Source organism: Trichosurus vulpecula, chromosome 3 (assembly GCF_011100635.1).
Source record: "Trichosurus vulpecula isolate mTriVul1 chromosome 3, mTriVul1.pri, whole genome shotgun sequence".
Classification (NCBI taxonomy): domain Eukaryota; kingdom Metazoa; phylum Chordata; class Mammalia; order Diprotodontia; family Phalangeridae; genus Trichosurus; species Trichosurus vulpecula.
Genome location: NC_050575.1, coordinates 179,345,602 through 179,411,977, shown reverse-complemented (window position 1 = coordinate 179,411,977; position 66,376 = coordinate 179,345,602). Strand labels below are relative to the sequence as shown.

At 41.9% G+C, this 66,376-nt stretch overlaps 2 protein-coding genes and 1 pseudogene across 2 annotated transcripts; 1 reads left to right on the top strand and 2 right to left on the bottom strand.

Annotated features, from left to right (window-relative positions):
* Positions 1-21,161: 21,161 nt before the first annotated feature.
* On the bottom strand, positions 21,162-26,477 carry LOC118842321 (annotated as a pseudogene).
* On the bottom strand, positions 26,020-55,897 carry HELZ2 (helicase with zinc finger 2). The gene is made up of 19 exons (XM_036749090.1): positions 55,509-55,897; positions 54,038-54,221; positions 53,778-53,885; positions 52,931-53,457; positions 52,037-52,675; positions 46,287-47,070; positions 44,969-45,044; positions 40,425-44,046; positions 39,956-40,038; positions 39,518-39,661; positions 38,417-38,584; positions 38,054-38,198; positions 37,574-37,690; positions 36,334-36,529; positions 35,887-36,021; positions 32,341-32,559; positions 29,091-29,247; positions 28,495-28,662; positions 26,020-27,919 (listed from the first exon to the last, which is right to left on the bottom strand). Exons 1-19 carry the CDS (start codon positions 55,889-55,891, stop codon positions 27,795-27,797), a joined length of 7,980 nt encoding a protein of 2,659 aa, XP_036604985.1. The 5' UTR covers positions 55,892-55,897; the 3' UTR covers positions 26,020-27,794.
* A 7,553-nt stretch (positions 55,898-63,450) lies between these two features.
* Positions 63,451-63,929, top strand: LOC118844846 (60S ribosomal protein L23a). Its single transcript, XM_036752844.1, has one exon. The coding sequence runs from the start codon at positions 63,459-63,461 to the stop codon at positions 63,927-63,929; it is 471 nt and encodes a 156-aa protein (XP_036608739.1). The 5' UTR covers positions 63,451-63,458.
* Positions 63,930-66,376: the final 2,447 nt, after the last annotated feature.

The following is a 66,376-nucleotide window of genomic DNA, read 5'->3' as shown; positions in this document are numbered from 1 at the left end:
TATATGTGTGTGTGTGTGTGTGTGTGTGTGTGTGTGTGTGTATATGTATATGTATATATTTATGTATATATATGTATATGTATATATGTATGTATGTATTATATATACATACATATACATATATGTATACATATATATATATCCATCCAGTAAAATGTAAGGTCCTTAAGCAGAGATTGTTTTGTTTTTAATCCTAGCACAGTGTCATGCTTGTAGTAGGATCTTAATAAGTATTTGTTAAATACAACTAATATATTCTTTTCTCACAGATTCATCTGGAACCCTAACTAGGAATTTTTTAGTTGAGCTTTCTCAGTGCACCACTGACCCTCATTTGGGGGAGGGAAGGAGAAGTGAGAAACAAAAACTCCTGGATGCGGGCCTAGCTCCTGGAGCCACAGGTTCAGGTGGAAACCGAGGTAGAAATTAGAACATGAGGACAGAAGGGAACCACCCTAACTGGCCTTCTAGTAGGTTCCTCTTTTCAACTAAGTGCTAAGGTCTCTTGTGTACTGCTGAAAGACCACAGGTGCTAGGAGCACTTGATAAATTCTGTCTTTTGGGTCAAAGACCAATTACCTCCACCCTTGTTGTGGCTCTAACTCCCACAATCACGCTGAAGGGTAGATACTCCCATTCTCACATACACAGAGGAACAGACGCATGCCCTGTAAACAGCAAGATCATCTTTTGTGACTTTGGAAGAGATGAGCTACATTTTAAAGTATCTTTTATTTTTGAGGTAATGAGAACACCATCTGCACCATTTCTCTTTTTTTCTTTCTTCTTTTTCCCCTCAGTAGCAAAAGGAAATAACTAACTAGTTAAGTGATGAAGGAGCAATATAGATAGAGTACCACAAGTTATCCATGCAGTCAGGCTTCCTGACTATCTGAGATTATTTAAAAAAAATAAGGAAAAGCGAGATCCATCCATGCATGGATAGGCAAATTCCAATGTAGGAGTTTGCTGGAATGGAGTACATTTTTCTCTTCCAGAGTAGTCTCACTAGAGTGAAAGAAAATCAATGACTTAATCTAGGCCTTGAGAACTCTGGCTTGATAAACTACTTTTAAAACCAACAAGTTAACAACCACCTGTCTGGGATTGAGGAAATTTTGTTTTGTTTTGTTTTGTTCCCTAAACACCCCTCGGAATTAAAAAAAAAACGTGTGAGGTGTGGTTACCAACCAGCTGAGGTAGTGTTTTATCACAAAAGCTGCTTAATTATTTTACCAATATATCCTGTTATGGATTGTTTTTGAGTTTTGACTTCAATAACTCTGATCAGAAGTCATCTAGTCCAATTCATTCCTCAACAAGGGAGAGACAGGAGGTGGTATTTACCAGACAGATACAAACCACTGTAACAATCCTGACCACGACCTCCTCAGAACCCAGCAGAAATAGCCCAGGGCCTGAACCCCTTGAGCCCCAGGAAAGGTGGCACCACTCAGACTACCAAGTCCTACTTCCAGCCTGGTACCTGAATCCATTATCCAGAGAAACAATCTTTGTGGAGATGTGACCTGGCAACTCCCTCTGGAGGCTCTCACCACCAAAGAGCCTGGCACTTGTTTTCTAAATGGTTTGACATCAGAAACAGATATGGTTTTATCAGTGAAAATGACATTAGAAGAGTCATACCATCTGCTTTGCTGCTGTACTCTAATAACTATTTACTCTTTTCAACTGACCTAAAACTCATTATTAGAGTGTGAGTTCCTTGAAACAAGGGATTGTCTTGTCATTTTGTAGCCCTGGTGTTTTGCATAAAGTAAATTCTTAATCAATGTTTTTTCATTCATTTAATAAGAACCCCCTCTATAATAGCTCTGTTAAGTGGACATGGAAACTCCACCTGTATACCCAAATTAACTACAAAGAACATTTGAAGGAAAATGCTTTCTGCATCCAGAGAAAGAAGTGATAAATAGAAGTATGCATAGAGTGATGTGTGTGTATGTATGTATGTATATAGATGTATATATATATTGTGTATGTATATGAATATGTGTATTTGTGTGTAATGGTAGTTATCTCTAGGGTAGGAGGAAGGAAAAAAAGAAATTTACATGATAACTTTATTATATATTTAAAAGGAATACCAAATTGTACATAATATATTTGCAGTTCCATGTGCAATCACCTTTTTAATTATACTGTGTTATGGAAATGCTTGTCTTAGTCCATAAATTAAAAATAAAAGAAATAAAATATTAAAAAAGCAAATTTAAAGAAAACAGACTTCTAATGATAGGGAACTCACTACCTCCTATTACAGACCATTCCACTTTTGGAGATCTATAATTATTAGTAGTTTACATTGTATCGAGAAGCAATTTGCCTCTCTTCAACTTCCATCTATTGTCTGTAGTTTTGATCTCTAGGATAAAGCAAAGCAAGTCTACCCTCTCTTCCACACTACAGCCTTTCAAATATTTGAAGCTCTCCTAAGTCTTTTCTTCAGGCTAAATATCCCCAGCACCTTCCATCTAGCCTAATAGGTTGTCATCTACAGTACTCTCATCATCCTTGGATCTCATCAGCCTTTGGAACTACTCTAGCTTTGAATGTCCTCTCAAAAATATAGTTGTCAAAGGGGCTATAAAACTGTGCATACTCTTTGACCCAGCAATATTGCTACTAGGTATATATATCCCAAAGAGATAAAAAGAAAAGGAAAAGGACTCATATGTACAAAAATATTTACAGCAGCTCTTTTTGTATTGGCAAAGAACTGGAAACTGGTAGGATACCCATCATTTGGGGAATGGCTGAACAAGTTATGATATGTGATTGTTATGGAATGCTATTGTGCTTTAAGAAATGGAGAGGATGGTTTCAAAGAAACATTGGAAGACTTTTATAAATTGATGCAAAGCAAAGTGAGCATAACCAAAAGAACAATGTACATGTATATTGCAACAATAATCAACTGTGAAAGATTTAGCAACACTGATCAACACAATGATATATAACAATTCCAAAGAACTCATGATGAAAATGTTATCCACCTCCAGATAGAGAACTGACAGATTCAGAGTGAACATTGAAGCACATTTTTTTCTTTTTTTTTTTTCTTGCCTTTTTTTGGCAACATGGCTAATGTGAAAATGTTTTGCATTACTTCACCTGTGTAATGCGTATCATATTTCTTGCTTTCTCAATGAGTGGGGAAGGGTGAAGGGAGGGAGTAAATTTGAAAATGAAAACAAAAAATAAAAATAAAATTAAAATATAGTGGCCAAAACAAAATACAATAATCCAGATCATATCTGACTAGAGCAGAGAATAATACTTTGGCTTGGTAAGCTTAATAGAACAGGCATACCTATTTCATCTTCTACACACCTACACAAAGAAGACACACCAATTTCCACACACAATGCTATGTCTGTGTTAATGCGGTATAGAGAAAACAGTGATTTAGGTGCTTGAGTGTAGTGGGAATAAGCCTGTTAACTTGGGATGAGCAACACCACTTTGTCTTAAGCCTACATGTTGTAGCTAAATGATTGTAACGTACATTGTTTTTCTGTAATAAGATAAGGACTTGAGCAGTATAGTTGAGCAAGGATGTGTGTAGTTCCCAGATTTGGTAAATAGTTACTCCTGATGTGTATATCCCCCAAATCTGGTAAGCATCTGTTCAATGTTTGCTAAAGACATTAGATTTGAAAGATAGTTTCCTTTCATCATAAGCTTAGATAATCAATCACCAATAAGAACTCATTTGTAACTTATAAATGCCCTTAGCCAGAACCATAAAAACTTATGGAAGACTTCAGATATCCACCTGCTCCTGGGTTGAGACTAGGACAAATTCCTGCATTCCCCAAACTTGGAACTGTGTTTCCTTGAGAGCAGTATTGATTGGCAAAAACTTTTCAGATTTCTACCTCAGGAGAGACACTGAGCCTCTGGCTGGGCAGAAAAGGAACCTCATTGTGAGGATGCTTACTGGGGCCTCTAGGAATAAGGTTTGTGGCTTGTTCCTAGAGAGTTTGATTTCATATTATTGAATAGTCAATAAAGTTTGATTGCATACATTAATGTGGGTAAATCTTATTAGGGTACCATCAGCCCTCATACGGAGAAGTAGTGATAAATAGGTTTTATGGGTGCATCATGAACCCATTACATGGAGGATAGTAAGACAAGGATCAACAACCCCCTTTAGTATTCTTCAACCAGCCCTTGTGATTTGCATGAATAGTGAAAGATGCCAAGTGGCAGCAGGAGAAAAGGAGTTCAAAAGATAGACTTAAAATGCCTAGAGTGGGTAAGTGCTGTCTAAATGCCTTAGCTGACTAGGTACAGCTGGCTAGGATCTCTATCACAACAACACTAAAGCTATCCCTTGAGTCTCTAAGTTAAGGAACTAGTACAATTCTTGCCTTAAGAAGAAGCTACATCGCAGCTGAAGAGAAGTAGAAAGCAAAAATATCTCAGTGAAGAAACTCCATTGTACCTGAAGAGTTTTAGGAATAAGCAGGAGCAACTTAGTGGTGATGCCCAGGAGAGAGAAGTCCAATGGCATCACCAGAGGACAACAGTGGCTCTGCAATGCCCAAAGATGAGCCCCTTTAGGTATGTTCCTAGCCACGCATTGTCTCTGAATATGTTCCCTGATTGTTAGCATTGTGGGAGAAATTATACTTATGTGAATGGGAGGATCTTTCTTGCCATTTATTTTCCTACACTGTTTAATTAAATGTCATTTTCCTTGAACTAATGTGTCCTCCAATTGACTAGGAAAAGGAAACACATCAGTGGGAAATTGTGAATTATAATGTTGAGTACATGTTGACCCATATTGATCCTAAAACCTATGGAAGCTTTCTGGGGGCCCACATGTGAGAATACGTCAGATGCTGTATGGTCTAAGATCACATTCCATTTTTTGGATGTGCTTTTACACAATTGATTCATACTGCACTTGAAATCCATTGAAATCCCAAGCTATTTTTCATTTATAAAGTTTTTATTGAAATATTTTGTTTTTATATAATCATAATTTCCAAATATATCCCTTCTCTTTCTTTCCCCGTTGAGTGATCTCTTGCAAACTATATTTTTTAAGAGAGAGAAATTCAGTAAAGCTAGCTGTGCATGAATCAAGACAGACAATGTATATTCCACATCCTTAGTCTCCTGCCTCTACAAAGATGGAAGGGAGATGTACTTTCTCATCTCTTCTCTAGGCCCAAGATTGGTCATTATAATTACACAGCATTCAGTTTGGATTTTTGGTTCTTTGGATATACATTATAGTCATTGTACATACATTTCTTGGTTCTAGATACTTTGCAACAATTTATGTAAACCTTTCCATGTTTCTCTGAATTCTTTGTATTCACTGTTTCTTACAACATAATAATATTCCATTATATTCATGTACTACGATTTGTTTAGCCATTCCATAGTAAATTGGCAGCTACTTTGTTTCTAGTTCTTCACTACTACTAAGTACTCTTGTGAATATTTTGGCATATATGGGATCTTGTCTAGATAGCAGAATTCCATTTTCCCAGCTTTTTTTAGCTCTGAAAAAAAATTACTTTCAATGAGCAGAAAATTCATTTGTATCAATAACTCACATGCAATGAAATACTAAAAAGGGATATGATTTTTCTCCAAGAACTGCTGTAGCAGTATCCCAGAAATTTTGATTTCTCCTCAGGCCTAGTCATTACTTCCAGAATTCATAACCATGCCTCTGCCACCATCTCATCCTAGAACTTCTCTCAGAACCAGAGGCCTTCTCACCCTGGAATATCCTTCAGTAAGGCCCATCCCCTTCTCCCATTTGTAAGTTCCTCATGGGCCTTCTATTTCATGGAGTTACCTAGGCTAGCATTCACTCCCGGCCCGCCCACCCCCGCCAATCCTGTTCTTGGTCTCCAGACTTCATAATCATGTTTACTCAATAGATATCTTCATCCCACTGCCCCCAGCCTTTTACCTCCTTTCTGTGTGTTGTCTTTCTCCGTTAGAATGTAAGCTCCTTGAGGGCAAATATCATCTTTCTTTTTGCTGGGATTCCTATCCCCAGTGCATAGCACAGTTCCTAGCAAATAGTCAACACTTAAAAAATTACTGTTTCTTCCTTCCTTCCCTTCCTCTCACCCCACCTTCTTTTCTTCCTTAGGAGTATATGTCAAGCAGTGAGATCTCTGGGTCAAAGGAAATGGACATTGTTGTCACTTTCTTCCATTAATTACAGATTCCTTGATAGGATGGTCAGAGTAATTCACAGCTCCACCATGGGTCATTATAATTACATAGCATTCAGATCGGATTTTTTTGTTATTTTAGTATTTGCCTGTCTTTCCCTCCAGTATTGATTATTTCTGTCTTTTGTCACATTTTCCAATTTACTAGGTGTAGAATGAAACCTCAGTGACGTTTCAATTTGCATTTATCTTAAGTGATTTGTAGCAATCTTTTATATGATTTTAAGTATTTTGCAATTCTTTTTAAAACATTTAAAAAGATTTTTTGACCACGTATTTTAGAGACTGACTCTTGTTCTTATATATTTATGTTACTTCACTATATATCTTGGATAGCGGACTCTTATCAGGTATATTTGATATGTTGATTGATGTTTGATGCATTGCAGCCAATTGAGAGCTTTCTGCTTTATCCTAGTTAGCTGATCTTTTCATACAAAAGCTTTTTAAAAAATAGAATAGACTAGGTAATGAAAATCTGAAGCAAACTACATATAGTAGCATATTTTCTTTTTAATCTCAAATTCATAATATGAATAATAATATATAATACAATATTCATAAAATGGACAAGAAATTCATTATTTAATTAAAAACTGTTGGGAAAATTGAATAGCTACTAGCTGAAAAAAATAGGAATAGACCAATATCTCCCAACAGACATAATTAGGAGATATATATAATGGATGAACAATATAATTATTTTTAATTCACTTTTTTAAATAGTCAAATTAAATGTCATATTTTTACAAGAGTAGAAAAGTAAGATATTCATAGCCATCCTTATCTTTGAAAAATGATGAGATAAAACATAAAAATTTGATTATTTAAAAAAATTTTAAAACTTTTTATACAAGTAAGAAATGCACACAGATTAAGAAAGAAAGAAACAAATTGAGAAAACATATCTTTGCCATAAACATTTCTGATAAACTTTTAACATCTAAAATCTATAAGGAATTGGCATAAATTGCTAAGAGTAAGAGATGTTCTTCAATAGATAAGTGGTCAAAAGATCTAAACCATTTTGAAAGAACAAACACAAACTATCAACAACCACATTTTAAAAGTTCAAGCTGTCTGATAAGAAAAATTCAAATTGAGCAAGTGGAAGCTAGTGACTTTATGAGAAATCAAGATATTTTAAAACAGAACCAAAGGAATGAAAAAATGGAAGACAATGTGAAATATCTCATTGGAAAAACCACTGACCTGGAAAATAGATCCAGGAGAGATAATTTAAAAATTATTGGACTACCTGAAAGCCATGATCAAAAAAAGAGCCTAGATCTCATCTTTCAAGAAATAATCAAGAAAAATTCAAATTGAAACCATTCTGAGGTTCATTCATTCAACATGCATTTTTTTTAAATGCACTTCATGTGCATGAAGCACTAAGAGGCAACAACAAAAGCAAAACATTGCCTGATCTCAAGGAGTTTACATTCTACTGGAGAGAAATAACAAGAACAAAGACAAGTAAATACAAACTAAATTTTAGAAGAGAGGTCCCTAGCAGCTGGGGAGATCAGGATGGTCCTTGTGGAGGTGGCCTTGAAGCTAAGGATTCTACAAGAGTATTCCAGTGTATTCCAGAGATGAGGGAGATGGCCTGTGCAAAGAAACAACTTGAGAAAACCATTTTTGCAATTAGCATTTCTGATAAAACTTAAACACCCAAAATCTATAAAAAAAAATTGGCACACGTTATTAAAGGTAATAATTGTTTGCTCAATAGATAAGCGGTCAAAAGATATAAACAGTCTTTACAGAGGAAACCCAAATAAACTAACAGCTCTCTAAAAGTTCAAGTTGTATAATCAGAAAAATGCAAATTAAGATAATTTTGGTATTCATTCAACAAGGATTTTTAAAGCTCATGTTATTTGCTAGGTGATTGAATATTATTGAACCATAATAAAAAATAAATATGAAGAATTCAAAGAAATATAGGAAACCATAAAATGCTGGAGATTGAATAAAATAGAACCAAAACAACAATATACGCACTGACTACAACCATGGGTATAGAAATAATAACAATAAATCTGTAGGAAATAAACAGAAAGGTTTAGAAAGAGTTTGGAAACAACCAGAAAGTTTTCTTTAGGGCTGAATTAAAAATTAATATGCACACCTCCTTTTGCTTTTAATTTGTTTAACAATCTGTAAATAGTAGAAATTTGTAGTTACAAACACAATCACTAGCAATCTGGATTTGTTTTTGTTTTTCCTTAAGGTTTTTGTTGTTGTTGTTGTTTTTGTACTTGTCAGTGAAAAACTTTTTTTTTACTCTTATTGATATGCTTCATTTTACATTACAAACATTTACAGATCACTCCCACTTCTGAGAGTTCTCTTGTAGCAAAGTAAAACAGTTAAGTAAGGTTAATAATACAATGATTTCATCTGAAAGTTCATGAAACATTTCGCATCTGAAGTACCCTCCACTTTTCTATTTCTATAAAATTAAAAGAAATCTATTTTCTCTCCAACAACAAAATAGAAATTTTGTGACAAATATGACATAAAAATTGTCTAATTACTCATTTATAGGTACTGCTGCCAATCATACTAATCAACCCACAGAGATTTTTAGTAACTGGTTTATTAATAACTGAGTATTATATACTCAGAGCACAGTCCCATGGTACATAAAAGCCAGTGGGCCCCAACCACCATTTTCAGTAACTCTTTATAGGTCTTAGTTACGAGACAGAATGGATGCAATGGAATTTTGCAGAAGGCAATATAGGTTACACATCAAAGAACAGATAGCGAAAAAGGAAGATCTACATCAGGTAAAATAATAAACTAATCAGCAAACTGTGGACTATTAACACTAGAGATACGGCAAGTGACAGGAAATCTTCATCATAAATTAATAGGGGTAATAAAGCTGAACCAAAAATTCTTCTATCACTAATCAGTTAATTACCTGAGATAAAGTTTGATGTCTTGACTAAATTCTGCAGGATCAAGCTAGTGATATGAATGGCAGCAATGATGAAATTCTCTTCCCACCATAGTCAAGCAAATCAAATTTACCCCAAAGGCGATACACAAAAACCTGTATGTCTCATTCTGTACCCTAAATCCATTGTCTCCTTGTAATAGATAGCATAGTTCATCATCGGTCCTCCAGAATAATGAATGATAACTGTGTTGATCATAGCCTACAAAATTGTTTGTTTTTATGTTGTTATATAAATTGTTCTGGTTCTGCTCATTTTATTCCTCATTATTATGGCATGTGGAATCTGAAATGAATGAGGAAACAAAAGTTTGAGCTTCTGAGCCTATCAATTTATTAAGCAATGCATGTCAATTGCATAACAAATCAGGAACAGGACCTCCTCAGTTTTGGCACTGAACCCTGAATAGAGAAGAAGATAGATTTTTACACAATAAGAAAAATTAATTGAGTTAAAACCAATTAATTAAGAAAAAAACAATTAACCAGGATACAGAATTAGGTGATCTGATTTCTAATTGGAGGAAAGATTAGGGGCTTTCTGAGTTGGAGGAAGAAGGAAAGAGAACAGATGCAATTCCCTGAAATCAGAAACAGAGGTGTCCCACTCCTCTCCCCCCATTCAATCAAAGGAATAGGGAAACAATAACTGATTCACCAGTATGTACCCAGTTGTCAGATAAGACATATGGGTTGCTTAAGATACATAATCATGAGAATACTTCTTGCATCAGTCTTCAGATCTGACTGGGTTTCTGGTCATCATAACCTGGGTCCTTAGTTAAGGGACTCTAAGCAGCAGGCAGAGGTGACCCAGCTCTCCAGCCACACAGGGTTAGGTTTAAACAATACAATAACAATTGAATAAAGTTTTCTGACAAGACAGAAATTGGACTGGATCCATAATTGAGTAGAAAGGGAACTGAGCTAGCTCCAGAATTGAGTCACAAGGTGGAGTCAATGTGGTTAACTCAATTCCCACAATTCCCTTGTTTATAAAAGTCTTCAAAACATTTATTTTTATAATATTGATGTTATACTATATGGCAGTGACTACCCTGGCCTCCACTGTCTAGAAGCAAGGTGTATTATATTTCACCCTTCCCCAGGGTATTCTAGTACTCTTAAAGAGGGTTGGGGTGTCTAGGGTCTCTGCCACTGGCTCCAGTTCCTACCAATGGTATTCCCTCAATTATCAGAGTCCCCTACCCTCTAGTTCCATTTAACTTAATAGTTACAAATCAGTAGTTAGTTTTCACAAAGCAATAACAAAAATAAACTTACAAAAATTCCCCCCAATACCTGGGCATAATCCCTACTCCACTTCATACTCTGGAGAGAGGGAAGGAATTAGGTTCATAGCTTAACTCAGTTCCTTATACAGCACAGTCCCAAGGTCTAAGTCCAAAGCCTCCCTTAGGCTTGAGTCCTAAACACTCTGGCTTCTCAAGGCTTCCCTGCTGGGTTGACTGGTCACATATCTGGCCTAAAATCCTGCCTTCAGCCTCACCATGGCTCAAACTCCTGAGTCCAGTGGGGAATATATCACCTGTACCTAGAACTGAAAAGGACATTTGAGGCAGGCAGACCCACCAGCAGGCTCTTACAATAATCTAGACATGAGGTGATGAGGACCTGCACTAGAGCGGTGGCAGTGTCAGAGGAGAGAAAGAGGTGTAAATGAAAGATGTTACAAAGGTGAAATCCACAGGCCTTGGCAACAGATTGGATACACAGGGTGAGAGGTAGTGAAAAGTGCAGGATGACTCCTAGGCTGTGAACCGGGGAGGTTCTGGTGACTATGAGGATAATGTTGCACTCTGTAATTATAGAAAAGGTAGGGGGGGAAGGATTTAGGGGGAAGCATAATAAGTTATGTTTTGGACATACTGAATTTAAAATGTCTATTAGACATCCAGTCTGAGATGTCTGAAGGGCAGCTGAAGATGCAAGATTGGAAGTCAGTAGAAAGGTTGAGAATCATCAGCATAGACATGGTAACTAAATCTGCAGAATCTGATGAGATAACCAAGTAAAATAGCACAAGGAGGGAGGGAGAAGAGAAGCAGTCCCAAAAGGGACAACTAAAATTAAAGAACATGATCTAGAAAAGAATCCAACAAAGGAGACAGAGAAGGACCAGTCATATAGGTAGAAGGAAAACCAGAAGAGAGTGGTGTTCCAAAAACCTAGAGAGAAAAGAGTATTAAAGAGGAGAGAGTGATCAACAGTGTCAGAGACTATGGAGAAGCAAAGGAAAATGAGGATTGAGGAAGGTTAATTGGACTTAGCAACTAAGAGATTATTAGTAATTTCGGAGAGGACAGTTTTGGTGGAATGAAAAGGTTGGACCAGATTGTAAGGCGTTAAGAAGAGAGTGAGAGGAGAGAAAGTGGAGGCAACTTTGTAGATGACTTTTCAAAGGAGTTTAGCTACTACAAACGACAGAAGAGATATAGGACAATAGTTAGCAAGGACAGAAGGATCATTTGAGGATTTTTTCAGAATGAGCAAAACATGGGCTTGTTTGTAGGCAGTAGAAAATGAGTCAGCAGACAAGTGGAGATTGAAAATAAATAAAAGAGTGGGAATGACAGTGGAGACAATCTGTTCGAGGAGATGAAATGGAATAGGATTGCTTAAACAAGTAGCTTTGGTGAGGAGTTAGGCCACTTCATCATGTGAGACAGAAGTGAAGGGAGAGAGAGTGGCAGAAGGCATTTGAGTGACAGAAGATGAAGGAGAAGGGAGAAAGAAGGAGCTCACATCAAAGAGCCTCAATTTTTTTCTGTAAAATGTGAGACAAGGTTCTCAGATGAGAAAGTGGGAGGGAGAAAGAGAGATGGAAGTTTCAAGGGGGGACAAAAAGGTGTGGAAGAGATGCCGTGAGATTTTATCCATCTTGTTTCAGTAGCGTATGTATAGGAGTGAAGGCAGTGAGGGGTGGAAGTGATTCAAGGCTGAGATTTGGCTGGTTGTAATTGGTGATATGATAAGAGGGCTAGGGATTCAAGACAGAAGGACAGTATAGTTGAATTGGTTCATCAAGAGGTCAAGATAGCAAGAAGATGAGAGTGGCTACTGCAGCAGAGATGGATTGGAAGGGGTCAAGGGTATGGAGGTCACAGGGTGGACAAATGGTAGGGTTTTGTAAGGGAAGGCAGAGGGAGAGCTGCAAAGCCAATAAATTATAGGCAGATAAGGGGACTTCAGAATTCTTAAATATGAAGGTGGTACATTTATGGGTGAGCACAAGACCAAGTGTACCTGACTATCTTGATGTGTGGTGGAGGTAGGGTAGGGGAGCAGCTCATGGAAAGAGAGTAGGTTGCGGAACTGAGTGGTTAGGGTGTTTTAAAGATTTGATGTTGAAATCCTCCAACATGAAGGCAATTCTGAAGAACTAGTGGGTCAAGGAGTAAATTATAGAAATAATGGAAAATTTCATCAAAGAAAATGACAATAATGAGATAACATAGCAAACCATATGAGATATAGCTAAAACAGTTCTGGGGGGAACATTTATGTCTCTAAATGCTTTCATCAACAAAAGAAAGAACATATCGATAAATGGAGCAGCTAATTAAACAACTTCGACAACAAATCAAAAATTCCCAATTAAATAACAAAGTAGAAATTCTAAAATCAAAGAAGTCAATAAAATTAAAAGGGAAAAGATAATTGAAGTAATAAATAAAACTAGGACCTGGTTTAAAAAGTAATAAAATGGTCAATAGTTAGCTGACTGATTTTTTAAAAATTTTAAGTAGAAAACCAAGTTGTTTCTATGAAAAAGATACAATAATTAAATAATTAAATTCCAATAATTAAAAAGGAAATAAATGAAATTATCAGAAACTATTTTTCTCAATTATGAACAACCAAAACTGACTACTTGGGGAAAATAGATGAGTATTGTATTTACATAAATATAAAATACCCAAATTTGCAAAAGAAGAAATAGACTATTTAAACAAGTCATAAGTAAACCCTCAAAGAAAATTTTTTTAAAAAATAATACATCCTTCCAATCTCTTTCTACAATACAGTCTTGATACCTAAATCAGAGAAAGACAAAGTAGAGAAAGAATATATATCCATATTAAAAATTAGAACAAGAAATTTCAAGGACTTTTTTTCTCCCCCATTCTCTTCTTTAGTTCTCTTCCCCTTTTGTCTGTTCTAAACTATTCAAGGTTCTTATGTCACTTCATTCCTCATGGAATTAAATCTTCTAAGTTACTACTTTGAGTTACCTCTTCCATGCAACTGCTTTGTAGATTTTTATCCTTTCACCCTTTTTCTGTTGTTTCTTGCTCTTAAAAGTATCAATTCCTGCAAGAGATAGGGAAGATAAAATTATTGCCCCATATGCACAAAAAAGTAAATTCAATATTAGCAAGTAGACAACTACCTATTAGGAAGATTATAACTATGATGAATTTTGGTTCATACCATTAATACAGGGCTGGTTGACATAATAAAGACTATAAAAAACCATTTTATTAATGTAAATAATAAAAATTCACATGATATCAATACATGCTTTTTAAAAAGTTTTTTTTTTATAAAATCAAATACTCATTTCTATTAAAAACTCAAGAAATCACAGGAATAAATTGATCTTTCCTCAATATAGTAAGTAGAATTTATCTACGTCCAAGAGCAAACATTATATGTAATGGACAAAAACTAGAGAACTTTTCAATAAGGTCAAGCATAAAGCAAGAATACTGGAGAAGGAAATAGTAAACCACTCCAGTATCTTTGCCAAAAACTCCATGAACAGTAATAGTTCACATGATCACAAAGAGTCAGACGTGATTGAACAACAACAAAGCAAGAATGCCCATTATGACCATACTATCGAACATAAAGCTAGAAAATCTGGCTATAGAAATAAGACAGAAAAGAAAAAGAAAATGAGAGAATACGCACAGGCCAAGAGGAAACAAAATTATCAATTTCAGGCGATGATATGATGGTGTGCTTAGAGAAACCTAGAGAGTCAGCTAACAATGAATCAAAATAATAACATTAGCAAAGTTTCAGGATATGACAAATCCACATAAATCAAGAAGAGTTTAATTTCTAGCTGGAGGGGAAGTGAGATTGGAACCTGAAATATGGCCACTCTGCTCTCCTCAGAGAGAGATGGTACCACGACTAGAATTATATCTATCTGCTCCCTTAAATATTATCACTCTAGGGAATTAGATTTTCAGGTTCAAGCTAACTTCTGATCACTGTTTCTTTAATGGGGAAAGGAGGACCCCAAGTTCTATATCAAAGGGTTTGGCCCTTTTCCCACCAGACCTCATTTCCACGTTGAACATACATAGCACTTAGCCAAGAAACAAAGGAATCCAAATCAGTATCAAAGTAGGAGTCAGGGAAAGTATATATAGAATATATAGTAGACAATAGAGAGTGGAGGAACTCTCCTTTTGAGAGTGAGGTAACCCAGCTAGACCAAGAGAGTCCTACATCTCACCCAGGGGGAAGTTTCCCAAAGTCTCCAACATAGCAAGTTGGGGATAGGGACGTAATGGAGACTGCCAGCTTGTCTCTTGTTGGCTTCTTCCCAGAATCTTTTCCTTCAGGAAGGTAAAGGCTTGCATCTTCCATCTTTTCTCTCAAAGGCAGAAGCCAGAAGCACCTGAAGTACTAAACTAAAAGAGAAACTAAAGAGACTCAAAGAGCTTGAGGAGAACTGAAGGGCTCTCCTCTCTCTCACTCTTGCCAAATCCTCCCCTAGCCTCTCATTCAGGCAAAGGGCATTGAAGTCCACTAATGAAGACAGAGTCCTTTCATACCAATGGGCTTTGGGACTGGATTACATTCCTCCCCTGGGCAAGTCTAAGATCTTTAAATATACAACAGAAACACTAAGAATGATTTTCCTGGTGTCTCAAGTAACCAATCTTCAGTACTTTCAAAACAGAAATAAACAAACACCCATTAACAGTACATGCAATCGACCTTATACTATACAGAGCATCATCTGAGAGGATACTACAGTGACAAGATGCAAGATGTAAAGGAAAGCAAAGTGAGACTTTTTATGTTTTTTTTCTTTTGGAGTGCTTCTCAGTACCCAGGCAATCAAGTGCCTTTGATTGAGTCTTGCCTTTGTTTGCAGGAAGGCCCAAACCCTTTTGCTAATCAGGTCACAAGAGGTAAGAAGCCCTGAAGAGGTGTGAAGCCCTTGAGAGGTGTGAAGCCCTTGGGCCCTGAAAAAGGGTGTATATACTCTGAGGGTAGCAGTTAAGCTAGAACTCTCAGAACTGCAGGAGGAGAGGTTTTGCTTGGGGGCTAAATCATTGGAAGAGTGTCATGTGATTTGACCATAGGAGACTCTGGGTAGCCGTTGGAGCCACCCGGCTTCGAAAAACCCAGATCTTGTTGCTTCTCTCTCTGATAACTACGTGTGTAATGTCTTAGTCAGACAGCTAGAAGCCCTGTCTGCTGATTTGTGTTTATTTGCTCTGTTTATGTAATTTCTGCTTGTAATTTCTGTTTGTGTTTTCTCTGAAGTTCAGGGTGCTGACTTTTTCACCTGAACTAAGTGAATGATATATCTATCTTTAATTAAAGTGAGATTGTAAACCCCTTAAAGTTGCTTTCCTTAGAAAAGTAAATCAAAAAACTTGTGCTAACAGCCCTCCTTTGTGCTGGTATTATTGGTCTTACATAGCCACAGTAGCAGCAAATAGCATTGCTGTTACACAAGATAGCTAACTACATACAGAATAAAATACATACACATTTAGGAAGTGCAAGCATACTATTATATAATATTTTATAATATTATATAATATAACCACTTTGGAGAGCAATATGGAATTATGCCCAAAGAGTTATTTAACTGCCTATACCCTTTGACCTAGCAGTATTATTACTAGGTCTGTTTCCAAAGATGATTAGAGAAAACGGAAAAGAACTGTATGTTCCAAAATATTTATAGCAGCTCCTTTTGTGATGGCAAAGAACTGGAATTATGCAGTAATTAACATGGATAGCAGTAAACATGTGCAATCATATGTAAGGTCCTTTTTATCTGGGCAATCTCTAGTATTGTCACCTAGATACATGTGTAACATCATAACTTAGCCTAGTGGACTGGTTTAATAGACTTGTTACACTTATCACTCTGACTGATCTCTCTGATCCTATACCAGAGCTAGATGTTGGCATTGGCGGATCATAAGGATCATTATGGACTTGTTTGTCTACACCTGGGCTGCCAGTCATTCTAGGTTGGTTATCAGTATGTTTAAGTTCTATAAATTGAGTCTGTATCCTAGGAGTCTCTGTAATAGTTTTGGGCAGGAAAGGGATTACCTCTGGGTTGAGTTCTCCTGCCCTATAATAATGTACACAATTTTTTCTTCCCTGGATGCATCACTTTCAGTGCCCATATTTGGGTCAGAAAATCTTTGTATAACTGGTGGATAATTTTTTTTCTCAGTCTCTTCCTCAGTGAGTGTCCATTGGTCCTCTCCAGTTGCTCATTAGAAAATCTAACTCTCCTAAGGGCAATAAATGAAGGTAGTGAATAGTGTTGATAAGGCCTCCTACATTCTCTGGCGCTATTTTGTAAACAGGCAAGTTGCTAAGTCTCTTGAACTGGTAAAAATCCAGTGGGATAGAAGAAAGACATCCTTTCCTTGTCCTCTTCAGACATAGAAATCTGATAATGGCTACTGTGTAAGTCCAAAACTGGAAACCACTGGCCACTTAGCAGACAATCCAAGGCATCTTGCAATGGTGGCATAACACACTGGTTCACATTAGTCCTTTGGTTCAAGGTTGGGTAATTAATACATATCTGTACCTTTCCATTTTTCTTAGGCACCACCACTGTGTGCTGAATTCTATGATGATGCTATTAGTAGGCATTTCTCTCAGATGGTTTCTGAGATCTTCCATCAGAAACAGTGGAATTCTCTTAGATCTTTCTCTCGATGATCAGGAATCAATGAGCTAGATTCTTTTGATTGCACCTCGAGGACATCCCACATCTCATTCATGAAGTAAGAACACCCCATCTTCTTGCTGAGTTCTAGCCTGAACCTATTTTGCCACTCTTGTGGTGATGGGGAGTCTCCAAAGTCAAATACCTCAGTGTCTAGAACAGAGGGTGAACAGTTAAGGCTCCTTGCTGTGTTCACTGGAACCTCTTTCTTCTACCCTCTTGTAAGCCTTGGCATAGTCTACATGGATGGTCAAAGTGTGCAGGTATGGGGTCCCGGCTTTTCCCTTGAGGTATATATACTGCTAGAATTTTGAAGAGACTAGAACTACTTCCAATCAGTGCTGACACTCCAGTGAATATTAAAGGGTTTAGACATACCAGAATCAGAGTGTCCACTTTCCTGTTAATGTTAATAGAAACTTCTTTGGGAAATTTCAAGTTCACCTGGATGTATCCCAAGTATGGATAGTCTTTTTTACCCAAATCATCAAATCCAAGCCGTGTCATAAGCTTTAAAGGTATTTTATCCAAATATCTGTCACAAAAATATTGAAAATGATGTTAACTTGAGATCCACTGTCTAGGAAAGCACCGAAGTCCTCAGAGGGGATGGAGAAGTCTGAAATTCCAAGGAATAACTCCCTACTTGTCAATTCCTCAGGCATCTCTCCATAGTCAAAATTCTCAGGAAAGATTAGAAAAACTTGCTGAGTTGCCTTACTTGTCTTAACATCAGTGTCCTTAATTGTACACTCTTCTAATTCTTTCACTTTTCTTCCTGAGAAAATCAAATTGATATTGTCTTCATTATTTTTGCAGTTGATTCTATTCTGTACCAACCACAGACATTTTGTATAACTGTTTAAATCACATTTCTTTGTCTCTGCGTTAAGTTTGAACATTCATAGTTTCAGAAGTTTAGTCTTCCTGGGTTGTTTGAAAGTTCCATTTCCCTATAAATCACTTTAATTCAAAGAAACCTGTTATCTCTATGCTACTAGCTGTCCTTGACCAATTAGAGGAAACCTGTTATTTCTGTCCCATCAGTTGTTCTTGCAGCTGGACTAAATCGATCAGAATTTCATAGTGATGAAACAGAAGGAGGGGTTGCTAGTCTCACATTCCCAGTTTCCAATCATATTGCTCCCCACACCTATGATGCTTCTGACGTTGTAACCAATTGTATTGTTTTTCCCATCTACGATGTTGCCTTCTAGTTTTTTTTTTATGCATTCCCTTTTGTCCATAAAAATGATCTGTCAGCCCTCATTCAGAGTCTTTTAGCTTGTTGAGGAGCTACACTGTACACTATACCCAATTTTCTGTACGAGTCCTCTACCTTTCTGTTGTAAAGGGGATATGTTTCTCCATCTGTTGTAGATTATGACTTGTTTTTAGTGATCTTTTCACTTACATTGTTGTTAATTATCATGTATTGTGTTCTCTTGTTCCTGCTTACTTTATTCCACATCCATTCATACCGTCTCTGTCTGTACTCTGTCTCTTTAAAGCCCTATTCATAAGAAGGAGTTCATGATGAAAAGGGTCAAAAAGGTGGGTTTTTTGTAAAGGAAGATATTTATATTAACTTTCAAAGTGTATGGTAATTACTGTTGTTCAGTCATTTTCAGTCATATATGACTTTTTATGACCCCATTTGGGGTTTTCTTGGCAAAGGTAATGGAGTGGTATGCCATTTCCTTCTCCAGATCATTTTACAGATGAAGAAACTGAGGAAAACAGAATTTAGTCACTTGCCCCACTTACTTGCTAGTAAGTATCTGAGACCAAGTGAACTCAGGAAGAAGTTTCCCTGACTACAAGTCCAACACTCTATCCACTGTGCTACCTAGTTGCCTGTGTTTTATCCCTGTTATGGATTGACATTGTGATACCTAATATGAGTAGAAAAATTATTTTTGTATACACCACTACAATATATGTATAAAAGAGCTTTCAGATGAGATTTTGGAGAGAAAGTGATCTGTGATATATAGTTGAGAACTTGGATCTCTTTGTTAACATTGTGAAGTGATGCTTAGTTTGTGTAGGAACAGTTTAATGTCATAAAGAGGCAGAGAAAGACCTTTTATTTATTAAAATGTAGAGAAAAGTGTGAAGAAATAGTTTTAATGGTACTAAAGTGACAGGCTATCTTCTTGAAGACTTCAGAAGTGAGGCATGTGGATGACCTCATCTAAGTTGCATATATGTATTTAATTGCTAAAGAGGGTAAAACTAAGAAAACAGAAAGTCACATAAACATTTGGATACAGAGATATTATTTTAAAGAGACTGATGATTATATGGGGAAAATTTGGTGAGTCACGACTTTTTGGGCAAAAAAAAAATGAGTCACAGAGAGTCAGGAGCTTCTCATTTAAGCCATTGAAGACAAGAACAGAAGGACAGAAGAAGAAAGCCGAAGAGGACCCTGTGGAGAAGTGAAGGCACAACAAAGAGTCTGAAAATCTTCTCCCTGGAACTGTGGCAGGCAGGGGGAGTCATGTGCTTATTTGGTCTCTTGATCAACAAGGTGCTAGGGAATTATCACATTTCACAATAAAGACAAATTTCTCTTCTCCCAATAAGTTTTCACAAGCAAGTATTGTATGTCCCCAAATAGTGAAAATTTAGGTTATCAAGAGAGTTCATAACTATGCCCAAAGGGCTATAAAATATGCATACCCTTTGAGCCAGCAAAACTAATGCTAGGGCTGTATTCCAAAGAGATCATATGAGGGGGAAAAGGACCCATATGTGCAAAAAATATTTATAGCAGCTCTTTTTGTGGTGGCCAAGAAATAGAAATTGAGGGGATGCCTATCAATTGGAGAATGGCTGAACAAGTTGTGGTATTGTGCTCAAAGACTTATATGAATTGATGCTGAGTGAAGTGAGCAGAACCAGGAGAACATTGTGCACAGTAACAGCCACACTGTGTGATGACTGATTTTGATAGACTTAGCTCTTCTCAGCAATGCAAGGACCTAAAACAATTCCAAAGGACTCATGATAGAAAATGTTATCCACATCCAGAGAAAGAACTATGGAGTCTGAATGCAGAGTGAAGCAGACTGTTTTCTTTTGTTGTTGTTTGTTTTGTTTTGTTTTTGTTTTTCTTTCTCATGGTTTCTCCCATTCGCTATAATTCATCTATACAACATGACTAATGTGAAAATATTTTTAATGGGAATGTATATCAGATTGCAAGTCATCTTGGGGAGGGAAGGGGGAGGGAAGGGGAAAAATTGAAAACTTATGGAAATAAATGCTAAAAACTAAAAATAAATAAATTAACTAATTAAAAAAAGAAATGATGAGCAGGTGGACTTCAGAAAAACCTGGAAGGACCTATATGAACTGATGCTGAGTGTAGTGAGCAGAACCAGGAGAACACTGTACACAATAACAGCCACGGTATATGATGACTGACCTTGATACAGTTAGCTCTCCTCAGCAATTCAAGGACCTAAAACAATTCCAAAAAACTCATGATGGAAAATACTATCCACATCCAGAAAAAGAAATATGGAGTCAGAATGCAAATTGAAGCAGACTATTTTCTTTTTTTGTTTTGTTTTGTTTTATGTTTTTCTTTTTCATGGTTACTCCCATTCAAATTCTTCTATACAACATGACTAATGTGAAAATATGTTTAATAGGAATGTATATGGAGAGCCTATATCAGATTTCACACCGTCTTGGGGAGGGGGAGGATAGAGAGGGGGAGAAATTTTAAAACTTTTGGAAGTGAATGTTGAAAACTAAAAATAAATTAATTAATTTAATTTAAAAAGAGAGAGAAAAGAAATGAGGACCAAAAGAGAGAGAGAGAGAGAGAGAGAGAGAGAGAGAGAGAGAGAGAGAGAGAGAGAATTCATAGTCATTTCACCACATCCAAAAGCCTGTCTCTCCATGTTTCTTTCTTTCACTCTCTACAGGACACTTTGTCTTCTTTTACATTATGTTAAGAAAATGGTTCAGTTCCCTTTTGATTAATAAAAAATCCCTTGTCTGGACCACCACATGCTTTCCTCTTTATCTCTCTTATCTTTTTCACTGTATCTTCAATGAATTTTTTTTCTGTTCTTAATAGATTCTCTTCCTCTCTACTTTTTAAAAAGTCCATAATTCACTTCTAATTTTTCATACTCTAATTATACATTGAGTGTAAGGATGGAGACATCTGTCTATTCTTTTCCTTCATATAAAGATGTCTGGTACTGAGGTCCAAGGCCAGCCTTTTGATCAATATTGTGTTAATTTCTAACTTATGTTTCATCAATATGATCTCTATAATGAAGAGATCAAAAGGTTCATTTGGCTTCCTGACAGCCAAATTGAATCCAGCACTACATTAACTAGTTTCTTGTGAATTTTAATATGCAAAGATGTCCTGGCCAAAGCACAGCTAGGTAGCACAGTAGATGCAGTGTTAGACTTGGAGTCAGGAAGATGTGAGTTCAAATCCAGATCCAGACACTTACTAGCTGTGTGACACTGGACAAGCCATTTAATGTTTCTCAGCCTCGGTTTCCTAATATGTGAAATGTGGGTAATAATAGCACCTACTTCATAGGATTGTTGTGAGAATCAAATGAGATAACATGTGTAAACTATATAAATGCTAGGTGTTGTTATTTATAAGTATTTTACTATCTATTTCCTGACTTGATTTTGACTTGATTGAAAACTTCAAGTGCATTTGTCTTTGTATCTTCAAATCCTTCAGCTATTGCATACAGACCTTCAGAGATGCAGAGACCAATCTGTTTCAGCATCTCTCCAATGATTAGAACATTTGAAGTGGTACCATCTTAGTAATGTCATACTAGGCTACTGCTACTTTTCTTATGAAGGAGGTTGTTGGATATTGTATTTGCATCTCACATAATAGCATATTGCTGTCTTTTGTAAACTTAATGTCACCAGTGCTAAAAAAAAAAAAAAGGATCTTCATGGTAACCTTTGGCCCCAGGTTGATTCTCAGTTTCCAGAGCTATTTAGATGTTGACAGCCAGCACTCAGCTCTGGAGTTGAGCTGACATGGTTTCCAATTAGGCGGCATTATACAAGTCAGACCTTAATTCCAAAGTAGTCACAACAAAAGGAATTTGTTTCCTGTCCATGATTTTTCATAGATCATTAAGGGCAGGTAAGTAATCAGTTTCACTTCTTCCAGGACCCTGTGATACAATTCATCCAGGTCTTATGACTGGAACTCATTAAGGACCATTAAATATTGTCATACTATTCTTTCACTTACATCGGCTTTTCCTTTTAACAATTTTTGTTCTTATAAGTCAGAACACTGTTCTTCTTGGTAGCAAAAAGAGAAACAAAGGAAGAATCTAATACTTTTCCCTTTTCTGTCATCTGCATCATTGTCTGATCCACTTTAATCAATAGTCTCATCACTTTTTAAAAAAAAAAAAACATTTCATTCTGAACTGAAACACCAAAAAAAAAAAGTGTTTCTCAGTCAGCAGAATACAAAGAGGATTGTATGCAAAACACATTAAATTCCACACATTACTTTCCAAATTGTTCTGTTTGTCTGTGCTCCCTTCTGAACTTACTTCTGTTTGGTTCTATACTTTTAGGAAATGCCTTACTGGTCCTTTTTTTTTAAAAGCAGTAGAGGGGGGCAGGGCATCACTACTGCTAACCTGCTCTCTCCTCAACAAACCCTCCCCAAATAAAAATCAAAATTTAATAAAAATAATTAGGGCAATCTCAGCAGGAAATCGCTCACTACTGTTCATCACTTCTCTCTCTACCCAATACTGGATGATCTCTCCCCAACAGCATCTAAGGAGTTTCCTAGGAATAAGTAGGAACATCAAAGTTGCTTCCTTCTAAGATCATCCAGCTTTATCCTCTATGTCAAGAGCCTCATGACTACTGCCTAATGATGTTACCACCAGTGTATCATTTCTGAATTTGGATTTTCTTTTCTCTTATGAGTAAACTGTCGAAAATACAATCTATATAGTTGCTGAGGGTAAAAAAGAAGGTAAATTGGTATTAAATCTAGAGGCACAAGATAGTAATAGAAGATGAAAGGTAGTTAGGAATTGGGTATGGCATCCCTAAATCTAGGTATCAAGCAGGTTTAAGATTCAAGAAAGTTTGGAATCACCATGTCTCCTGGAGGTGGGATTCAAAGATCAGTACAGGGTTAGAAAACAACAAAAGACAGAATCAAAAGTCAGGTTGCCTAGGCAGGGTTTCAGTGTTGGAACTGGTATGCTAGCAAGCTGACCAAGTTCAACAAAAACAAGCTTGGCCCAAAGAAGAGATATAAAGAAACAACTTTCTTCCCACCCTTCCACCCCTTCCCTTATTGCAGAAGTCAAGTGTGGGACATTAGAGATTTTTTTTCCATACCTAACCTTTTCCTTTTTAATTTCATAACATTCAGTTTCGGTTGTTTGGGGATTGTTATTCTTTCTCATTCTCATTATTGTATTCATTTTGTCTATTGTCTTCCTGGTTCTGCTTACTTTGCTTTGTATTAGTTCATGTAAGTCCTTATTCTCTGCATTTATCATGTTGTTTCTTAAAGCAAAGTAATATTCCATTACATTCGTGTACCAGTTGTTTAGCCATTTACCAATCAATAAATATCTGCTTTGTTTCCAGTTCTTTGCTACCACAAAAACAGACCTTTGATCTTTGTTATAGTGGATGGCTCTCAGGCTAATTTCAGAAAAATCTGGAAAGACTTACAGGAACTGACGCAAAGTGAAGTGATCAGAACCAGAACAGTGTACACAGTAGAAGCAATATTGTACAATGATCATCTGTGAATGACTTAGCTATTTTCAGCAATACAATGATCCAAGACAATTCCAAAAGACTCATGATGGAAAATGCTATCCTCCAGAGAAAGAACTGATGGAGTCTGAATGCAGATCAAACATACTGTTTTTCACATTCTTTATTTTTTTCATGTTTTTTCTTTTAGTCTGCTTCTTTCTTTCACAACATGACTTATATGGAAATGTTTTACATGATTGCATATGTATATATATATATGTATCTATATATAAAACCTATATCAAATTGCTTACCATCTTAGGGAAGGGGGAGGTGAGGAAGGGAGGGAGAAAATTTGGAACTCAAAAAGAATTTTTAAATGAATGTTGAAAATTGTCTTTACATATAATTGGGAAAATTAAATATTTAAAAAATAACAAATGGCTCTCTAGAAGGGAGAGGAAAAGGGATAAAGGGGAAAATCTAAGTGGTATAAAAACAGAGAATATCAATAAAAATCTATTTTCTTAAAATTTGATAAAAAATAAAATGACTTGTGATAAACAGTTAGATCCTTCACAAATATATATTCAACATACACATAGGACCAGAAAAATAGCATTTCTCCTGCCATATACACAAAGGAACAGATATACCCACACCCCACCAACACATCCACAGAGGGGCAAGCATGTCCATTCCCTACTTATAGAGAGAGGCAAATGCACTAACTCCTTGCCCTCCCTTTCATATATTAATGTATAAGGGTCAGTGCAAACATTCTCTTACACATATACATATGTTTTACTTTTAAAATACCCAAAGGGGTAAAGATCTGATCTCACATGCACACACATAGAAAAACCCTCATTCCTGACAAAGCACACCCACATACATCCACCTCTTTCACATACACACCAATCAGGTAAAGCATCCATCATCACCTCCACACACACAAATGAAGGAAAATACCCCTCACCAGGAAGGCAGACACCCATCTCTCTCTATCAACACCACCATCCCATCTCGCCAACACACATACATCCATAAGGACAAACTCATCTCTCAAATCCACCTAGGAGAGATGACACCTATATGGGCAGATAGATGTAGTTTCCATCTTTCCCCCTTCTCTCAAAATGCCTAAGCCTCACTCACTCACTCACATGCACTCTCTGTCTATATCTCTCTCGTTCTCTCAGTCACACACACACACATATATACACACAGGGGCAGACACCTCCCACAACCATCCCATTCTCTACAACAACCCCCACTCTTTCAAAAACACATAACAAATCACATACCTTGAGACATCAAACTATGATCCATGAGCACTGCTGTTATAATAAAATTAATTTAATATTAAATCATACAAGTGCATAGTCCAAGCTTAGGTATAAAAAAATGGAATGTTGAAGTCTATATCCTTGATTTGTCAAACATTCAAATTAGACAATTAAGTCCTTTCCTTAAAGGAATCCAAAAGCCAGTAGAAACTATACTTCGCAGCAACACATAAAAAACATACCTTGCAGCAATGTGTGCCCCAAAATACACATCTGCCCCACCTCAGTGGCAACTTCAGGAGCTGGCAGAAAAAAACTATTGCACCAAGATCTAGGGTGAGAGCAGGTGGGGGAGGGAGGGAGAAGGAGCCTCCATTCCCTGAGCTTGCCACAGTGCTGTGACTTACAGGAAACCTGAGAGGCAGTGCTCAAAGCAGCTTCCCTGCTTCCGCTCCCCACACATGTCATGTCCCTAGTTAAGGGGTCCCCTCCTAGGGGCTACATGGGGGGGAAAGGGGTGGGGTAGGGAAAGGGAAAGTAGAAGGAATTAGATTCCTCAGTCTCAGAGAGCCTGCACAAACAGGGAAATCTCTAAAAGTCAGACTAACCCTCAAGGGCAATGAGAGATTTCATCATGAGGTACCTCAGCTCTGAAGGGCAGGCACCACTAGCCTGGACAGATGGTGGGTCCTATTGTAAACAAACAGTATTCCAGAGCTTGGCCTTCCTCCTTCCCTCCCTCCCACCCGCCTTGCCCATGGAGGGCCAGGCACAGTGGAATGCATAAGGTAGCAAGTGACTAAAACAATTTCCAAGTAGCAGGTAACACAGTATTTCTGCACAAAATACACTGTGGTCCCTACAACAGAGTCCAGCCCTGGCTCCAGGCCAACAGGCTGATCTCTTCTTCTTTCCCTCTTCAGAGAGAGGGCAAATCTGTTCGCTTATCTGACATTATGGTAAGCCCATGTTCAGACAGCTGCAGTTGATGCCCTGAAACAGACAGAATCATCCTGGGGAGATCTGAGTCCTGGCCTGCAGGACAGCATAGGCATGTGCAAAGCAAGGCCTTCACTGCAGAGGAGCAGGAAGAAGAGTTTGCAGGCATTCATCCTCCCTACCCCATCCCACCCCCACCCTTTGCCTGACCCTGACTCAGAGGTATCTTGGCTGCACAGAGGTACAGCCATAAGGGCAAGTGCAGCATTTCCATCCTTACTGCTACTGGGCATGGGGTACTCGGGCTGGGTCTGCTCCAGCTTCTACTCCAGGCAGCCCTCCACAGCACTAGGCTTACCTGGCCTTGCACCCCCTACCTGACAAAGACAGCGTTATTGCACAACTCCTCCCTTCACATTACAATAGGAGCTTCTCCCAAAACAGCTAGTGCAAACAATAGTTTGTTGGTTTGAATTTGGTTTTATGCTGCTGCCCAACCCCAAACTTCAGGCCAGGGTGTTGTGGAAGCAGTCTTAAGTTCACCAAGATATATGGGGCGTAGTCACTTATTAGGCCAGGGGCAGTGGTATGCTAAAGGATAAATGCCCATCCCCTCCAGAAAGTCGAGGAAGGTCACCTTGGTCAGTCAGTTTACCTGCTGTGACCTCACCCTTCTACCTGGATGCCAGAATCCTTCTCATGATCCCTGTTCTAGCCAATACTAATTGGCTACTTTAAAAAAACCACAACAAAAAAAGACCACATCCAATGTACAACATTGACAAGCAAAATCATGGCCACAGATCAACAACCAGATTTTTAAAAACAGTCCAGGAATAAGAAGTTGGTTTGTTTTCAAGCAGCTTCTGTAAGGGTTCTCTTGCTTCACCCAGAATCTTCTCAAAACAGCACCAAGGATGAACTCCAGAGTTGGGTTTACAGCAGAAATCCCTTGGGCCTCCCCAAACCCCTCACTCTGCATGGACAGAGAAGAGGCTACACTGCACCTGGAGGCTTCTCGGTCCACAATCTGGCCAGAACACTCTTACTAAGAGCACTTAAATTAGGGCAAGAAGAGTCTGGGTTACTCCTCAACCTGCTCCTTATCCTTTTTCTCTAAGATTAAAAAGCCAAATGGTTTTTCTATTCAAATAATAACAGTTTCCTCCTTCCCTCCAGGGGGTAGGAGAGGAGAAAAAATTTCTAAAGAATCATGTTATTGCTGGTTCTCTCTGAAGGCTTGGTCCTGGTCCACTTTGGTCTATTGAGTTCTTGGAAGCTAGACATCAGAGGCAGTCTCCCAGATGCCATCAGTCCCCACTGGCTGCAGTCACAAAAGGCACATGGGGATGCACTAAGTGAGGCTCCCTTGGCTGGGAAAAGGGGACAGAAAAAAGGGGAGGATTTTTGGTCAGTTTTGTTTTCTCATTGGCATTTTGTAAAATAAAGTACAAGATGCTGGACATTCCTGGTGTCGGAGAAGAAAAAGTCTCAAAGAGATTGCAAAGCCATCAGGGGGATGGGGAGAAATGGGTAGCCATAAACTATCCACCTCTGAGTGCACAAATAAGCCTTATGGCCCAAGAGAAAAGGCCTATGAGGGCTATGTCTTAGTGGCAGACAGCTGGCCTTTGACGGACTTGCACTGAAGAAGCCATGACACAACATCCCTTCTTGGTGTAGAAATCAATGAGCCGATGCCACATTGGACAGCAACTCAAGAGGTAGTGATTTCCTACAGAGGAGGAAAAAGGAATTAGAAGCCTTAATGATCCCTCACATACATATTAGACTTTATGGGTTACAAAACTTCCACATTCATAACCTCATTTGATCCTCATAATCCACTTTCCCCTCTCTATCTTTTCCCTCAGGAAAGGAGAGATTTCCCCATTTCCCCATTTCACAGATGGAGGCCCAGAAGACCTAAATGACCCCCTGAGAACCTGTATTCTTGATCATCCAGTGTTGAAAACATCTATCCTAAATGAGGATAGACTGAAGAATCAGGTCTCTGCTGTATAGCCCTCCATCATTTCCTGGGACGAATGCATCAAAATGAATCTGCTTTCACCCAACCTCCCTCCTACTCTCCTCCACCATATTCAAACTAGCTTGGCCTCTTCCCAGGTCATACCATGGGCCTGAATGTCCAAGATCCTGGCCATTGCTGTTTTATTACCATTGGGAAAAGTCAGTTAGTGGAGCCTCACCACTACCCATTTTATTTCCTACCTCCCCTTTCCTCCACCCTGAGTATCACAGCCCTCTCCATGGGTACTTTGTCTGAGAAGCCCTGCTCCCACTTACCAATGATGCAGAGCCCCTCTTGGGCCCGAGTGATCCCCACATTGACTTGATGTGGGTCACTGACAAAGCCCAGGTGTTTCTTCAGCCAGCTTTTGGTGGGCCTCCCATCAATTTCACCAAGAGGACAGGAGCGAACTGTACTTAGTATAACATATCGCCACTCACTTCCTAGGAGGTGAAAGCAAGGAATAGGAATGACATATAAGCAATACCTACTTCAGTCCCACTCATCTGAGGTCTACCCTGATTATCACTCCTTTCTGAGCTACTTAAAGCACCTTATTTTACCCCACACCAAAACCACTGCTCCTTTCTTCTTCCACTCTCCACCCCCAACTAGTTTAAACACTCAGAATATCTTTTATCATCTACTTATCACATCAGTCCTCTTCCTATCCAACCTCCTCCAGAAAGCCCTCCATGATTAAGAGAAGGTTATTTACCCTACTACCCCATATTCAAAGTCCTATCTCTATCCTACCTCTTCCAAGGAGGTCTCCCCAATTGAAGAGTCACTTATCCACTGAGTACTCTAGCGACACTGCTTGGAACAGACCAAACAGCAATTTCCCTCTTCTACCAGGTTTAAGGCCCACCTTGGCTCTTCTTGATGGAGGAAACTGTCACTCCAGTAATTCCCTCTTTTAAGAGTCGTTTGTTGATCTCTGACACCTGGGCATTGTATGGGCTGAGGATTGCAATGTCCTTGGGTTTGATGGTCCTATCCAAGGTCAGCTGCTTTGCTATTCGAACCTATAGACACAGAAACCACAGAAAAGTTCAGAGTGCAACATGAGGGTAATTCTGTTTAGGGCAGCAATCTATCTCAGTGAATTTGTTGATTTACTGTTCCAAAAAGGCTCTTATCTTATTCAGGATACTAGGTAAGATCATGCCTGAATCATTTTTTAAAATGACATTTTATTTTTCCCTAATTACATATAAAAATAAATCTTTAACATTTTTTTAATTTGTAGTTTCAAATTTTATCCCTCCCCAGGATGGTAAGTAATCTAAATAGGTTGTATATGTGCAATCATGTAAAACATATTTCCATATTAGTCATTTTGTGGAAGGAAGGAAGAAAGAGAGAAAGAAAGAGAGAGAGTGAGAAAGGAAGGAAGGAAGGAAGGAAGGAAGAAAGAAAGAAAGAAAAAGAGGGAGGGAGGGAAAGGAGGAAGGGAGGGAGGGAGGGAGGAAGGAAGGAAGGAAGGAAGAAAGGAAGGAAGGAAGAAGGAAGGAGAAAAATAGTATGTTTCGGTCTATATTCAGACAACCTCAGTTCTTTCTCTAGATGCAGGTGGCATTTTTCATCATAAGTCCTTTGGGATTATCTTTGATCATTGTACTGCTGAGAATAGCTAAGTCATTCACAGTTGTCCATGATACAATATTGCTGTTACTGTGTACAATGTTTTCCTAATTCTGTTCATTTCACTCTGCATCAGTTCATGTAAGTCTTTCCAGGTTTTTTCTTTAATCATTCTGCTCATCATTTCTTTTAACACAATAGTATTCCATCACAATCATATACCACAACTTGTTCAGCCATTCCCCAATTGATGTGACCCACCCCCTCAATTTCCAATTCTTAGCCATCGCAAAAAGAGTGCTATAAATAGCCTTGTACAAATAGGTCCTTTTCCCTTTTTAAAAAAAATGTCTTTGGGATACAGACTTAGAAATGGTATTCCTCAGTCAAAGGGTATGTATGGTTTTATAACCCTTTGGACATAGTTCCAAATTGCTTTCCAGAATGGCTGGATAAATTCACAGCTTCACCAACAGTGCATCAGTGTTCTGGTTTTCTCATCTCCCCTCCAACATTTATCATTTACTTTTTCTGCCAATCTGATAGGTGTGAGGTGGTACTTCAGAATTGTTTTAATTTGCATTTCTCTAATCAATGGTGACTTTGAAACATTTTTTCATATGACTATAGATAGCTTTGATTTCTGCCTGAATCATTTTTTAAAGATCAGTTTCTAAATTTCAGGATGCTGGTCAATAGCATCTCTTATATACCCATGATATATAATGTGACATCATAGGATCAGAGATTCAGAGATAGAAGGTACCTTAAGAGGCCACTAAGCCCAAACTTCTCATTTTTACAGATTAAGAAGTTGAGTCATGGAGAGGTTAAGTTACTTATGTAGCACATAGTTAATAAGTTTCTAAGGAAGGATTTTAATTGCAATTTCAGTGCTCTATCCACTATATCGTGCTGCTTCTCAACAGGGCAACCAAAAAAACTAACATGAGAGATTTTAGGTTGTACTAAGACGCACAGTGTACAGAATGTATCTACACAGTACAGATGAAGGAAGAGTTCCCCTGCACTCTGCCCTGGTCAGAGCACAGTTGGAGTATTGTGTTCAATTTGTTCCAGCCAAATAAGTCCACTTGCTATTTCCCATCCATGACATTCCATCTCTTGTTCTGCCAGATTCCAGAGGGCAGGACAGTGAGTGGAGGCTGTAGATAAGCCAATTTTAGCTCAGTAAGGAAGACCTTCCTAATATCTACCACTGTCCAAAAGTGAAATGAGTTAGCAAAGAGTAAACTAAGCAGGAACATAACAACTGGCCAATGGCTGGGGAAAACAACCTGGTATATAAATAAATATACCTGAATTATTGTGTAGTTAAAAATGATTAATTCAGAGAATCAAGGAAGATTTATATGAACTTATATGTGGCAAAATAAGAATAACCAACTGAAAAATATAACCACTGACTACAACACTGTAAAGAAAACAGAGAGTGTGAAATGTAAGTTGTAAAGTGTGAAGAAAATAACTTAAAAGGAACTTATTGAAAAAAAAACCATTATGGAAAACAGATAATGAAATACGCCTCTTTCCTCATAGCAGAAATGTATGGGAATTCTAGAGCACAGTGTCGCATATTGGGTCAGATGTGGTCATTGTATTGGATGTTTTTGCTTTATACATTTTCTTCATTACAAGGGAGGGTTCAGGCTGGAGGAGAGGAGATGACATTACATAATAGTAGCATCTAACATTTACATAGCCATTAACAGGTGCTAGGGACCGCACTAAGTGCTTTATAATTATTGTCTCTTTGGATCCTCACAACAACTGTGGGAGGGAGGTGCTATTATGATCCCCATTTTACAGGTGAGGAAACTGAGGCAAGCAAAAGTTAAGTGACTTGCCCAGGGTCACACAGCTGGGAAATGTCTGAGGCAGGATTTGAACTCCAGTTTCCTGAGTCCAGGCCCAGCCCTCTATCCACTGCATCACCTAGCTGCCCTCATATTTCCAGAAATGACTGTGATGTGAAGAAAAAAAGCATCGATAAAACTTATTTTTAAAAGGTAACAAAAATAACTTTTAACAGTAATGTTGATAGTAAGAGCCTACTCAATTTTCCTTCAAAATGGGGGAAGAATTGCCTCAGGAGAAGGAATGGCCCATTGTTAGAAGTTTTTTAAGCAGAAGCTGGATAATGACTGTCAAGGCAGTTTTAAAGGAGCTTCTTACTTGGAAAAGTGGATCTGAAGACCTCTGAGGGCCTTTCCAACTGAGACTATGATCCTGGGATATCCAGTGTGGTTACCCTCCACCAGTTCTGTTCCAGAGCCCCAAGCTGCTGAGGCAGTGGATAAGGTGACAGACACTCCCCAACCAAAAGGAGAGAATTTGTTTTTGTTTTTGTTTTGAGAATGTTTGAAAGGATAACACGAGCATTTCAGGTAAATGGTCCCTTCCAGCCCCTGAACTCTATGATCCAGAATACTCACTACTAGTCTCTTACACCTAAAATAATTTCCAGCCCTTCAAGGTGACCCCCACCTCCATGCTGTGACCTGAGCACTCACCACCTGCTCCACTTCAGCCTGGTTGGCCCTGGAATTTTCATTTCCTTCATCTGTGGAGACCAAAAGGCTCTTCTCCTCTCCCTGGACACAGCCAAAGATAATGGGGCAGCTTTCTTGATCTTGGTGGCTGAAGACACTTGGCATTCGCCTTAGTTCCACACTAGTCTTTAATTTGTTGTCATAAAATTCTTTGGAAGGGAATTTGCAGATATCCTTGTGCTATTAGGAGCAAAAGACAGAGTGAGTTGGAATAAATAACACAATCCATTTTGCCCTTCTTTGTATCCTCAGCACCTAGCACAGTGCCTGGAACAGAGTAAGCATTTAATAAAAGTTGGTTGACTAACATCCCAAGGTGAAGAAATTTGCCAGTCAAGAAGCTACGAATGGGCAGAATGGCCACAGCAGCAGCCAGATAAATTTCTCCCACCGTGGCCTCAGGACAGGAGCCATCTATAATATCTGTTGAGAATAATAAGTGTGAAGATGCATCCCTCAGGGCAGAATCACTGTTACCAATGATGCGACATCTCAAAGAAGGATGTCCATACTGGTGGCCCTTTCTGGTTATCTCACTCAGAACAGAGCCTCTCAACTAGAAATCCTCAAGCCCTCTTAGCTTGTCCAAATGTCCCTGTTCATGCCTTCTATACCTTATTAGGCTGTTCTTTTTCATTATATTCATACAACAATGTAATGCAGCACCAGTCAGTCATATGGCTGAGAGGAGCACAGACCTCAAAGTTGAAGAGAAAGAGTCATGACCCAGGGGTGGGGAACCTGCCACCTCAAGGCCACATGTGGCCCACTAGGTCCTTGGGTGCATCCTTTTGACTGAGTCCAAGTTTTACAGAACAAATCCTTTTTATTAAGGGGATTTGTTCTGTGAAGTTTGAATTCAGTCAAAGGGCTGCACTTGAGAACCTAGAGGGCTAAAGGTTCCCCACCCCTGACTTAGGTAGTTTATCAGTTAATCAGCATTTAAAAAGGTAATAGGTAACAGCTGCCAAAGGACCAACACTGAGAATACCACAGCCCAAGTGAATGGCAAGATTCCACCCCTTCTTCTTTCCCCTTCTCTTTAACTATCTTGCTTTTTCCCTACCTTCTCTCTTTGTCTCCCCAACTTCTCTCTTTCTCTTTCCTTGCCTCTTCTCTACTATCATTCTCTCCCTTTTTCTCCTTATTTCTGCCTCACTCTACTTCCTATTCACACACACACACACACACACACACACACACACACCCTCCTTAAGGTTACACTATAACTTTTGGCTTGGCCTTCCCAGTGCCTAAACCAGTGCCAGGCATGTGTTGACATTTCACAAATGCTTGTTCAATTGAGTTGCCTCCTCCCTCACTCCCCTCATGTGTCTCATTTAGCTTCTACACTTTTCTCAACTGTCTCCTCACTCCCTCTTTTTTCCTCCATATCTGTTCTTTTCCTATTCTTCTCTCTTCCTTGTTTAACCAGACCCATGATTTCATCATTATAAAGATCTTGCAGTGAACAACTTCCTCTAGTAAAGCAGATCAACACCTTTTTCACAACTTAGTTTTAAAAAATTTCCTGTAAGTGACTTGCCCAGGATCACACGGAAGGAAAATGGCAAAAGAACTCAGGTTGTCCTGACTTCTAGGACAGTTCTTGATATGATACAGGCTGCATCTCACTCCTCCCTTTACCTGGGCATAATATGGAATTGAAGTATTTGTCCTACTTGCTGTATAGATGAATGTCTCTATTTTTTTTTATTTTAAAAGCAACTAAGGTTTATACACGTCAATAAAAAATATTAAGTTGATTTATGGCCCTCTATTAAATATTCCTATTGGTCAGTGGCCCTAAATAGTTCTTTTATCCCTGCTCACTGAACTCAGCCTCTAACCAGTGTGATACAGTGAGAAGATCTTGGCTCTGGGGCAAAAGACCTGGCTTCAAATCCCATTTCTGGTTCTAACTATATGCCCTTGGTCAAGTCATTTAACCACTCTGAGCTTCAATTTCCTTTTTCTAAAATGAAGGTTTTGAGGTAGGTAGACCCTGTGATGCCATCTAGCTCTTTATTTATCATCCTCTCCTCAGTCATGAGGCCTCTTACAGGGCAAATCAAGCCCTCAAGCTCAAAGATCTTCTCTCTCAGTAATTGGGAGATAATCCCACTAAATTCACAGAACATTCTTCCCTGGCTCCATTCTCCTGACAGTACCTTATCAGGTGGCTCCTCCTACTGATCCATCATTGTGACCTCAAGAAAAGCTAAATGCCACATTGCTGCCACATGACCAATGGTTCAGAAAGTAGAAATTGGATTGTATGAAAAAGTACACCTATTTGGGTATTTGTAGTAGGGGAGGGGTAAGTGGCTATGTATATATCTCTGATTCTTTGTAGGATGCTATGTGTATAGAATAGGCTGCATGGTGTCTGTGTATTTAAGGGCGAGTTGTATATGTATGTGCATATGTATAGGGCTGTGCGTGTATTGGTTCATGTAATTGTATGTGCAAATAAATATTGTTACATATAGAAGCATCTGTGTGTTCATATGTATATATGTAGGAATAAGAGTATGATGGTGCATATGGCTGTATTTATGGGTATTTGTGAGGCAACTGCGTATATGTATGAACATGTATATTGGGGAAACTGAAGGGATTAGGATAGCAAGTGTTTAATTGGGGAAACTGAGTAAACAACACTGACTCCATCTTGTGACTCAATTCTGGAGCTAGCTTAGTTTCTCTTCAGTTATGGGTCTAGTCCAACTTCTGTCTTGTGAGAAAACTTTATTCAATGGTGAGAATTGGGAGAAAATCTTACTGTATTGTTTGAAGCTAGCCCTGTGCGTCTGGGAAGCTGGACCACCTCTACCCGTTACTTAGAGACCCTTAACTAAGGACCTAGGTTATGCAGACCAGAAACCCAGTCAGATCCAAAGATTGATGCAAGGAGTTTTCTCACAATTATATGACTCAAGCAATCCATATGTCTCATCCGAGGACTGGCCCCATACTGATCAATCAGTCATTGTTTCAATGTTCCTTTGATTGTTTACAGACGCTTGGGAGGAGTAGGACACCTCTTTCTGAATTAAGGGAATTGCACCTGTTCCCTCTTCCTCCTCCCAACTTGGAAAGTCCTTAATCTGTCATCCAATTAGAAATCAGATTACCTAATGTTATATTATTTCCTTTTAATTAATTGGTCTTATTTCATTAATTGTTTTTAAGGGTATAAAAATCTGTCTCTTCCCCCCACACACACACACACCCCATTCAGGGTCCAGCCCTAAGTTGAGGAGGTCTGGTCCCAGTTTGTTGGGCAATTGCCATGCATTGCTTAATAAATCAAAATGCCTAGAAGCTTGAACCTTTGTTTCCTCAGTCGTTTCATCTTTCACCCGCCACAGTACGCATGTGCCTATGTGTATGAAGATACATACTGGTGTGACTGCGATTTTGGTGCAGGAGCAAGGGCTTGGGGAGCAGAGTATTAAAGGAACAGGAAAAGGGAAAGGAAAAGGAAGCAACAAGGCCTCTCACCATTCGGTACTGTGTGTCCAGCATCCAGGCTTGACGATGGTAGCGCTCGAAGAGGGACTTCTCCAAGCCCAGATTTTGACAGTGATCATTCTTTACAAAAGGCTGAAGCTGTTTGTGGTCCCCTAGCAACACCACCTGGAGCCCAAATGGGAAAGAGTTTCAGCCAGGCCTAGAGCTACACATGGCCAGGGTCTCCAGCCTTTGGTTTGTCTCCCTTCAGCCACTGACCTCATTTCCCCTCCTAACTGTGCCTAAAGCAGTCTAGCTGGTTCATGCCAGTTCCAAGGTCTCTTTTTTTAGGCCAGGGGGCATCAGGCACTGAAGGTACATGCAACAACTATTTGTACCAGGCCTTATTCCAGCTATTCCACTTGCTCTACCCCCTTATCACCCCAGAAGAAAAATAGGGCCAGAAACATGGGAAAATCAAGGTGGGCACTATCTCACCTTCTCAGCCTGGGGAAAGTTAACAAGGGGGATGAGGCTCTCAGGCTCTGTGGACATGCCAGCTTCATCAATGAGAATCTGTTTGATGTTGAGTTGCTTAGTGAGAATGGAGGAGGCTGCACAGGAGCAGGTACAAAGGATGATGTCGTGGGTGCTTAGTTCATGTTTCCGGGCCTTCATGGTGATCCCCTTATATCTGAGAGGTCAAGTAAAGGAGATCAAAAAGAGTCAGGAAGGGCTAGGGGCAAACACCAAGGTTAAGAAATGTAGGCCTAATGCATGACTATGCATGTTTGTTATGTGTCTTCTGCTGTTGTTTTTCTCCAGTGGGGGTTGGCCAGGGGGGGAAAATAGAAAGATAGAAAAGACAGAGAGTCCTCATATACACCAAAACATTCATAGCAATACTTTTTGTAATATATAGGTGCCCATTGATTGAGGAGCAGCTAAACAAAGCATATACATGAATATAATAGAATACACACTGTACTAAGATGAAGGAAGAGAAGCATGGGATGTTTACAACTGATACAAAGTGAAGTAAGAAGAACCAGGAATGACTAAGACAACGTAAACTGAAACAGAAAAAACATAAACTGGATGCTGTGTAATTATAATCACCAAGTTTGACCCCAAGGAAGAGATAAGACTACACCTCTCAATCCCTTCTTTGGGGGATGGGGTGCGCCATGTATGTGGGTACACTATGGGACTTGATCAGTACACTGCTGAACTTTTTCTTCCTTTTTAATTCTTTACCATAAGGAAAGGTTCTCCAAGTATGTGGGGAATGGGGGTGGAGGGAATATAGTAGGAAATTTTTACAAAGAAACAATGTGCCATTTAAGAAGGTCAGGGGTCATATTCTAGAATATCTACCTCCATCAGGTATCACAGAATTGTAACTGTTACAGAATGTCTCCATCTATCACCAGTACAGTAACAATGTACTAGAACCTGGAGAGCAGATTGGGACATTTATATCCCCTCCTGCTCCAGAACATTTAAAGCTATCTCTGCATCCATTTTCATTCTGCCTCTTCTCTCCCCACACCACCCCCCACCCCAATACACACACACACACACACACACACACACACATACACACACACACACACATACACACACACACACACACACACACACACACACACACAACCCACTATCCTAACTCCCCAGATTTTCCAGCTAGGCCTTCAGGAAACACTACTTTCCCAATCCCTTCCCTGGAGCTACTCACAGTTCAATCTCTTCCTCGGAGAACTGATCCCCCAGCCTCACTCTGGTATCAAATTCCATAATCTTTCGAGAGAATGGATTGGACGGCATCCGGATACGATGATGGAGAATGATGTCTCTGTAAGGAGAGAGGTCATGATTCAGTTTCTGTCCCCTACTTCCTCCTAAACATCTTATCCTACTCTGAGGCAGGGTAACCATATACTGAGGCCTTACCTCAAGACTCCTGCTCAGGACTGTATTCCTATGGAGATCCAGGCTGACCGTGCCACACTCACCATGCCTATGAACAGGTTTAGACCTCTACCCAAATCCAACCTGATCACCAACTTGGTCCCCACCACTGCTCATGCAACACATGCATACATCAAGATAGGGAAGAGGGGTGGGGTGGGGAGAGGACTCACCTACAGAGGCACATTAACAGAGAAAAACATTATTATATGCATTAACACGGCATACACATACACACCCTTCCTACCTGAGCTCAGGTTTTGGCTTCCCTTCCCGGATATTTTTGCGAAACATGTTTCTGTAGCTCCCTGGTACAGGGAATTCCATGGCCTCCATCTGTTCACTGTATACTTGCAATGGTCTGAGCTCCTCCTTCCATTGAAGGAGGATTTCTGGGGAAAGAAAGGCTAATATCAGTGTCTCATCTTCCATAGTCCCTAGTCCTGAGTAAGGAGACGTCTGGACTATCACTTACTTCACCAAACCTCAAATGGGGATATTAACCCCAGAAATGCCTAAGGATAAAATAAGAAGGAAGATATGAAGCTGCTTGTTTTAGAAGGAGAAACTGAGGCCAAACATGCCCTTCTAAGTGGCTGAACCGACTTACCTGAAACAACATCGACAGATTTGTTGGATGGCCCACAATATAGGATGCACTTCTCTCCTTTGTCTTTCTTCTCCCCTTTCAAGGGCAGTGGGGCAGTCTCAGGCTTCTCCTGGTTAAGCTTATGGAACCAGTACACAATATGGACTCCGACCACCGTCTTCCCAGTGCCTAGAACCCCAGGAACAGGTATCAGCAATGGGAGCCCATTCCTCCCCCATGCTGGCCTACAATCTCATTTCATCCTCATTCGGCTATTGGTGACTTCCTCAAAGCTCCATGCAGGAGTCAAGTGACTGCATGCTCTGGTAGCAAAAATTACTGGATTTCAAGTCAGAGGATCTGATTTTGAATCTGGCCTCTTACTAGCTATATACTTTGGGAGAAAGTCATTTAACCTCTCTTGGACTATCTATAGGTTGGATCCTCCAGTTTTAGGTAGTGAGATCTTACCTATACTGGCCACAAGCCATGGGCTAAGAAAAAAACTCCCTTCTCAGCATCTGACAAACCTTCTCAAGTCTGTTTTGAGTGCAGTAAGGAAGGAATATGACACTGTGTTGTGTAGTCTTCCTAATACTCCCAATTTCAGGACTCTGCCCAAACCCCTCATTTTATAGAGAAGAAAACTCCCCTGTCCGACCTACGTGATGAGAACTGGAAGAGGAAAGATAACTATAGACATCCAGGTCATAGCTCTCCACATGCTCAATCTGAACCCAGAGATGAAAAAGAATTAGAACCAAATTCACCAAATGTAGCAGAAAGAATACTTAGAAAACGTACTCAAATCCCAGCTGTGCTACCTGTATGGTCTTGGGCAAAACACTTCAACTCAGTTTTCTCATTTTAAAACTGAAGGGGAATAAGGGATTGGCCTAAATTATATCAGTTCTAAATCAGCTCTTCGACTTCTCAGACTAAATCCTTTGATTCTATCAGCTTTCATATTCAGAGGCTGAATTAAGGCTATCTTCCTATGCTCACCAGCCCAGTGTGGTAGGTCTGGAAGTGGGGATGATGGCATTGGCATGAAAGTTCTCCAGTGGGGAGCTTTACCCAAAGTCATTCCCTATCCAGTATGCACTAAAGCTTCTGCCTCACCTGGCGGTCCTTGGATGAGGGTAAAAGGCTTTTGAAGAGCCTCTAGCACAGCACTGTTCTGACTCTTATTGAGCCTGAATTTTCCTCGTGGGATGTCAAAGGTCTGACGCTTCAGGACGCTGGACTTCATGGCCATGCAGGACACTGAAAAGACAAAACAGAGAATAGGAAGAAAATCTAGGGGTAGAATTTTTTTTTCATAAATCAAAAGGGGATCATAGAAGCGATAAACAGTGCCAAAGGCTGGGATAAAGGGAAAGAAGATTTGAATGTGAGACAAGGAAGAAAGTAGAGCCAAAGTCAAGCCCTTGGGACTCTGTCCCAAGGTCCTTCTTCTATACCCTTCTCTGCCTGCCCATCCCCCTTACTATTCATGGGCCAGACAGGGTCACAGGGGTGCTGAGGAGCTAAGCACCCAAATGCCATTCTGTGACTGACCTTCCTTGATGGGCTGGCCTAAGGCAATGCTGGTGACAAGTGGTGAGGCATATTTCAGTTTCCAGATGGCTTCTTCTTTCCGGCTTGGGTGAAAAAAAAAGAAGGAAACCCTCAGTTATAATTAGCAGGATCCACGAGACAGCTCAGGGAAAGGGAAGAAGGGAAAACATAGCAGCTGCCACTTCAGAGAACTGCCTGGAACGCAGCAAGACTTAGAGGCCCCAGACACAAGACCAAAAAGTCAAGGGGCTAAAAAGTACTCTGACCTCTCCAGACTAAAAATGGCCTAAAAAATAATCAGGATATAAAAGCCCAACTCCTAATCTTCTGGGTTGGGGTGCTGCTTTCCCAAGGTGGGAGTTCTGGCCCACCTCTGTTCACCTCTGCCCCAGTCACTCACATTCACAGACACACACACACACACACACACACACACACCCTCCACCACTACCATTCTGTGAGTACTCACATATCTGGCAGCAGCTTTGGGATAAGCTCAATGGTGAAGCAAGCTCCCTTTCTGGTGACCTCCACAGGGATGCTGTCCATGGCTACATGGTGCAGAAAAAAATGGATTCTCTGTCGCTCTTCTCTCCGGTCAACCTTTTTGGCATCCTGATCCATCTCATCTGTTAGCCCATGAGCCACCCAGGTATAGGTATCAGGGTCTACATTCAAACAAGAGTCAAGAGTATTGACCATGGGTGGGTCTACTGCTTTCTTGCACAAGCTGAGCTTCTGAAAGCCTTGGCACAGAGCATCCTCCTTTCCTTTCTCCTTCTCCTCCTCCTCTTCTGCTGGACCCTGGAGTTTTAGGTTCTCCAACCGGATGCAGAGGTAGCAGAAATTGAAGTTGATATCAATTGCACATTCCTTGAGGAAGCTGTAGGTTAAGGAGAAGGAACCTTGCATCTGTCCCTGGCTGTTCCGCTCTTGGTCCCAGGTAATGGGAACACCATGCAAAAGAATAGAGTCATTCTCAGCCACAGCACTAGAAGCAGACTCCATGGCACAAAGAGGTTCCCACACCCGGGAATAGTCTTGTGCCTCACAGTACACATCCTTGGTTGCCTGGGAAGCGTAGCGGGAAAAGCAGTCAATGGGTTTCTCAGCATGCTCCAGGCAAATGGCAAAACCTGGCGTCAACATCCACATCTGGATGGAGGGCACAAGGAAGCCCCTCTGGACATCAGTGGTCAGCTGCATCTGCAGTGCATCCCCAGTACTTAGCTCTAGGACTACCTCTACATAGTGGGAGCACTTGCTTCGAAACACCTGGCCTAGGGGCCGATGGTAGGAGGTCTGGGCAGCCCCTCTAGACCGTAGGAGCAAGGCTGCTGCCTTCTGAAAGTCTTGGTTCTGGATGGCCACCAGCAGATCCTGCCAGATGACACTGCTTACTGGCATGACATGTGTGTCCACCAGGGTTTTAGAGGATGGAGTCCACGCTTTGCCCTTTTCCAGAGAATACATTCTCCTCTTCCATACCAGCTTTATGTTCTGGCGCTCAGGGATGAAGGTGGGCTGCTCTACCAATTGCAGCGCACGATAATTGACAAGATGGGGGTCAGGTAGAGTATCCCGATTCATGGGGAAAATCACCTTAAAAAAGCGGTTCGCAGATTCCACATTCACTACAAAGCACAACTTTGTCAGTGGCTGGGCCTTGAGCTGGGTGGCCAGGTGAAGGCAGTGGGCCTTGCGCTCATAAGCCTGTGCACGCCCATTCTTTCGGTTGAAGTCATGGCACAACAAGTCGATATCTTCAGGGGAATAGCCAGGCTGGCCCTGACCCATGGCAGCATGGAGCTGCCGCTGGAGCACCACATCAATGTAGCGCCTTATGGGAGATGATGCCCAAGTGTACCAGTCCACCTGTAATGAGTAGTGTCCAGCCCTGGACAAGCTAGTAGAGTTTGAGCGGCTGAAGTAGGAACGGCTGAGCAGCTTTCGGAACTCCAGCCCAGCTGGGGCCAAAGTGGGATGGATATCATCTGTGGCAATGAGGTCCACCATCTTGTTATAGTCCTTGCTGTCAGCAGCCTGACACAGGTGGTCCCAAAGTGGACGCAGGATGCAAAGGTTGTATCCTGAGCTGGATGCTTGGGAAGCATTGGTGGTCTGGCCAGAAAGACGGTAAGAGAGATGGAGGGACAGAGGGAGCAAGTGACTATACTTTTCCTTTAGTTGGGCTACTTGCTGAGGATTGGGCTCAGCCTGGCACCTCAGTGGGGTGATCAACTTTGTGTTATCCTTGTGTACCAGGAATTGAGCTACATAACTATTGAATAGGATCATAAGTTCCTGAACCATCTGGTGGGAGCTACGTGAGCCAAGAGGGCTATCTTCATCTGGTTGGTCATAGTAGCAATCTCCCTGAAGGCGGCTTCTGCGGAGGACTTGGGAAAAGTGATAGGCAGCCACAACACATCCTTCTACAGTGCCCAGACGGAGAGGCAGCCTGGCCCCACCACCAGGGTGACTTTTAATAATAACTTCAGCCTCCTCATAGGTCAGCTGGAGGTCAGAGCATATCATAGACGGTGTGATATACCAGTGTACTACTCGGTCACCTTCCTTCTCCACTGTAAGAATCAGGGAGATGGCTCGACGTTCTTGTTGGGGAAGGAGACTGAATAGGTCCTGGCTGAGCCTAGATGGGAGCATGGCCACAGGATCCTTTCCAGGAGCATAATATGTAGCACCTCGCTTTCTAGCCTCACGGTCAAGTGCCCCATCCTTTGGCATGAAGCTGGCCACATCAGATATATGGACAGCTATCTCATATTGGCTTCCCAGGTCCCGGACACTGATAGCATCATCCAGATCCCGGGAACCCTGTGGGTCCACAGTAAAGGTCAAATAATCCCGGCAGTCTTTCCACTGTCCCCGGTGCAGACTAAGTTTACTGCAGTTGTGCTGGTTCACTTCCTTAATGACAGGAGTTGGGTATCTTCCATTGGCATTCAGAGAGTATTCCATGTCTAGAATCTTTAAACCTTGTTCTAAGGTCAAAGGCAAGGGAAGAATCTCAAGTATGATACCTAATGGATAATAGAACCTCTCTTTCCAGGAGATGATCTGTACACGAAAGAGTTGATTGCGCTTGGTCTCCTCTGTTATCTTCTCATAGCTAATAAGTTTAATGTGTCCTCGTTGTAAACAGCGGATGGGAATAGTATTGGGCTTATCCTTTAGCTCCGGTACAAAGATCTTGGTGACTGAAGGGTCAATGGGGATCATTACTCGGGGGTCAAACTCATCCATCTTACATATAAAGATGAGTTCACGGTCACCCCTTTCCAGTACACCTACCACTCGGCCCATGGGGCGCCAGGAATATCCCTGTTCCTCCAGTTCCGGGGTCAGGATTTCCACTAGAACTTGGTCACCAGTGAAGGCCATACCACAATTCGTGCGTCCTCTGATTTGAATAATGAGAGGTGGGGAGTCATCTATGGTGAAGGCAGATGCCTTCTCAAAGGCCTCCTTAATCAGTTCACATTTCCTATATATCTTGGGCTGCATGCGTAGATATTTCTGCAATACCGGCACAGGAAAGCTTAAATACTGTTGTCCCTGATGGCGGGACCGGGCACCTGATGTCACATTCAGCATCCCATCCTCGGTTACCGTCACTGCCACATTCTTGCTCTCATCAAGCAACTCCTGCAGGATGGGGTCATCAGCATTGAGTTCAGCATCAGACACCCATGAAGGAATGTCATTGTCATTGTCCTCCTCTTCTAATAAGTCCTCCCTGGGGGCCTTCACAGGGTGCAGTCCATTTTGCCGGGCCCAGCGCTGCCTGTGTGCCACATCTTGCTTGATTTGTTCCATAGTGAGGTCCACAGGGGACACACTGCGCATCTCGACACACTCCTGAATGAAGCGCTTCCATACCTTGCTGCAACGTCCAAAAGAACAAAGGGCCACAGCATCCCCCACAGCAACCACCTGTGACTGGGCCCTAGTCATTACTGTGTTTAGCACTCGGGCCTCACTGAAGAATTCCAGGTGGGGGACCGAGCTACTGAGCAGGCTGTCCCGGGTATGAACTGTGCTGAGGATGATTACACGGAACTCACGACCTAAGAGAAGAGCCAAAACCAAAAAATTAGAACATAGCCAGACAAGCAAAAGCAGAACGGGAAAGCGTTAGGCCAGGTGGGAACCCCTAGCAGTAAAAGAGGCAGATGACCCTGGGAAGGACACTGGGAGGAGGCAGGAAAAGGGAGAACCTGCCCGGGGACCCTTTCCCATTATAGGGAAAAGAAGCAGCCAAGGCCAGAGCTCTCAGACATTGGACTCTCAGCCCCTTTGGATAGGTCTAGTTCTAAAGAAATCATGCATCTTGGTACTGCATGATGAAGATTATCAAGGTGCTTGACACCTGTCATCAAGAGCTCTCCAGGTAGATGTGATGCAGCAGAAAGCTTCCTTGCCCCACCACCTCCCACCCTGTCCCCTATACCCTAAGAATCCTGGCTCCCCCCCACCCTTATTGTGTGCTAAAGATCACACGTGCAAGATTATACCTATAGGGAAGCTGACCAAAGAGTCCCTACTGTAGTTATAAAAGAGAACTCAACACTCAGCTTCCTTAAATATGCCTCTTCCCCTCTCTGAGAAGTTGTGACTAATGACTGATCATGGTCTTAGAGGCCTGAGAAGAGATAGTAAAAATTTCTACACCGTCCCCCTGTTCTGTGAAGTTTGGATTCAGTCAAAGGGCTGCACTTGAGGACCTAGAGGACCACATGTGGCCCCCCACACACACACACACACATACATACAGTGACCTTTGAGGGACCCTGCCCTTAGTAAGTCTCTCTATCAAAGACTCCACCATCCATTGCCCAGGGGCCTCCCTGTGGTAACAGTGACCTGCAAATGAATAAGGCTCTAAATAGACAGCTAAGGTCACCTCAAATAGGGTCTTCCATGCCTCCATCCCCACCGGATCTAGACACATCACCTTCCATCTTTATGCTCCTGGAACTAGATACCCACCTGGCAGATTTTCAAAATTTTCCACTGCTACTTCTCCTAGTTGTTTCTTCCTCAGTTCCTGCCTCAGTGTTTTCACCTGAAAAACAGAATAAACAACATTCCTCAAGACGCCTACCCTATATGACCAAGCTTAACACCCAGACCTCAGCCTCCAAACTAATCCCATCACCTGGAGAAAGAATGTATCAAATGTATACTCCACCTCCCTTTCCAAGACCATCCAGAACAACAAAAAAGTTAAGCCACATTCCTCAGATCATTCCACAGCTTACAGAATCCCACCTCCTCCATGAAGCCTTCATAGATTATTCAGAGAAAAGGTAAGTTTCTATCAGCTTCACTCTGCTGGATGATGGGTTTCTCTCTCTCTCTCTCTCTCTCTCTCTCTCTCTCTCTCTCTCACACACACACACACACACACACACACACACACATACCCCGGCCCCTACTATTTCCAGCCTCCACTAGGAAACACCGGTACCTGGTACCAATATACTGAGATCACAAAGGACATGAGCTATTGTAATGTTTGCTAAAGGCAATCATTGTACTACTTGTGCATCTTCCTACGTTTCTCTAAAAGGGATAAGGACTAGACCTGAGATTTTATTAGCATAGGGAACTCCCAGGTGAGGAAAAGTCTCTACAAATATAGGTTGGCACCTTCTCTTAGAGAGTGGTCTGAGAACTCTGAAAGAGAGGCAGCTAAGTGGCACAGTGAGTAGAGCACTGGCCCTGGAGTCAGGAGGATCTGAGTTCAAATCCGGCCTCAGACATTTGACATTTAGTAGCTGTGTGACCTTGGGCAAGTCACTTAACCCCAATTGCCCTGCCTTACCCCCTCAAAAAAAAAAAAAGGGAAAAAAAGAACTCTGACTTGTCCAGAGTCACGCATCCAAGATAGGTTAGACTCAGGACTTGAACCCAGGCGGTTCTGTCTTCAAAGACCTCTCTATCCACTAGACTATGCTGCATCTGAGCGTGTTTATCTACAAACATATACTTGATGAAGATGAGTCACTGAGAGTGATAATAATGCAGAAGGACCCCAGAGATCCCTTCTTTTCCAGGTAAAGGAGAGAAGTTTAGACCACAAAAGGGTCCAAAAATGATCATTACTCCCCAATCAATATGCAGGATACTTCTTGAGGATCCTGAGAACTATGGGGCTCCTAGAGTGCCCAGTGGACATCTGATATGGCTGTCATTTGGAGGTGGGAGTTTAAATACAAATTTCTGCCTGCCCATTGACAAATCAAGACTGTGTTTCTAATCCCTGCAGAAGAGAAAAGACAGAAATGGAAGGAAGGCCAATCACCTGAGAACCATGGGACACAACACAAATTTGCTTCAGATCAGGGCTATTCCACTGGTAGGCCCAGATACTATAGAATTCTTGCACCTTTTCGATCACCTCCACTATCTCAGCCCTGTTGAACCATGATGTCATTGTTATGTCTCTCTCAGGAGTACCAGCCACATGGCAAAACATGAGTGGGTACTTGCATGGGTGGCCAGGGATCTGTCCACTAGCCTGAATAGGATTGCCCTTAGCCACATAGAAATTCCGAGACACAAAGGAAATAATGGCTTTGGTGGAACGGTAATTTTCATGGAAGATGACCCTGCTCTGGGAAGCTAATTCATGACTCTCCCGCTGGTAGTACTGGAACAGCCGATTGAGCAGTGTATGATCAGCGGACTTCCTGGCCCCCACACTGAAGAGTTTGGGGGTGATTTGCATGTGGTCCCCAGCCAGAACAATACGTGTGTTCTGGGTGGCATAGGCCAGTGGAATTATGGCTTCGCATTCTAACATCTGAGCAGCCTCATCAATGAGAATGTGGGAAAAAAAACCAGGCGGCACACACAGGGAGCGGGACAAGGTAGTGGTAGTAATTATAATGCGGTGCTGCTTTAGTTTCTCTAGAGTTGGGAAGGAGAAGGAGCGTCCATCATCTGAGAGGCAGCAATACTGCAGTGTGGTTGAGTCTGTCTGGTTGAGGAAGCTTTCCGTGTTTTTGACCCTCAGTGGCACAGCCTCAGGGTGTCCAGCTGTGACATAGGCGTGAAAGTACTCACGGATGTAGATGTCAGCAGCACTGCAGAGGAAAAACAGAAGAGGTTCAGGAGAATGGCTACAGGATTTCCTCAACTACTTCAATTCAATTTAACAATTATTTCCTGCCTCTTATGTGTGAGGCACTGTGCTAATTAATGTTGGGTATACAAAGAAAAAACAATAACATAATTCCTGTCCCTCAAGGGGGTTACATTCTACCAGGAGATGCAAACTGTATAATGTAAAAGGAGGAAAAGGAGAAGTCCAAAGTGCTTAAGTGAAAATTGAAATTAAAATGTTTTAAAGTGCTTAGGAGATATTTGATAATCTGTTGAGAAATATTTAATAAATACTGTGCTAAGCATTTTTGTTCACAGAAAGGAGAGAGGGACATGGAAAGAGAAGTGTGGGGGTGGTGAGAGACAAAGAGAGGAGAGAGACAGAGAGAGAGAGAGAGAGAGAGAGAGAGAGAGACAGAGAGAGACACAGAGAGAGAGAATTATAAGGAACTTCACTCTCAAAATTATCTAAAGGTATTAATCAAGTGCCAATTATCCAATTTCCATCATAAATGTTTAGTCCTAGAGCATCCCCAACCTACCATCTAGGTAAGCTCAGGGAAGACAGACTCAGATGTGAGGGAGAGGGGGAAAGCCAGTGAGGGAGGCTCCTTTCAGTTTGACAATATGTTCCAAAGAAGTCAGTGCAATAGCTACAATTCTATTATCTATGTAACTGCCTCTGTCCATTGGTGCAGAAAATTGAGAGCTAACTTTACAGAACCACCTCAGAAAACTAGACTAACAGGAGATACCCTGAGAGGAAATGGAATGGCTGAAACAGCTGGACCCCAAAGAACTCTTCTGTCTGAACCTTCCTTTTACTATCCCCTTCCAAACCCCCCTCCACCAGGGTGGACTGGGAAAGTGGCCATCATCAACCCTTCTCCCATTCCAGGAGGGTTGTACCCAAAATTTTCCAGCTTCCTTGACCTGGCTAGTAGGGAAAACCATCCTTTTTTCCTTTAATTCAACGGAAACAGGGTTTGTTTGGTTTTTAAAAATGCCTTTTCCTAACTAAGAGTGCTAATACAAGTACACCCTGGTTGAACCAGGACCTAATCTTAATTTAATGCTGTTTTAGTCCTGATGGTATGCTGGTCTAACCTTGGTCCAGCACTAGTGGAATCTTGGTCCAATCCTGGTCCAACCCTGCTCTGTACCTAATCTAACCCTGCTCCAGTCCTGGTCCAATGATGATCTAATCCTAGTCCACCCCCAAGACCAACCCTGGTCTAACCCCAGTCCAATGATAATCTAACCATAATCCCATCCTGGTCCAACCTAAGTTCAACCTTAGTCTAACCTGGACTCAATGGGAGTCTAAACCTGTCCCAATATTGATCAAGTCTCAGTCGAACTCTGAACTAATCTTGTTCCAGTGAGGAAGGTCTAATCCTGATTCAACCTCAGTGCAACACTGGCCTAACCCTGCTCTAATCCTGGTCCATACCTCACCCAGCCCTGGTCCAACCTCTCCCCACTTCTATCAACCAACATAGGGATGAAGGCTTGGCACCGATAAAGATGAATGTCCTAGTGTTGATGACTCTTAGCCTATCTTCCTAAATTCAGAGCCCTTTACATCAAACAACCCTGCATCTAACTGACTTTGGAAGAAAACACAGCCCAAAAAAGGAACAGGGGCAGTAAACAACAACAACAAAAGAAACCAGTTTATTTACAGAAAGTCCCTATTCTTGGCAGAAACAAACCAATCGACCCAAAAGATGGTAAAGCTTACCTACTGCACCAAGACCAAGAAGATTAATTAGGAAACCCTCATGACTAGATTAGATGACAGCTTGAAAAAACACAGCAAACAACAAAAAGAAAGGGGAAATAATAAGCAACTGAAAACAAAATCAGAAAAAAAAAGTCCTTCTGGGTAGAAAGGAGATTATTCAATGCAAACCTCTACTAATGATCATGAACCAATGACTTGATGTCCTCCATGGTCAACAGGAATGCCCACAATCCAGTCTTGTTCTCAAGTCCCTTTCCAACTATGAGTTCAGAACCCAACATCCTAAAAAACATTTGGGATTCATTTTCTACAAAGATGTATTACCTTGTCTTTGTCCACATTGGTATAACATAACATTGAACCTTATGCCAAGTCTAATTACCAAGTTTCTATTTTCATCCTAGAATAAGTGTCCAAAGGGTAGGTCCCACCTGCATTTCCCACTGGCATCTCAAACTGAATAGTCGTAAAAATGAACCCATCATTTCCCCCTGCCCCTCTTCCTAAATTATCTCTGGCAATGGCAACACTATTATAACATCTCTCAGTTTGACTCTTCCTTGTCCCACATAACCCACATAACTAATCAACTGGCAAATCTTATAGTTTCTGCCATCCTAATGTCTCTTATCCAACTCTTCGACCCTCCTCTCTTTTCGACCCTCTCCAGATTATTGCAATAGCTTCTTAGAGACTTCTTCCTGAAGATATGTTAAAATCTATGCCCTTTCCCATCTAACCTTCACACCACAGACTGGGTAAATTTCCTCATTTAAAAATCACCAGTGGCTCCCCATTCCATTCAGAATAAAGTTTGAATTCCTGATCTTGGCACTGAAGGTCTTTCACAATCTATCCTGCCCCTACTGGACAAGTCCATTTCTCTTCATGTATTCCATGTTCCATTAAAATTAAGACTACTCAAATGGTCAAAGGATATGAACAGGCAGTTTTCAGAGGAAGGAATTAAAGATATCTATAGGCATATGAAAAAAAAATGCTCGAAATCACTACTGATTAGAGAAATGCAAATCAAAACAACTCTTACGTACCACATCTCTCCTGTCACATTGGCTAAAATGACAAAACAGGAAAATGATAATTGCTGGAGAGGATGTGGGAAAATTGGAACATTGTTACATTGCTGGTGGAATTGTGAACTGATCCAGCCATTCTGGAGAGCAATTTGGAACTATGCCCAAAGGGCTATAAAAATGTTCATACCCTTTGACCCAGCAATACCACTTCTTGGATTATATCCCAAAGAGATCACACAAGTGGGAAAAGGACCCATATGTACAAAAATATTTATAACAGTTCTTTTCATAGTAGCTAAGAATTGGAAATCAAGGGGATGCCCATCAATTGGGGAATGGCTGAACAAGTTGTGGTATATGAAGGTAATGGAATACTATTGTGCTATAAGAAATGGGGATGATACAGACTTCATAACAACCTGGAAAAACCTACACGATATAATGCTGAGTGAGCAGAGCAGAACCAGGAGAACATTATACACAACCACAGATATATGGATTCTGTGAGGACTAACCCTGATAGACTTTGCTCTTCTCAGCAACAAGAAGTGCAAAGACAACTCCAAAGGACTCACGATGGAGAATGCTATCTAGATCCAGAGAAAGAACTATGAAGTATGAATGCAGATTGAGGCACACTTTACGCCCGGTTTTTTTCCCCTTTTTTTTTCTCTTTTGTTTTTGTTTTTGGAGTTTTTTTTGGTTCTGTTACTTCTTTCTCATGATTCATTCCATTGGTCATAATTCTTCTTCACAACTTGACTAGTGTGTAAATAAGTTCAATGCGAAGTTATACATAGAAGATATATTGGATTCCATGCTGTCTTGGGGAGGGGGGGAAGGGGGAAAGAAAATCTGGAACTCAAAATTATGCAGAACTGAGTGTTGTAAACTAAAAACAAAAAAAAAATTAAAAAAAGTTAAGACTACTCTCTGTGTTCCCTTTTTTCACACTAACCTCTCTTATCTCTGTGCCTGTGTTCATATTCTCTTCCAAATGTAGAATAGAGCCAATGTGTTGGTGTCTTGGTAAATGTATAAGAAGTGGCCCTGGGGAACAAGGCACAGAATAAGCCCCTTGGGTGAAAATAAGATGGGGGGCAGGTAAAAGGAAGCAGGTAAAAAGAGAGAAAACACCAAGACAAACTTCCCTTCTTAGAGCCCTACATGGGGTCATCCAAAATGCCTGAAGACCTCCAGGGACCAGAAACTTATTTACCTACATCCAAGGGTGTACTGGTAAATATTTAGCAACTGGCTGGGGAGAGGGAGTGAGGGAATTTTGCATGACACTCTTTAAGTTTAATATGCATTATTAACATTTTCTCCAGCAGTTTCTTAAGTCTTGACAAACAAAATAATAAATCAAGCTCTAATTTGTTTGCTGATTTCCAAGGTGTGAATGCTTACAATGGAATTTTAATAATCAGTAACTTAGCCCTGGTTTAAGCTGGCTCCAGCACACCCCAAAAGAGCCCACCACTATTAATTAATCTCTAACTGTAAAAATCCTTCACTTTGAGACCCATCTCATATTTTACCTCCACCATGAACTTCCCACCCCCTGCTGCACCCCCTGTATGCAAGTGAAAGTAGTCTCTCCCTCCCTTTGCCCAATCACATTCTGCCTTGTTATCAGCCATTTATGTTATACCTGTCTTCAAATATTTGAAGAGCTGCCATATGGAGGAGTGATTAGACTTGATTGACTTGACCCCGGAGGGCAGAAATAGGACCATAAGGGAGGGGGGTTACAAAGAGGATTTATTCGAAAAACTTCCCAATGATCAGAGCCACCCAAAAGTAGAATGACCTGTCTCAATCAGTACTAGGTATCCCCTCTCTGGAGGTCTTTGGAGGATATAACTAGGTATGTTACAGAAGGGATTCTTCACATTCCTTCACATTAATCTAGATTATATGGCCACTGAAGTCCCTCCAACTCTAAAATCCTGTGATTTTGACTCTGTGTACAAGTTGCCTATAAACAAGAACACTGTCAGTCTTTATCTTTCTATTCCTAGGGTATCATCCACTACTCTACAGTATAGAACATGATACTACACTATATCTCATGGGTACCTAATAAATGTTGGTTGAATCAAGCCCCAATTCTGACCCAAAGAAAGCTGCATCTGATGCCCTTGCCCCAGCCCAGCTCACCTGTTGGTGTGGGTACAGATCAACACTTTTGTGTTTGGCTGTTTGATAACCTCTAGTGTGGCCATAGCTAGCGTGTATGTCTTGCCTGTCCCAAACGGGCCATAAATGAGCAGTGGAGGCACTCGACTCAGACCACTGGCTGTGCCTGTGATAAAGGAGATGGCCTGCTTCTGTTTTGGATTACCACGGAGTTCCTGGGGAGGTGGCCTCAAAGAAGGCAGACAACAGGCAGGTACGTCAGGTGCCACCAGTCTGTCATCCTGAAGTGCATCAATGGCTTGGTGCCATATCCCAAATACAGTCTTGTCAATTTGAAATTGGATTTCCATAAGCTGTGTATCTTCATCCTTAACTCCCAAGGCAGAGCAGCAGTGGGCTGGCAGCAGAAGCCACACATTCTGCTCTGAAGTGGCCTTGACTTCCACCCGAACCTCATACACACGATTGTCAGGGGCAGGGACAGGTGCCACGTAAGCAGTGCTAACAGCTCTACTTAGCAAATAGCCCTGGTCTGTGTCTGGTGTCAGGGAGCAAGGAATTGGAACCTTGGCATACAATTCCCCAGGTGGTGCAAGCTTCAGGCCCATTGCCAAGGTCTGCATCTTGGAGGTCAATGTGACTTCCACCTGAAGGTTCAGTCTGTGACAAAGGAATAAATAAATCAGTGAACTGTGCCTCTTACAAACCTCGCCTCTGGATCCCCTCTAACCCATCCACATCTCTCAAACTTAGCTGTATTTCTATTCTGGTATTTCCTGATTTCTGACTGATTATCCTGGGCCAATGAGGGCATCATAGAGAGACATGGCTCCCAACTCTTAACTACCACCTTCCTCTGTTCCCCACTTCATGTCCTTCCCCCTCCCCCAGCCAATGACTCCATCCCATGCTCACCTGGCCACCAGCTCCTGCTGAGCTTCTTCTTCCACATACAAGAATTGGTGCATCCTGTCCCGATAGTTGACTGGAGTTATGGGAATCTGGTCAGAAGCCATTGACCTGTAGTATTCCAGTTCCTGGGGGCTCACTTTGTACTTGGCTAGCAGCTTCACCTGCTCAGCTGTCCTGGCCACACTGCGCACCACACAACGATTTCCACTGTGCCAGCGTATCAACTTGAGAAGACAGTTTTGGTCCTGAGTACAAGTAGGCAGGATGCCAGGGGTCTCCCTCTGTCCCACTTGCACATGTAGCTTCTGTACCAGGACAGGCCGGCATCCAAAGTCAAAAGCTACCCATTGCTCATAGCTGCCAAAAATGATACACTCCACCAGCACCTCCACCTGGAAGGTCATCACTGCACCCTGCACACGGAACCTTGAGCCTTGGGCGTAAAGCTGTCCTCGTGGAAGCCCAGGACTCACCAAGGAAAAGATTGCTCCCATCTGACGTTTAAGGAGGGCCACGTGCTGCAGTGGCTCCTACAGAGGTGGTGGGGAGAGATGTTGCAATGTCAGCAGTTTGGCCAACCTACCCCTAAATTCTCCCTCTCCCTCCATTTCCCCCAGTCCCCTTCTGTTCCCCCCAAAAGCCAGGCCATCGCTTTTCCTCTACTAGCTGCCCCCAGATTACAGGATTCACTCTAGCACCAATCTTCTAGATCCCTCACTTCCCCAGTCATATTGGCATACCTCTGTGTGTCATCCTACAACCCCATCATCTTGGTGACTGTTTCCTTTGTTGTGAGGAGGGAGCTGGAATACTTTACATACCTCCCACTTCCCCAAACTATGTCACAAACCTTAGAACGGATGATAAATTTCCATCTGCATTGTGATTTCTTGTCGTCTACCTGGCATCGTAAGGGCTGGTCACAGTGCACAGTTACGTCACATATAGACTCGGACATCTGATGAGAGGCAAATGGGCACAGGAGGCTGTTAGCAGAAGGGATGCTGCCCCAGCTCCCCATCCAGGTCCATGAGATCACACCCAGGCCCTCCCCATTCTTCACCCCTCTTCTGAAGTCCTTCTGAAGTCTTTTTGCTAAGCCCTACTCACCACCAGCATTTCACTGCTGCAGTGCTGATATTCATGTAAAAGCCGGTCCTGGTAGGAGAGAAGTCCATCCTGCCGGGCTGATTCCTCTCTTATCTGGGCTGCCTGAGCCCGCACAATCCACTCCTGCAGCTCTTCCAGGGAGTGCGCCCGGGTGCATCCATTCCCATACTCACAGATATCTAGCCTGATAGAATGGGAAATCCAAACAGAGTAGTCAGCAGGAAGATTAGAGCAATAAAAGTCTTGCCCTACCCTTCTGCCATGCTGCTGAGGTAATAACGAGGTCAGATGCAGAGCATATTGGATGTGGAATCAGAAGACCATACATAGGGTTCAAATCCCAACTCTGATACTTACCACTTCTATGACTGAGCAAGTCACATCATTTTGCTTCAGCTTCCACATCTATAAAATGAGATGACCTTGACCTAGAAAATCCCTTCCACTTTTAAATCTATGATCCTGTGAGCCCATCTTAATGTTCTGGTTTGGTGAAACAGAGGAACATGCAAAGGAAGTGACATTTATGGATTTCTCCCATAGGCTGGGGCCCTGAATTTGGGGACTGAGGGCTAGTCCAGTGGCTTATATGAAATCTAAGGCTTGATAAGAAAGGAAGAAGGCAAGGAGTAGCTAAGGTATCCATCCAGTCCTTCCCCCAGAGAGGCCAAACTTTGAGCAGTTGGGGATGGGGGCACTAAAAGGTGATCTGCTTCCATATGCAATATAACAGAAAGAACACTGAACTAAGTCAGGTACCCAGAATTACAAAATCAGATCTTACTCCTTGTAATCACCTTCAGCTGAATCACTTAAATCTCTCTGTGTCTGTTTCCTCATCTGCAAAATGAGTAAAATACCTCTCCTGCTTACCTCATAGAGCTGCCGAGATCATCAAAAGCTGAGAAAGCTCAAATCCTGCTTGTAGCACACAAGAGGCCTTTCCTCGTGTCCCCTCCTTCCCTCCTTCCCTCTTTCCCTCCCCTTCACTGCCAGTGACTCCCTTCTGAAATTAGCTTACATTTACACTGTACATTTACACTCCACATATCTATATATGTACATAGTTTTCTACATCTTGTCTCCTCATTTAGAGTGCAGGATGTGAGCTCCTTGAGGATGGAGACTATGATTTTGTCTTTTCTTTTGTATCCCAAGTACTGATCAGCGCCTGGCACATAGTGTTCAATATATGCTTGCTGATTAACTCACTGTAAGTCATGCACTCTACAGAAGTAGGGTACCATTATGGAGCTAAATCCAGTCAATGTCCTATACGTAGAAGTTTAGTATTTGCTGATGGAGGAGAAGAAGGGGAAAGGTGGGAAAGAGTTCCTTGAGTGCAGACATTAAGCACTAGCTCCTTCTCTTCTCTCCCTATACAGTGCCTCGCCTAGAGTTGACCACACAGTCCGTGCTCAACAAATGTTTGCTAAATGAAGTGCTGCCTTTCCTGCCCCAGAAACCTTACCTGCTGCAAAGTTTGAACTTGCGGAGCCCAATGGGAGGGGCTCGGTATTCCCATAGGGCCCCCTGGTCATAGGACACCATCTGTGTGTGCTCCAGGGATGAGCAATGGTTCTCAAAACTCTCTTGGGAGCTGCAGGTCACGAGGCAGGCACGGCAATATAGCTGAATCTGGGGTGAAGCAGATGGGCTCCCATTTCTACCACCATCCTCACCGCTGGTTCCAGCCCCTGCTCCAGATTCCAGTGTGGCTGGAAGCTCAAGCAAGTCAGAACGAGTCAGGCAGCCCATAGACTCAGCTTCCCACACAGCCATCTCCACGTCACTGTGAGCATACTGACAGCGGACAGCCCCGTGCCGACATGGATGTCCTCGAGACACATACATACAATATTCCAATAGGTGGTTTTGCCGGGGCCGGGGCCGAATCTCGACTAGCTGTTTCTTTCTAAGACCCTCACTTGTTATGTGTACGATAATCAGGTTAGAGGCCCCATGCTGTGAGCATGGCAGGTTTGGACCCCGAATAGTCACCTGTGGAGGGCAGTTCCGGAAGCAAGGCTTACAAAGTTCCTGAAAGTTGCCTCCAAATTCGGCCCCTATTTCCTCAGCTGCAGTCAAGATCCTGGGAGTCCCTTGGTACAAGCTGCCCTGTACTTTAGCTTTCAGCCATAGTCTGGGGATGTTGTTTTCCCTCTCAAAAGTCCAAACCAGTGCTTCCTCTAAGCTTCGGGCAAATGTGCACTGGTTGTGGTGTTTCCTGCAGCCCATCCCAGGTTTGTAGTAGCGGCACACTTCATAACGTCTGGGCCGGGGGAAGCTCGGCCTGCGTCCAACCTTTCTCCATTCTTTATGCTCAGGCGCTCCCTTGGCCCTTGCCAGGAGGATCTCACGGGGGCAGTTGTGTTCTATGGAATGCCATAAATATGTGCTCTCATTCAATGGCTGCGAGCAGACTGAGCAGCCCACGCGTAGGTCCAGTTGGCTCTGGAGCCGGTCCAGTTGGCTCTGGAGCCGAGCCAGAAGCCCCTTTTTGAGTGACGGCATCTCCCTCCACAGGACACTTGAACTAGATATAAAATATCCAATGACTCCAGCTAAAGGTGCTTCAGATACCCCAAACACTGGGTCAGTTTGCAGCAGGCACAGCAAGGTCCTCAAGGTAGCTGGACCTCAGGATCAGTTCATCCTCCAACTCATGTCCTGAACTCAGAACCCTAGGGAGATGGGAATAGTCATCACTCTGAACTGGGGATTGGAAGGGAAAGGGGACAGAAGAGCTGGCTCCTTCCAGGCAAGGACAGATACTTGCTCCTTCCAAGTCTGTGTTGAGCCCATCAGGAAGAAGAAAGAGGAGGCATGGCCCTGCCCTAGAGAAGCTCCCCCAGTATAATGTGGGATAAAATCTAAAAACAAACAAAGTTTTAGAACTTACAGTGGAAAACATGGAAATAAATGCCTAACTAGTGACAGCTGTGGGTACAGGACAAAAGGTAACAGCAATGACCATAAGGACAAGATGACCAGAGGTAGGTGAGATTCATTTTGGAAGACTAAACTTCATGGAGAAAGTAAGTTTGGAGCAGAATACGGAAAGATAGATGGACATGGTTTTGTGAAAGAGAAGGGAAGCTTTAGGTTTTGACACTTTTCCAAGTTGAAGAAAATAATTTTCTCTTTTATTCATCTACAAAAACCAAATGACAAAACCCTGGCAGCCTGTCTGTCCTGTAAACGTTTTTCCTTACCATGAACACTGAAATGTCACCCAGGCCTCCCCCAGGAGCTCATGGGGCAGGGCCAGCTTGAGATGTGGGAAAGGAGGTTCCTAGGATGATCACTCTACCCTGGAGAGGCAGGAAGGTAGGAAGACTGGCAGACACAAAGTTCTCTGAGAAAGCCATGGGCTCTTCCTTCCATTCCCACCCCAACTCCTTGAAGTCACTTCTTTCTATAGGTAGAGATGCTCCAACCTCCAGAGTGCCAAGATGGTCCCTGATTGGTGGACAAAGCAACTTTATGCAAAAATTTCTCTGGGGACCAATATTTAGTGACTTTTTCCTCATTTTGATCTTCCAAGGCTTAAGAGAGTTAATATCTGACTCTACAAACTAGTAAGCTTCCTGAGTCCATCTGCATCCAGCAGTGCTGAGCTCCCACAAAAAAATTTCCATTTGGGGGTGAGGTAAGGGGTGGGAGAAAATCAAAGTCTGTGACCTTTGGGAACCCTGCAGAGGAGCAGATTCCACCTAGCCCCAGGACACAGGGTTTCACCACAGTAAGTTTTCCCTCTCTTCCTCCATGCCACATGTCAATGACTGAGATAGGTTAGGAGAAGCAGAGTGGGGTGGAGAGGAGGAAAAGCAAGCTAAAAAGCCTTGGAGAATCTCAAGGAATAGACCATTGCATGGGGAAGGGAAGCAAAGACTGGATGATAACCTCTGCCTCTGCACCCAGAGGTACAGATTAGACAGGTTAGAAATCTAAGGGTTCCTTTTTAATCATATTCCTATCTCTTTAAACCCTGAGGTCTGATTTTCCCAAGTAATAAAATAAGCCTTTGGTTCACCTCATGTGAACCTCAGTTTTCCTACCTGTATAACGGAGAATCATATTACTTTGGCTTTTGAGTAACTGAAATCAAAGTGCCAGAGAAATAAATCATTCCCTAAACAAACCACAACCTCCTTGTCCTTTCTCTATTTCTTTTTTTTTATATTTAATATATTTATTTTCAGTTTTCAACATTCACTTTCTCTTTCCATTTCTGTATTAAGCAGACCCACAGGACCATATGTGCATTAAGTCAGGTTAGCATAGTTACAGTATTCCACTCACCACAGTGGCTAATCTAAACCTTTTAATCCTGCTCTCCCCTTGACCCCTCAGCTGAGTAGGTTGCCTCATACTTCTCTACAAAAGACTGAACCCATTCATTAGAGCTCCTTCTTCTTCCTTTCTCATCTCATTTGATTCATAAATCTCCCACTATCTCATCCTTCACCCCTGCCTCAAGGGATTCCCCATCTCCTTGCTATGACAAATCCTTCAACACATGCTCTTGATCCCATCCCCTCCCTTCTTCATCAGTCTACCCCTTCTCTTATCCCTACTCTCTTACTAATCTTCTGTTTCTCCCTATCTCCCCATTCCTTCTTATAGACTCACTCAGGTCTCCCCTATCCTTAAAAAAAAAGTCTTCAACATCCTACCTACAATACTCACGATAACTACCATCCTATCTTTTCTCCTTTTAGTGTCTAAATTCCTTGAGAAAGCAGTTTACAAAAAGGACCTATATGTACAATAATATTTATAACAGCTCTTTTTGTAGTGGCAAAGAATTGGAAATTGAGGGGATATCCATCAATTGGGGAATGTTTGAACAAGTTGTTGTATATAACTATGATGAAATACTATTGTACTTTAAGAAATGATGGAGAGGGTCACTTCAGAAAAGCTTGGGAAGACTCATATGAGCTGATGCAAAGTGAAGTGAGCAGAACTAGGATAACATTGTACACAGTAACATCAATATTGTAATGATGATCAACTATGAAAGACTTAGCTACTCTGATCAATACAATGATCCATAGGAGTTCCAAAGAACTCATGATGAAAGAGGCCATCTATCTCCAGAACAATAACTGATAAACTCTGAGTGCAGAATGAAGCATATTTTTTTCACTTTCAAAAAAAAAAAAAGGAGGAAATTTACCTCTACTTCCTCTCCTCTCACTCTCTTCTAATTACCTGCAGTCTGGTTTTCAACTGAAACAACTCTCTCCAAAGTTACCAGTGGTCTTTTAATCACCAAATCTAATTATCTTTTCTCAGTTCTCATCCTTCTTGTCCTCTCCGCAATATATAATACTGCTGATTACCTCCTTTTGGATACTCATCCCTCTCTGGGTTTTCATGACATTGCTCTCTCCTGGTTTTCCTCTTACCTCCCTGACCACTCCTTCTCAGTCTTCTTTGAAGTATCTTCATCCAGGTGATGTTCATTAACCAGGGGGTGTCTCAAGGGTCTATCTTGGGCTATCTTATACTTCCATATTATTTTGCTTGGTGATCTCATCAGCTACCATAGATTCAACTACTATCTCTCTATACAGTGATCCTAACATCTACTTATCCAGGCCTCACTTCTCTTCAGACCTCCAATATCACATCTCCAACTACCTATTATACATCTCAAAACTGGATGTCCTATAAACATCTTAAACTCAAAAACCACAACTTAGCATCTTTCTCCCCACCCCCAAAATGCCTACCAATATCCAATCTGTTGCCAAGTCCTATAGATTCTATATCTGTAGTATCTTTAATATAGGTCTCCTTTCCACTCACGTAGCCATCATACTGGTACACTTCATGCCTGAATTATGGCAAAAATAGACTGCTGGTTGATTTTTCTGCCTCAAGTCTCTCCCCACTCCAGTCCATCCTCTACTCAGTTGTCAAACTGATCTTCCTAAAAGACTGGTCTGGCCATGTTACTCCTCCATTCCCATTTCAATACAGTCCAGTGGCTCCCTATTCCTTTCAGGATCAGACATAAAGTCTTCTGTTTGGCTTTTAAAGACCTTCACAACCTGGCCCCCTCTTACCTTTCCAATCTTACTCCCACATACTCTATGATCCAGAGACACTGGCATTCCTTGGTGTTCCTAGAACAAGATACTTCATCTCCAAACTCAATTAATTCCCATGCCTGGAATTCTCTATTTCCTTATGGGTTCCTTCAAGTTCAAAGAAAAATCCTACCTTCTGCAAAAAGCCCTTCCTGAATCTCCTTAATGCTAATGCTTTCCCTCTGTGATTACCTCCAATTTACCCAGTACATATCTTATTAATAAATAGTTCTTTGCATGTTCTCTCTCCCCTATAATAATGTGAAAACTACTTGAGGGTAGGGGCTGGTTTTGCCTCTTAGTGTCACCAGTGCTTATCAGAGTGCTTCCCACTTAATTAACACTTGTTAATTAACAATCAATAAACATTTATTAAGTGTCAACTACTTACTGATTGATTAGCAGATGGGAAGACACAAGAGTTTTGGAAGGAAAAAAAAGAGGGACACAAATTAACCAGTAACACAAAGTTAACACACCAAGTAACATACTCAGACTCAATCAAAGCTTTGTGGCCACCTCTCGAGATCTGGGAGGCCATTCAGATCTTCCCTATTACTCACAAGCAAAATCAATGAAAAGAACCAACAAGACTTCAGGATTGTTTGTCCTGGAAATGTTACATCTTTTGTTTTTTTATGTAAAGGGAGAGTTGTTGGGTGGTGTTTTTTTTTTTAAGAGACTCTTGGAAGAGTAGATAAAGGATCAATGAAACAAAGTATTCATAACACTGAAGTTCATTCCCCAAGCAAAAACTATTTTTCCAGATTGATATAAGAGGGTCAGTCGTCTTAGAGAATCAGAACAGACTGAAGAGCTTTAACCAGATTTGGTAGTGTTCTGGATGACACAACCCAACTAGACATTAATTCACTTTAGCCAAATTTAGTCCCCAAATTCTCAAGAGGACCCTCCCCTAAGGGCTTTTTAGCTACAATCTCCTCCCATCAATACTATCCTTTTTTTCTGGCCCAATAGCCTGATGACTCAAAGGGAGGCAAAACTCTTAGTCAAAGCAGCCATTCCTCTGCTCCCCTATGCTGTGCAGGTGGGCAGGTTTCTCTCTGGCTCCAAGATTTCTCCCCTGCTTATAGGCCAGGGGCCTTGGTGCTTATTCAAAAGCACCACTAAGAGCAGGAACACCCATTATCCTCTGTGATCCCCAAGGCCAGAACCCTGCCAAGAGCCCAAGGACTCAGCTCACAACTACTGCCCTTTCCCCCTTCCCCTAAGGCAGGTTCCCCAAGCCTCACTAGGGGTGTCTTTTAAGCCGGGCCTCCCGGTGAGTCAGCAGTGGTACATCTCAGGTCAGGCAAGGCCAAAGCCGGGAGTATTTCTTTCCCAAGGCTCCAGAGTCGGAGAACCCCAAAATGCTGCCTCGAGGTTCTTAGACTTCAGCTCAACTACAGTTAAATTACAATCAACTCTGGCTCCCCCACCTAAAAGGTTTCAGGAACAGGAATAGACCACCTCCAGTTGTGGGCTGCACCCATCTCCAGTCCCTCTGTCAGCAGCCCTTAACAAATAGCGATCTCTCCATCACTCCCCTGAAATTGAGAAGACACGCCTGAAGGGAGAGAAGGGTAGGTACTAGGGATATATTGATATAGCCGGGAGGGAAAGACTAGAAGAAAATAAAAACAAGATATGAGAAGAAAAGAATTGGGGAGTCGCAAAGGTGCACTGACAACTCAGCCTCTGTGTGACTCCGGTCCAGGGCCCCGATTCTGTGTGTGTGCTGTGCCTTAGCTTCTTCCTCTAATGTAGAGAGAATGATAGCTTCCCTCAACCAAAGAACAGAGGCCGGGGCTCTGGGAATAATGGCTGGAGGTGTCCCCCTCACTCTCACCCCCACTACATTTCAACCCATCCCCTCCTGAGTCTGGGCCACGCGGGGACAGGGATCCTGGCCCATCCCTAGCAAAAGTAACTGCCTGGGACCCCCGGTTTGTTCCCTTGGGACTCAGAAAAGTCCAGGGCTGGAATCCCAACGCAACGTCAGTCCAGGGGAAAAGCAGGGAGTCCCTAGTCTTTGCTTCCTTCGCCCCGCCCCCGCCCTAACACCCACCCTTGCCCGCTGTCCCGGACCTGGCTCTGGTTCTTGTCGTCCCCGGAGCTCGCTCTCTCTCTCTCTCGCCATTCAGCTACGCCCCGGCCTCCAGTCCCAGGCCGCAATCCCAGGGCCTCCTCGGCTCCAGAATCATTTTCGATTCTGCCCCCGGGGCTATTCAAACCTCCGACGCCGGATCGCGGAAATTACCTCACAGCTTAGACAACTCCCCCCCTTTCCCCCACTCCCCGGGCCAGTCACTTTCGCCCCGCCCTGCCAAGCCCAGCCCTCCCTAGCCCTCCCCAGGCCTCCCCAGCCCTCCCCAGGCCTCCCCAGGCCTCCCAATGCTCTGCATCCCCCATCCGGAGCCACTCCCAATCCAGGCTCCGCCTCCGTTTGTCTCCCCCCTCCCCTACAACACCCCCCCAGCTTTTCTGCTCCACCTTTCCCCCTTCACCCCTGGCTCCGCCTCCTCCACCCCACTCCCGCCCCTCCCCACCCCCAGCATCTTCACACCACCTTCAAATTAGGTGGAGTTTTTAATGTTGACAGTTTGCATCACACACACGTAGTGGCCATCTTCTCCCATAAGCTCTGTGTGTATTTCCCTCACACACAGATCCACCCTCTCTCATAGGCTCTATGACTGTCACACACCAAAACAGACTCAACCGGTAAACTCTAAGTACATACAAGGACCACTCTCTTCCAGTGTCTAGCAGTGCTCTGCAGACAGCTTCTCTCTCTCTCTCTCTCTCTCTCTCTCTCTCTCTCTCTCTCTCTGTTTATTGACTCAGAGAAAGGATAGACACAGGCAGGCCCTCTCTTCCACAGACTGGCTCTTTCAAGAACAAAGCTACTACATCTTCACAGGATGACACATTCAAACTTAGGAGTCTTACAGGTCAGCTTTGCATTCCTTCGACTCCTTGAAATCCCTATGTCAATGGCAGCACCAAACGTCTGATTCATCTTGCACTCTGCCTTTAACTTCGACTCTATATCACCAGAGCCTTTCTGTCTTGGACTCTCTAGGATTCTTCCCCCTCCCCTGATCCCTAACAGCCAAACTTCTATGACAATAGATGTAAAGCGAACTCACTGCTTAGTATCAGCTTTCACACCTCTCAGCTTGATTTACTGCAACTTTCCTAACAGCTCTCCACATTTTCAATCTCTCTCTCTACAATCTATTTTACACGGGCAGTCAGACAAAGATGTGCATATTAGATGTGCAAGATGACACACATGGGCCCTTTCCCCCAAGATGGCGCCGAAGGCGAAGAAGGAAGCCGTTGTCCCCCCCAAGACAGAGGCCAAGTCCAAGGCCTTGAAGGCCAAGAAGGCGGTGTTGAAGGGTGTCCACAGCCACAAAAAGAAGAAGATCCGAACATCCCCCACCTTTCGGCGACCCAAGACACTAAGACTTCGAAGGCAGCCCAAATACCCTCGGAAAAGTGCCCCTCGGAGAAACAAGCTGGATCACTATGCCATCATTAAGTTCCCCTTGACCACTGAGTCTGCTATGAAGAAGATTGAGGACAACAACACCCTAGTCTTCATTGTGGATGTCAAAGCCAACAAGCATCAGATAAAGCAGGCGGTAAAGAAGCTGTATGACATCGATGTGGCCAAGGTCAACACACTGATCCGGCCTGATGGAGAGAAGAAGGCCTATGTCCGACTTGCTCCAGACTACGATGCTTTAGATGTTGCCAACAAAATTGGAATCATCTAAACTGTGTCCAGCTATCCCACTCCACCTACAATAAAAAGTTTTCCAGTAAAAAAAAAAAAAAATGACACACATGGGGGAGCATGACCATTGACCCTTCCATTTCCAAGGGAGACAGCCTAGTCTATACCAGTATCTTCCCTTGAGCAGAAGAGCCGTTGGCAATGCTTTTCCCAAGGCATAATGGCACCTCCCTGCTCCACATACACTAATTTGGTCCATGATCTCTCCATGCCTACGCAACCAGATTGGTTTTCCTATAGTGACAATAAGATTACATCTTTCCTCTGCTTAGCCCACAGGATAAACTCCAAAATCATCAGACTGCCATTCCAAGGTCTTCACAATTTGGCTCCAATCTACTTTTCCAGCCCTCCCTCCTGCTTCTCTCCAACAGGAATCCCAGCCAGAATTATCTGTTCACAGCCCACAAGAAGCCCCAAGCACATATTCTCAACAGTTCTTTTGATCACACTTCAAGTATCTGGAAATCTTTCTTCTCTCCATCTCTTCAAATCCTGTTATCCTTCAAATTTCACTTCCTTTTCCAAGCCTTTTCTGACTACTCAGATCTTCTATGTTTTTTGCCAGACTCAACCACCACCCCACAGGCTCCCACAGACACACAACCCCACCTCCATGATGCTAAGACTTATAACAGTTGGGGTTTGTAACTCCATCAGACCCCCAATGGGGAGTCCTTGGATATTTTGCTTGCTTTCTCTGCAGAAGCAGAAAGCAGGCTAAAAGTAACGGGGCCAGTTAAAGATTTTAAGCTCTTGTGTGAAGATTTTAACTTTACATTTCATATTCAGGCAAAATGTCTAAGGAAGGATGCTGCTACATTTTCTTAAAAGATTCTGTAAGGAAGTCATGGGAAAAGCAATGCACTTTAGGTCAAAAGACCTGGATTCAGATCACTGATTGAAGCTGTCCTCCAACCTCAGACACATTCCTTTGCTCTAGAGTTGAGGCTAATGGTGTCTGGAAGGGGTTCACCAAGGGAACTACATTCTGAGTGAGCGCTAACAATGTGCGAAGTGCCAGAGTTCTCAAAACATCCACTCAAATTTTGAAAGGAAGGCTTTGTTGTAGAGTCTCAATAGAGGAAACTGAGGAACCCCTGCTTCTTGGGGTGCCTGGGGAAGAGGCTTTTTAAAAAAAATCACACACAAAAAAGCATGTATTAAGCGTTAGTTCAGACGTGGGCTTACAGAGGCTGTCTTAAGTCCTAGGATTTACCTAGTCTGAGAAAATAGCCAGGAATTAGGCTGGGACAGGCTGACAGCCGAATGGGAGGGCTAGACCAGGTCGTGAGTGAATAGGGAAGACTTACGTCACATACGAGTTTGTTGATTGTTTTTTTGAGACTGGGGAAGGGGGTGTTTTGGGTGGGAGAAAGGGAGGCCTGGAAAAGTACTGTATTGAATCGAGGAGGGGTACGGAGACCCTCCCAGAGGCCTGGAACGGATGATCCTAATTAGATCAAGCTAGCCCAATGGGTCCAAGGGTAGGCTGGAGATGAAAAAAAAAAAACAACCTCCAACATAACGAAGAGTTTCGGTTTCCGTTTTCGAGCGTCACTGAGCGGGGCGGAGAGGGGGCGGGAGAGGTGGTGGTGAGGTAGCTGTGGCAGGGGCGGGCCTGGTCTGTTTACCGACTCTACAAAGCCGGTTTGGAACCACACGATTTGCGGTCTCTAGAGACGTCGCTTTTCCTGTGTTGCAAGAGAGAAAAACAAAACCGGGCCCACTGGGAACCGTATGGTTATTACCTCGAGCTTCCACTAGGCCAATATCCCCATCCCGGGGCGGAACTTTCCTAGTCCTGGCCAGCTCCAGGATAAGGCTTACAGCACTTCTGTCACTCATACAGGGTTTGCGCATTTTGGGGACAAAAAAGAAAAAGAAAAAAAAAAACCTTCCCTCCTTTCCAAACAAGCAATATCAATTTAGTTTGCCAAACACTCAGGTTCTCACCGAATCTGGCATCTTCCCTAGGATCCTGTTCCTCATATTATTGTATTTGACCTTAACAAGTCTATAATTGTTATTATCCCAGTTTTACAGATTAGAAAACAGGCTGAGAGAGGTTAAGTGATTTGCCCAAAACTATGTAGCTAGAAAGTGAATGAGGCTGGATTTGGGTCAAGGTCTTCCCAATTCCCAATTCAGCATTGTACCTACTGTACCATATTCAAACAAAGGAATATAGCATACCTGTTGTCCAAATTATAACATGTGGTTGAACTGGCAGTCCATTGAATAAGTCCATCAGTATAGGTATCTTTCACAGGTACAGCAGATGGACAATGAGATAGGTTAAAATTTAATAAAAGGAATACAACAGAGTAGATTCCCCTTGGAAAATTGTGCAGTGCTATGAACAATTCCAAGCTGTTCTTTGACCTAGAAATCCATCTTTTAAAAAAAAAGTGTATGTATGTATGA

What these genes read in the sequence shown, in the direction of transcription:
- HELZ2 (XM_036749090.1), bottom strand. Translation starts at nt 55,891, where the DNA reads ATGTATGTGTCTCGAGGACATCCATGTCGGCACGGGGCTGTCCGCTGT. An exon ending in CAGCAGGAGCTGGTGGCCAG is followed by an intron (nt 52,676 to 52,930) that starts GTGAGCATGGGA and finishes CCTTTGTCACAG; the next exon opens with ACTGAACCTTCAGGTGGAAG. An exon ending in CCAAAGCTGCTGCCAGATAT is followed by an intron (nt 40,039 to 40,424) that starts GTGAGTACTCAC and finishes TTTTCACCCAAG; the next exon opens with CCGGAAAGAAGAAGCCATCT.
- LOC118844846 (XM_036752844.1), top strand. Translation starts at nt 63,459, where the DNA reads ATGGCGCCGAAGGCGAAGAAGGAAGCCGTTGTCCCCCCCAAGACAGAG.